General features: G+C 42.8%; 1 protein-coding gene across 1 annotated transcript; it reads left to right on the forward strand.

The window, feature by feature from the left end:
* Window positions 1-10,352: 10,352 nt before the first annotated feature.
* Window positions 10,353-50,844, forward strand: MPZ (myelin protein zero). The gene is made up of 6 exons (XM_085639274.1): window positions 10,353-10,525; window positions 23,322-23,488; window positions 34,592-34,805; window positions 35,451-35,586; window positions 36,549-36,606; window positions 48,054-50,844. The coding sequence occupies exons 1-6, from the start codon at window positions 10,459-10,461 to the stop codon at window positions 48,156-48,158; spliced, it is 747 nt and encodes a 248-aa protein (XP_085495400.1). The 5' UTR covers window positions 10,353-10,458; the 3' UTR covers window positions 48,159-50,844.
* Window positions 50,845-72,089: the final 21,245 nt, after the last annotated feature.

Below are 72,089 nucleotides of genomic sequence, written 5' to 3' on the forward strand. Positions count from 1 at the left end.
GAATACAGACTGGCCTATCACTGTTGGTGTTTGGTGCAGTGCGTCCCTTACCCCAGGGGTTTGTGCTGCAAGGCTCCCATTGGTCCTGGTGACTTCACACTAAGTGGGTAGACAGATCTGACCTTCTAGAGCATGAATACCTTCTCCTGGTCATCTGCGGCAGCTGTTTGGCTGAATAGTTGCAAGGCGGTGCACCGAAATCTGTTTGTCAGGGCCTGCGGACTGCAGGGGAGTAGCTCCTGTACTCCAAGGGAGACTGTAGGTGATTTTTGAAGTGCTGGCAGGCTACCCGAGGCTTTAGTAGTTCTCCAGCTCACAGGATAGGTTACTCAGTCGCAATTGTCAAGAGAGGACTGAGGATGGGCAGGGTTTCATGCAAAATTTCCACAAGTATTGCTGCAGTTCTTGCCAGGTAGTGACTCTTCTTCGTCCTTCTTCTCTTGATCCTTTGAATCTGAGTTCTTGGGTTCAAGGGTGCCACCTGAATATTGAATTTAGGGGCGTTTAAGGGGAGTGACAGGTAGTAGCTAATGGGCTACCTACATTTAGGGTGTAAACACAATCTATATGACCAATTCCTGTGGGAAGTGGGCATAGCCCTTACCCTAGAGTGCTAATTCCATCCAAAACAAGATGGAAGAGTCTGAAAAGTGGGGTCCCCATCTGCTGGCCTGCCCTAAGGGTGGTGCCGGCTAAATGTGGGCACACCTGCTAATCTTACTAATTTTCCTGCCTGTCTCCCCGACAAAAGTGGGAGCAGGACAGGGGGGTGGGCATCTCCACTATCTGAGGAGACCTGGGTGGCATAACAAAGGCTGCAGGACCTTTAAAGCTCCCTTCCACATGCACATACTGTGTGGAGGAGGTGTGAACACCTTCACCCGGAGCAGGCTTTGTTACTGGCCTCTGAGATCGAAGGTTTTTACCTCAGGAGGTCAGAAACCTGTCTATGTTAGCTGTCTGGTTGAGACCAATCAGTTAACACACTAGTAGTTGGTAGGTTTCCAGGGGGAACCTCTAAGGTGTCCTCTCGATGCATTGCTTAATAAATCCGCCACTGGCAAGACGAGGTGTTTGGTACCAAACACCTTGGGGTACAATGAAGCCATCATGTAGCTGGGGAACTCTCAATCATGAGTGTCCAGCCCAGATACTTGTAATAACTTCCTTGTGCACTTGTAATATCTAAGGTTCTGCTTAGATGCCACAGGGACCCATCCACTCACGCGGATATGCACACACATGGGGTATAGTGCATCCTGCCTTAGAGCTTTAAGGCCTGCTCTAGGGATGACTTACCTTTACCACATGCAGGGTTTTGCTGGCATGGCAGACAGGGGTGTGTAAATATAGGGGCCAGGAACTAATGGTACCCTGGACTCAGTGTGCACTGCTTGCAAATTTATCACCAATATTAATAAAAAATAGTCTAACTTAATATGCAGTAGGTACTTTTAATCTTTTACCAAACTATGTTGGAAAGATATAAACCTATTGCTAATACATAGGCCACTCCTATTCTCCTATTCTGCCAGTCAACAACCGTGGTAATAACAGTTCATAATTATTCATGAATTTAGTGTTGTTGTTATAAGCAAACTTTTGATGCCCAATGCATTTCGGGATGAAATCTTTTCCTTAGGGGCCACTGAGTTCCTGTGTCCAACAATGACTTTTAGCTTCCGTGTTGGCAAAAAACGACTGAAAGCTCTCATAGAACCAAAACAGTTAGACCAAACACGTAGAACTTTGATGCTGGAACAAGCTGAACTGGGCCGGTTGTCAGCGTCGATATACGTAGCACTGGGTTGGGCAGGCAGAGCCGCCAAGGTGATACACAGTCCTGCTTTGGAGGTGTGAGTATCTGTGGGGCACTGGGCCAGTTCTTGGCGTCAACATGTGTCATGCTGGATCAAGCTTGTGGAGCTGTCAAGGCAATGAATGGTCTTGTGTCGAGATGCATGGCGCAGAGAAGCCTGTTGTGTCCCTGTGGCTTGAGAACAGGAGGTCAACCGACTGACCCTTTGATATTGTGGAGTCCTGGGATGAACAGGCAGGCTGTTCTCAGTAGAGCAGCACACAGCAGAAAAGTCCTGGTGTAGCAACAGCAGTCCTTGGGCAGCAGAGCAGGTTCGCAGGACAGATTTCACAGCTGGGCACTCCTTCTTCAGTTCACAGTTCCAGACGTGATAAGAAGAGTTGAGGTCTAAGGTCCATTATTCATACCTGGTGCCCACTTTGAAGTAGGAGACACTTCTAGAGGTTTACATCCCCCTGAGGTCATTGCAATTTCTTGCCTCCCTACCTTGGCCCCAGATTGTCTGGGGTAATAATAGACAAGTGTAAAAGCCCTTTGTGAGTATGATCAGGCAGAGCCTTTATGATGCGCAAGTGTGGTAGGTGACAGCTCCTCCCCCTTATTAACTCAGAGTAGCACATCATGCCGGTACCTCTTTTCCCTTTCTCTCACTATCTGGGAGCAATACACAAAGACCAACTGCCAACAACACCTAGTCATTTGACCTAGGATGCAGGCAGCAGACATGGTTGGGAAAGGAAAATGCCAACTTTCTAAAAGTGGCATTGTCCGAAATGTGAATAAAAATCTGACTTGACCATTAAAGGGGGCTTTTAATTACAATGCTATAGACACCACACTCAACCTGTCTACCTGCTCCCAATTGAAAGTTATCATGTATTAATTGTAATACTGTAACCCAATGTTATCCTATGGAAGAGGTAGGCTTTACAGAATTAAGAAACAAATGTTCGAGTTTTTCCCTACCAGGATATATAAAACTTAAAAGTACATGTCCAAATTTTAATACACTACACCCTGCCCTCTGGGCTGTCCAGGGTCTATCCTAAGGGTGAATTATATGTATTAAAAAGGAAGGAAAAGGCCTGGAACAAGGTATATGGTACCAGGTTTAAATGGCAATTTAAAACGGCACAAACAAGCTGCAATTGTAGGTCTGAGACATGTTTAAAGGACCTCCTGGGTAGGTGGCACAATTGTAGCATATTGATGGTATACGCACTAGGACGCTCGTGGTTCTGGGGTGGACTCTGAACAGGAACTGCATCACAAGTGGTAGGTGGTAGGGAGTGGTTAATGTTGAGTATGAGTTAATGCACAGTGTGTGAGTGTATGCTGAGGAACTAAGAAGTATTTGACTTCAGCTCCTATGTGACGTATTTCATTTACATGCTCCAAGGCTGGGAAATACGCTACAGCAATCACTGCTGCAGGCCCATTAGTAGCATTTATTTACAGGCCCTGGGCACATGTAGTACCACTTTACTAGGGACTTACAAGTAAATTAAATATGCCAATTGGGAGTAAGCCAATTCTACCATGTTCAAATGAGTAGAGAGCACAAGCACTTTAGCATTGGTTAGCAGTGGGAAACTGCACAGAGTCCTAAGGCTAGCAAAAATAGATCTGCAACAAACGGAGGAGTATGGCAAAAAGTATTGGGATGACCCTCCAGAAAGGGCCAAGTCCAACACTAGATTTATTGATTTTGTTATTCTATTTGACTTGTCTGTTAGAATTGTGTGTTCCAGAGATGTGTACTGTGCCATTTGTTATCTTACCTTTCCGGTGTTTTCTAACTCAGTTAGTCGATCTCTCTTACTAAGAATATCTTTAGCAGAGAAACACAATCTCCTCATGCTTATAACTTCAACCCTGTACACACTCCCCTGAATGCACTATTTGTTTTGTTTCTTTCCCCATGCCTTAGGCCACCTGTACCTTGAAGTGACAAAATTAGTCAGAGGACAGCATGGCAGAGAGTCCTATTTTCCTGAGTGCCCTGAAACCTGAAAATCCAACCAAGAAGTTAAAATAGCCTCCGCTTTGAACCAAACCTCCAATGGGACCATCCATTTACCCATCAGTCTAGCCAAGATCCTTTTCACCTTTGCATCAACTCATCCATATTTGTACATTTCCATCAGTCTTTTCATCTTTCCACTCATCCTTCATTTCATCCCACCATTTGTTCACCATTTCATACATTGATAATTTCACCCCCTGGCCCATTCCCACATCCATTCCTTCATCCATCTTTTACCCACTTATCCATCCTTCCATCAATCCTTTCACCCATCCACCCACCCACCCTTTAACATTTCCATACTTTCACCCTTCCATTATTCGACTTTTTATCCATCTATTCATTCTCTCACCATTCCATCATCAATTTACCTTTTCTCCAGACAACAGGTAAGGAATCCATCCATCCACCAATGTTTTTTCACCAGAACATTCCATCTATCCTTTCAACAGGCAATTGTCACGAGTTCCCCATGCACCACCCTATCCGGGAGCCTTCCACAGAGAAGGAAATGCCTGAAGAGTGGTGGTCCTGTCCCACGGTGACGCAATCTCGCCTTAATTTGCAGCCCGGAGACTGGAGAGAGGAAACTGACACCCTCTGGACTGAGAACCCCTTCGAAATACAGCAATGGTCCTTTAAGCCGTCCGCGGCTGGAGAATACCCCGCCCACACCTGTGATGTCATCCAGCAGAAACCTCTCATATCAGGAGACCAGAGGAACGCGGAAAGAGGCAAACCCGGAAGATGCGGAGCTGAAGCAGACGACGAAGACGTACACGGAAGAACGGGAATACCGGCCGGAGTCCCAGAGCAGACGTCGGAACAGAAGCCAGGAGGCCAACATTACCACGGACCGCCCAGCCACGTTCCCGGAGGAGCGTGGCTCCTTCAGGTACGGGACCGAGTCATGGGGTGGGTTGGACGGAAAGAGAAAGGGCAAGGGTAGTTGTTTGGTGTACCTACCAGGTCCTGGTTACCTGCCCTCTGCCTTTTCACGAGCACTGCCAAATCCCTGAGAGTGACCCCCGCTGCACCGGTGTCCCTGCACTATCCCTTCCCCTTTGGAATACTATTTAGGAGAACGGCCAACCTGATGCAAGGTTTCTTTTGTTTCTTTCTTCTTTTTGTTTGGTGTTCCTCTCCCTTTCTGGACTGCGGTTTGCTGACCACCCTGAGGACGAGAACCCCTGCCCTGACCCGAAGATTAGTCAGCAGCATGAGGATCCTGTAGTTCTACATAAGAAGACCCAGGATAAGACAATATTATCCCCAGTGTTATCGTTCCTTTCAGACTGGCATCGCCTAAACGCCTTGTATCCCTTACAATTAAGCCTTGTTTGACCAGACATGGGGTAGACCTCCTTTCTGACGCCGATCCCATAGACCTTCCCCCGTCACAGCAATCCATCCTTTCCCCCTTGCATCTATCTATCATTTATCCAGTCAAGTGGTGGAGGAGTGTGGCTCAATGGTTAGAGTGGCAGACCCTGAAGCAGAGTTCTGGCCAGGGACCAGGGTTCGATTCCCGCCTCGGCGGGGCTCAGGCTCAATTTCCTCGGACCTGTCTATTCTCGCCTCGGTGCCTATTCTAATCATGGGTCCCACGCTGCAACTCTGGGCAATAGCTTGCTTAGCCTCCACACTGGCCCCAACAGCGCTAAGGATGCCTGGCTTCACCCTGGGGGTGCCCAGGAGTGGACACTTCACAGGGAAAGCCAGGAGGGGTTCCACAGCGGTATGAGTATCAGCGCCAGGAAACCGCAAAGGCGACACCGCAAGGTGGCCGTCTGGTGACAGTGCGCTCTATAAGTACCTTGACATTTACATTTACATTTAAGTCATCCTTTCGCCTTCCGTTAATCTATCCTTTCACCTTCCATCCATCCTTGCACCTTTTAATCCCTTTGCTCTTTTCATTCATCTTTCTTTCTTTCTTTTCTTCTTTCTTTCTTTCCTGCTTTCTTTCTTACTTCCTTCCTTTCTCCCTCTATTTCACCCTTAGTTTCGCTTTCCTTCCATCTATCCTTCCTAGCTTGTCTCCTTCTGTGTCTCCTTTTTCCTTGCACCATTATATCTACCATCAGTCTTTCTTTAATCCCTCCCTCTTTTTTCTTTTTTACCTTTCTCCTGCTCACCTTATTTGCATGTCTCTGTCCATTATCTATGTTTCCTCATTTCTATTTCTCTGTCTCCTACTCTGATCTTTTGTCATTCAGCAAGCCCTTGCACTGCACCCTTAGACCTACCCTAGGATTCTTTTAAAGCATGGCTTATGAGCTTTTGCCTACAAACCTGCAGATAGAAGAGTTCCATAAAAAGAACCCAGCTTACCAGCCCATCAGGCACAGCGACATCTTCCTCTCCACTGTAGCTGCTAAAGTGCAAGATTCAAGAAGCCACTAAATACACACTAAATCAGTCACTATAGGAGGCAGGACAATGTACAATGTAGAGCAGTGAAAAACAATAGTGCAGAGGTGTTTTATATATTTGAAAAATTAGGGTGTTAGGAATGGAATTTTCTCCACCATGGTAAACTGGTGTACCCCCTGCACAACTGCATGTGGAACTGGCATCTTGAATTTTATTTTGGCCCTGATGCGACTGTAACCTATAGTGCATGCAGTGGCCTAAGCCTGTCCATGGTATTGCTAGGTTCAGAACTTGCTCTATGACCTGGAAGCTGCAACAAAACACGGCCTCATATTAGGCATTGGACTACTGCCCACGCTCTGAGTGTATCACATTAAAAAGTGGTGGTCAGTGCTTAATTTGTAAAAGAGTCAGTGCCGGTAACCAAAGCTCTGCTCTGAAGACCGCAGCTGGTACAATTAAACATCAGCGCGTGAATACCAAGGCTGGGATTCTCAAACCACCTCATATACCTTTTTAATTCACTACCACACACTCCTTGACCCTTCACCTTACTCTTGCAGGTTCTTGCTTTTTCCTTGAGCCTGGAAGTGACATTTGAAAGACAATTGACCCAAATCAGTTCTGAAGGCTGAAGCAATAGAGCCACATACCTTGTCTGGAAAATGTGTATAAATGTAGGATCCAAACCACCGCACTATGTTCCAGTCCCACGTTGTTCTTGACCAGGAAAAAGAGATCTCCTCAGAGCACTAAGAGTGCTACTCTGTAGCTAGGGCTAGTGTCTGCCTGACAGCCAGCCTCCCAGAGGTGAGAGGACATCACCTGAAGTCTGCAACTTCTTCTGGAGGTGCTGAGGGTCTGCCTGAGGTGCCTAGAAGCCTGACTGCTGAAAGAAGGAAGGAGCGTACTTGAACCTGCAGAAGGAGAGACGGGCCAGAAGAAGAAGCCAAGCATGACCCCGGCATATCGAGCACTCAGAGAAAGCTGACTATCCCAGAGAGCTAAACTAGTGACACCTGTGCCTTGAATGAGTCCCACCCAGTCTTTCAATATGGTTCCTGGGTGAGCCACATTAAGACTGATAAAGATAAGGTATCACTGTCATGCCGGTCAGTCTGCTGAGGATTCAAAATGTTTGTGCTTCTGCTGCCGACACAGCTCCAGAGAGAAGCCCCTTCATCACTGTGCAGGAAACCATGATTGCTCCAGAGGCCACAACTGCTGAAGGGCCACCACCACGGATGAGACGGCCTGGAGGCTGCATTTGCCAACTCTGAACCCTAGTCTGCATCCAGCTAGGAAAGCCTCTACGCCTGAAGATGAGGCTTGCCTCCCAGATCTGCCTCAACGGTCTCAACCCGAGGGGTAGTCGCCACTGCCAACGCACACTTCACAAGAGAGGAGCCGCTGCCCTAATAAAGTGAGCCTGAACCTCAACAGCCACACAGATACAGATAAATGGCTAACTAGTTTGGAAATGTGGGGCATGGACTACACCTGGGACCAGAGAAGCACACGCTTGAGGCTTTCGCCGGGGGTAAAGGAGATTGAACTGAGTTGCACATTTGAACAAGGAGGAGTATTTTACACTACCTTCACCTGTGCTCTATCGATGCCTAAGCCACAGAGGGTTGGGGACTGTACACAAAGGATCCTCACCCTAGCCGGGAGAGAACTACTGTAATAGGGGGGTGTATTTCCTCACTAATAAACACAACTTATATGACAACCCTGTATTACTTTTCTTTTGAATTGTGTAGTATTTAGTCGTGCTGTGAGAGTAACATACTTTATTTTATAACAAAGATAAGTACTTTCAGCTCTGATCAAGATGATGATACTCCTCCAATTTCTTTATGTCCTACAAAACTTCTCACTACAGATTCCCAACGCTTGGTCCACCGAGGTGGCAGCGATACTCAGATCTTTTGGAGGGCTAGCCCTCATGCATCATGCAAGCAAAATGTCGGCGCTCAGTATATGACGGGGGCCTGGGTGCAGTGGAAGTCCGTCTGCTGTACTGGGTGTTTCACCTTCTTGCCGTCAATGATTGGCTAACTGGTGGGTAGAGTGACTCCATATACTGACTTGAATTGGCTGCAACGGGGTGATGCCCTATCTATACGACCAACTGATCCCCCTCAACCTTACAGAAGTTACCAGGGCGATGTGCCTGGTGTGGAGGGCAGCCCAGAGATTCACCAGCTAGGACAGGCAACTGACCCAACAGACCCCGCTTTGGAAGGGACATTGGCTGGACAACACTGCGCGGCTGGAAGGCTTTCGATACTGGGATCTCATCTGGGTCGCAGTGCTGGGTGATGTGTTGCACAGGTCCTGCATGTATACGTTTACCGATCTGCAGATTCAATTCACACTCTCCCATTCCCAATTCCACAAATGCCTACAGTTGCGACATGCGCTGGGTCAATACTGCGCCTGGTTAACGGGTCTGGCAGTGTCCAGAGGTTGCCCGTTACAGGACCTATATAGGTGTCACCCTCTCTGCGATACTGGTCAGCCTGTTGCATTGACCCCGAAGATGGCCCTTCAGGTCTCATGGATGAGTTTGGTGGTGGGAGGGGTGATAGGGACACTGGTTGAGCTGGTGACCCTGGTGGCAAAAAGAGATGTTCCAAGTACCTGAAAGCTGCGAAGTTGCCAAGGCCAACTAGTCTGAAGTAGTGCAGTTCCGACATGGACTGGGGGGCCAAGCAGGAAGAAACAATCTTTATTGCCAGGGGTTGCCTCCAGAAATTTGAGACAATCTGGGGCAAGAGGTGGTGGGAGTACTATGGTTTTTCCCCTGTGATGGAAACGGAACGTGGGGATGGTGGTTTACCCATATAACTTATTGATTTTGGAGGTGGGTTGGGGCTAATTTGGGATGGAAAATTTATTTTTATTGTGTTGCTACACCTTTATTTAAACCAATAACGTGTTTATTAAAAATAAAAAAAAGGCAAGCACTGGACTGAATAATGTTTTTTTTTTCTGTTGCTTGACTGTTGAGTTCTTGCCCCCCTCATTGCCTCCCTGAGAGTCTGTGACTGCTCATCCTCGCTATCCTGAGAGTCATTGGAGAAAGGTTTAGGCATAGTGGGGCGGACTGGCATTACTTGAACTGCCTGTAAAGCCTATGGTCCAATTATTTTCATATCCGTGGCGCTGGTTGAGCTTTGCAAAACTCATATTCTTTCCTCACAATTTTAAGCAGGGATTTAAGGCCCGCCAATTTTAATGTTTTACATAGTGGCATTGCTCACACTCTCTCCGCTCTCAATCTGATTGTCTCTCCTTCTCTCTCTCTCTTTCTGTCGGTGTTTTCTGCTCCTTTTCTTTCTTTCTTACCTTAACATTCATTCTTTCTTGCCTACTTTTCACCTGCGCCATCATTCTCTAATCCCTTTCGTGTTTTTTTCCCTCAAGTATCCTACCACCATCACCCTTTACTTTTTTCCTATTCTTCCTTTCATGTTGCTATTCTTTTTCACCTTCGGGCAACTTTTCCCTTTCTGTTTTTTTATCACCTCTCGTCATCATCTTTCCTTCCCGCGTACTTCATTCTTTCCTCCGCTGTCTTTTCCTTCTCAGTTGTCACTTCTCCTTCCATCCTATCCCTCTGCTTCTGTACATCTCAACACATTCTTTCCCTCTCTCTCATTTTCCTGTTCTATCTCTGTCCTCTTTCTCTTCTTCCTTCTCTCTTCAACATTATTTCTCCCTTTGTCCCCTTAATTCTGCTGTCCTTATGAACCCCTTCGTCTTTCCACTGCTCTCTTCCTATTCTCTTTCCTTTAGCTCTCTTTTCTCTTTCCTATCTCACTCTCACTCCTTTCATCGCTCTTTCTTTTCTGTACTCAGCAGCATTCCACCGGGGGCTGCTGCATCCCCCACATCTCTGTTGAGAATGCCAAGCAGACAAAGCTCGCCGTGTCTCTTAATATTAAACCACAAAATGTTTACCACACATTTTGGACCAGAAAACAGAATGCCTCTTTCTAAATATCTCTAGGCTTTTTTCAGCCCGGGCTCCCACCCGTGTAATGCCAAGCACGGATTGGCTCTGGGTTTCCTCGACCCCACATGCCTTCGGCGCTGCTCTCTTTTAAGCCTTGTGCTGCTGGGCCCACCCTCAGTCCTGCACTGAGGGGTCCGGGGTTCCATCCTTTCCTCCTCCCGTCCTTACCCCTTTCTTCTTTAATTTAGGGATTTGCTTTCCTCAGCAGCAGGCATGGTTTCCAGGAACAGCCTTGGTACAGGAAGTGTGTTTCTCGCCGCTATATTTTTGTCGGTGTTGGGTAAGTCTACCTTATTCGAAGTGTCTTTTAGGGGAGAGCAGTAGCAGTGTGTCAGCGGGGAGTGGGGCGACGTTTTAAGGGTGGTACAACGCGCGGTGCTCAGAATAAAAGGACCACACCCCTCTTGCACTGATACCCCTTCCTCCGTTCAGTAAATTCATGTATTCTCACCAACACTACATTTGAGAGACAGGACGAACATGAGAGGGTGTGGCGCTAAGGTCAGAGCTGCCGACTTTGGAACTAGGGTCACAAGTTCGAGTCTCAGCGTCAGCCCGTAATTCTGGGCAACTCACTTGATCTCCCTGTGCCTAAAAAAAGTAATGTGACATTGTATAATGTAACTGGGGCTCATGTAAAGCGCTCCAATACCGTCGGGCCGAGTTCGCGCTCTATAATACTGTGAGATTAATGTGGAAGGGTGGGGACTCGACATGGTTATCCAAGTGCACACAGTGGGTCCGCTCAATATTTGACGTCGTGATCTTTAGGCATGCTCTGTGCACTAGACCTGAAGCGACAGGCTTGATGTCCTTATCCCACAGTTGTCTTTCTGTAGAAACATCGTATCATTTGTGTGAATGCTACTCTTACTACTTGTGATTCATAAAGTTTTCTGCATGTGAGGTTTCATGCTAAAATCTAAATTTCTCCCCACCGTGTAAGATTTTTTGGGGAAAAAATAGATATTACCAATTTATCGAGCTTCAAAGTTATGAGGAAATTGTTTGTTAATGTTAATGCTCAGGAAAAGGCCACATCCATTTTTAGCGGCAACAAACAAATGCAAGAAAATATTGTGATTGTGAAGGCATCAACTAAGCCATGGCTTAAACTTCATTAGAAGAAAACCCAGGAAAGGAGCAGGAGGTCAAAAATCGGGGTGTACACGAGAATAAAGTTTGTTCTTCTCACTAGTCCTAATAGTCAATGTTAGACAAGTTCCTACGATTAATTTATCTACACCTCATTGCGACTACCTCAATACTCTATGTCTAGAAGTAGAAGACGAAGGACAGAAAAACTAGTCAATGGGAGCCAATGTGGCAATGCTGCTCTCCCACGCAGAATCCTGTTTACGACGCCAATTATATACTTGCCCAGTGCTTAGAGGACCAGGGTTACAATGGGACTTATTTGAGTTGGAACTGCTCCACTTATCTAAGACGTTTTGTGATCTTGGAAAAGTTCTGTTTATCCCTGCGGCTTTCTTTTATCAGACTTTTTTATCTGGAGGCGGCTGTGGTCTTTTAACAGCAGGTGCCACAGTAGCCCTGCTGTATACATTTTCAGCATGTACTCCAGGGTTCGCCAACCTTTTTTGTACTAAGAGCTACTTATATTCAATGAAAATCACCCCGAGCTAGTAATATTTTTAGTGATGTAATAGTGACCACATCAGACAAGATTACATTAGTGCCCCCCCTGCAAGATTTCTAATATTGAGCACCTCAGTCCATCAGTAAGAGTTGTCAGCAGTAATATAAAAAAAGACTTTGCCAATTTTGAATGACTCTATTTAGGTAATACATAACAGACATAGCTGTGAGGCCCCTGGCACCAAGACAATGATTTTGGGAATAAGTCTCCTAACACCACGATTTATCATTTAAATATCAGCTTTAAATATATTTTGAAAATGTAGCCATTTTTCTCCACACATCAGCTTCTGAGTTCTGAAAATACACACATTTTCATTGAGAATGCACTCTCCCAATTTTGGCATTGCATACAATATAGCATCAAACCTTATCTCAAAATAACATAACATAAACTTGTAGTGACATGACTACAGAACATGTGTTAGGGCTATGGTTACACCATCCTGTTTATATTGTCTTTTCTACTGTGGTATATTTATAGTGCCTTTTTGTAGGGGAGTACCCTTTTTATATTGAATTTTCTACTGTGGTATGTTTATAGTGTTTTTGTAGGGAAGTACCCTGTTTAGATTGTCTTTTCTACTGTGGTATATTTATAGTGTTTTTTTGTAGGGAAGTACCCTCTTTATATTGTCTTTTCTACTGTGGTATATTTATAGTGTTTTTGTAGTGAAGTACCCTGTTTAGATTGTCTTTTCTACTGTGGTATATTTATAGTGCCTTTTTGTAGGGGAGTACCCACTTTATATTGTCTTTTCTACTGTGGTATATGTCTAGTGTTTTTGTAGGGAAGTACCCTGTTTAGATTGTCTTTTCTACTGTGGTATATTTATAGTGTTTTTTTGTAGGGAAGTACCCTCTTTATATTGTCTTTTCTACTGTGGTATATTTATAGTGTTTTTGTAGGGAAGTACCCTGTTTAGATTGTCTTTTCTACTGTGGTATATTTATAGTGCCTTTTTGTAGGGGAGTACCCACTTTATATTGTCTTTTCTACTGTGGTATATGTATAGTGTTTTTGTAGGGAAGTACCCTGTTTAGATTGTCTTTTCTACTGTGGCAATTGTATAGTGCCTTTCTCTAGGACGGGCGGTGTTTGTATGGCAGGATGTGTACAAGGGTCAAGCTTTCATTGCTGCTGCCTCAGAGAACGGATTCTCCTGCAATGAGTCTGGATTGTATGGAGGCTATGTTTCAATGCAAGCACGGCAGTGCTCCATTTGATGGGCTGGTTTGGCAACAGTATGGGAAAACAGGGCTGAAAGGAAGTGTAGGCTGAAGGGAGACCTCGATGTTCATATGTCACACTGAATTCTGTTAGGAGGACGTGGCGCGATGAATGCTACATAGCTATGAAATGAATGTATGCTCTGAGCAGTGACCATGTATGTAAGTGTAGCTTAAGGTTGCCAAAGGATCATTTGTAAGTTAAGGTAGAATTCTCCAGCCAGGGCTCTCATTTGACCAACAACGTAAATGCGAATCCTGACAGCTTTAATGATGAGATCGAAGACACAAGTGCAGCAATGCAAACATATAATACAAACTGGTGTAGAGCACGCACCCCCAGTGACATGACGATGCATGGGTGCATTGTAGGGTCAGAGGGCACAAGGTCAGCTTTGCCCACTATTGTTAGTATTCCATGGCTGACTCCGATCGATTCAAAGTATCTTATCAATATGCGGCTACCATGCCCGTCCTATCTAAAAACTCACTAAGCTGTTTATTAGTTAAGACGTGAAATTCGCACCAGTAGGTAAGTGAAGAGTAAACGTCTTTAAATAGCCCACAACCTGTATAATGTATGTTTTTCTGCCCACTGTGAAATTCCGCACTCCCTGAACCTAGTTGGGTAGGTATGAGCATTAGAGGGGGGACTGGATGTACTTAAAGTTTCAACTAGTAAGATTTTAGGTGTGATTGTCTCCAAACTAGCCCTTAGCTGTAATAGCCAATTCTATCAGCGTTTATAAATAGTTTTATTTAACGCATTTTTTGTGAACCCCCAGTTTCTGAGCTATTCAGCACTTCGTTTGCCGTGTGAACTCAAAGTTTAATGTAATCGCATGCCTCTCTTACTCTACTGGTCAATGGATGTCATTTCATTTGTGTGATCTGCAACCGAACTTAGTTTATAAACCACCAGCACTAAGCAGATAGGACATTGTATCTTTTTTTTAATTATAAACACGGTCCCACAACGATCGCTGTTGGCTAGTAAACCTGGACTGGGTATAGTCACCCTGGTTACATAAGGCAGGTGACAGCTACACACATTTAAAAGATAAAAGAGGATTTTAATTAGTTCATAGATACTTTCCAAAGATGTCTTCCAAATAACACTGATGACTAAGAAGCAATTACAGCCCAGAGGAAGATGTTCAAACTCCTTGTGAAAGGATAGTTTCTCTATAGCAAATCCTAACCTTAAACTGACAAGTTAATCCCACTCGTTCATCCTTGCACCTGCTGAGCACAGATGAAGGTTTAAATTCTTAAGTATGTTTATTGTAGCTCTAATACTTTTCATTGTCTATCTTCTTCGGAAACTGTCCTCTTGATTAAATTCTTACTTTAGGAAGGAAGCTAGGCTCTTTACCCATTAGACTCTAAAAACGTGCTCATTAAAAAATCCTTATCCACATTTTTTACTTGTTTCCCTTTCCTGTCCTCTCATTTCTCACATCTGCATACATAACTTTCTCTTAGCTGATGTTAAATTATAAGGGCAAGATAGTCATACCTTGTACGTACCATGCCACGTCAGGACGAAATTCTTGTGGCAAATAATGCATGAGAACATAACTTCAAGGGACTTTGATTTACCTTTCAAATTAGCCAAAAAGGACATTGAGGATGTTAGCCATTTATTTAGTTTTAGTTAGCCACTTTTTCACGAATCATGGAATGCGAAGGAACAATAATTATATGAAGACAATATCAAACTGAACAAGCTCTCCGCAGCCTAGTGAGGACCACGGTAAACAACGTTTACCACAAAACTTTTTGCCCGCAGGAAATCACAACGCGGTCGTTACAACGACCGCGTTGTGATTCCGCATACCATTACTCTGCAAGTCGGAACAACGACTTGTGGAGGGGGGGGGGGGGGGAAGGTGTTGAATTTAAAATCCAACAACTTCCCTACTGTCCGCACAGACTGGAGTTGGAATTGTACATTATACTATTCCAACATCCAGCGCCCCCCTCCGCAAGTCGTTGTTAGTAGAGTAATGGTATGCGGAATCACAACGCGGTCATTGTAACAACTGCGTTGTGATTCCCTGCGGACAAAAAGAGTGCGGGATAACAACACACATTCAAGGACCACTGATGTAGTTTACAGAGAGATATGGTTGATAATCTGCTGACCTCCTTGTGTTGCATGCACAGAATATTCAGCTACACACTGACCCACACTAGAAACGAATGATATCTCCTTCTGTGTGGGCCAACACATTTGTCAGTCGTTGAACCAGTGGTCCACCTGTTGCATTTTTTATTTTCATCTGGCATTTTAAATATTTGTGGCATAACTAAACATAAATAATTCCAAAAGTGAGACGACTTTAAAGAGGTGGCAATAACTGTTTTAGACTGAGCATTACTGATGTTTTTTTGTGCTTCGGTTAATTCAAAAGAAAAAACTAATAAATAGTTTACATCATTGACTAGAATCAATTACGTGTTAAAGGCATCTATGTTCCTACGTGAAATAATGGCTTCTGGATCAACTCTTCAAAATTGGACACGTCATAAAAAAAATCACCTTTGGGGGATTCACGTTCTGGCTAGCCCTCAAAACGTTTGGTGGTTCGGGTTGTATCTGGTTCTATGCTTACAAAAGCCATATAAAGATTACACTCAACAAAAAACATTTGATCTTCCATGCCTTGTTGGTAAAACAGAGTTCGTAGTTGAAACACCTCGAACGTCCTTGAATGTAATTATATAGAGTTGTGTTTGAGTAATATCTAATCTAATTTGATAATATTTTGACCCTAAACAACCTGGCTCTTGGGATCTTTCGAATCCTTGGAATCTTGCTGAGAGAATCATTGGGTCTTGCAAAAGATTTAGTCCAGAACTGCTGTTCTAATACCGAATGTCTTCATATTCCAGACTATCAAAGGGTACTTCTTTTTACTGACATTCATTATAGCCTCGCTGATGAGGCACAGGCCCATAAAGACTGAAACCTGTTTGGGATTGTGTACCGTTGACTGCAGAAGGAATAGAGCTTAGCAGTCCAGACTGGACCGACTCTGGAGCGGGAGGAGACTCATTTGAATGTGCTAGCTCTGTTTTCTACTGCTGCAGTGAGAGTAAGAATGATGGACTGCAATGCTGAGTTAACATTTTATTTCGAAAAAAAACTTTGTCAGGGGAAAATCTCCTCCAGTCTATCATCATAAGGTTTTCAGGAAGACCAAACAATCCATAGAAAAATGTAGCCACGCTCTTGAAGTCACATTGAAAAGGTCTTAATGAAGACAGTCATCTAAAGCAGTGTCATTTGTTGTATCAACGTCTAAATCCCTCATTTCATTGACAACAAAGAAGAGCCGGAAGCGTGTACTTACATGGGACAAAGAAGAAAACCTTGAAATGCCGATGTATTATTGCACTAAGTCGGCACAGTGCATTTTCACATTTGACAATAGTGAAAGAGATCGAAGTGGACTTCACAAGTGCAGCCATAGTTAGTTAATTGGTTGTCTTCTCGCTTTGTTACCAGGAAAGAGTTGTGTAATCTCTTAAGTACTAAGGATTGAATAATTCCGCTGTTCGAGACATGCCCTCAATATCTTACTAGCCACCAACATTTATCTAGCAAGATGAAAGGAATAGACAACTGTGGGATATGCTGCTGCAGTCTTGGAAGTTAAAGCATGTGCTTGCAATGTGGTCCTTAAGGAAAGAGCTGGGTCTTGTGTGCTAAGTTCTGAGCAGGCACAAATTTTGAAAAAATTGTGAAAAAAGATTAACAAGCTCATGGGCACCTTCATCCGTATTTACGGCAAGGACCTCCCATGGTACCAAAAGATGGGTTTCCGCCTATATGGGTCCGTCTTTGTAAATGCTATCCCAAATAACGTGGTGCTGACTAAGGTAAAACAGTGGTGATAAGTGGGTTTAGTTTCATGACTATCTAATCTCTGGTGTAAGGAGTAAATATTAAAGCCTGGTACACTGGCAGGGTAGGGTAAGCAGATTCGTGTTGAAAGGACTAAGGGTTTGGGTACTGCTGAGTAGTTTAACCAGCACTGCAGTGAAACGGCTGTAACTAGAGAGTCTGGCACAGTAAGGCTCACATGACATAGGCAGAATGGCTCAACAGTCCTGAGCATGTTCGGTAGCTTGAGGTTTACTCTGACTTGTAAGGTGTTATGCCATAAGGATAAAATTGATTAAATTTACAGTTTACAGAAGCAGATTTGCACTTTGCCTTAGATGGTGGTAGAGCTTCGGGTCTCTGAGTTGATTTGTGGTTGTAAGATCACGTTCAAGCTACATTTTGATGATATTAGTAGTGAAGTGATTTAAGATTCAGGCCATTAGGCAGAATATTGTTTTAGTTTTCCAGTTCCAGCTATGACAACTCTTGGTCCTTTCCACATCCGAGGAAACATTTTTCATGGGTAAGTGATGAAAGCTCAGGCCGGGAAGTAGAAGGCTTCCTTTACACTACGGCGGATCAATGGCATATGGAGCATAGTCAGGATAGGATTATGATTCTGAAAAGAAATGGATTTACTCAATGTGGAAGGCTTAAGAGAAAAACAGAGAAGACATCTGTTATTTAGAAGATTGGTTCTAAGCACAATGCCAAAGGCAGACTTTGGCCTATATAAATGGGATGAAGGGGATACAGGAATGCTTCCTGTGCAGTTTGCTGCCAAGAACCAGATTCCCCTATTCACAGACACCTACACTGACCCACACACTTTGACTCGCCCCCAGGTATGGGTATCCTTACCCCTCACCTGTCATCTGCCTCACCAAAAGCATGTTACCTGGCAGTTCTCTTTGACATAGATCATAATTCTGTTCCATCAAGTCAATGCAGGTTCAAAGGATGCGAAGAATCAGGTGTTTCTTCTATGAAACATTCTTCCTCTTCTACATACTGACCACAATGTTGAATCGACAAAAGTCCTCATCTTGTCACAAAGCAAGTCTTGTAATATAATCTACTCCATTCTCTCCAAAAAACTCATTGCCAGACTCCAAACACCAGAGCCCGGCAGCCAGAATGTGACTAAATCTTCATTCACCAGGTCACATCCAGCCCTCCATAAGGCTTACTAAGGCAAAGACCCTGTATACCTTCAGAAATTGGCACCTCAACACAGCACCAACAAGAATGAAGCTCATGCCGTTTCTACTTTATGTTATGAATAGGAAGACGGTCATCGAACTTGAGAAATCCTACATACAGAATATTCGTAAACTTTTACATCTTTGATCCGCTATGCCTCCCTCTGTCATCAGGCTGGAGTTGAATCTAAAATCACTCTCATCCCTCCATATTGATGCTACTATGAATTATCTGGGCGACTGTACAAGAGCAGATCCCACCACCGTAAAATCTCTGATTTATCTGGCACTCAAGAAAATTTTAAACATTGTCATGGAACTGAATAGTTCTTCTTTAAACAAGGTGATAAAAGCACACAACTTAGGAGACTTTGAGAGTTTTGCTAAACTGAGTTGATCTATACAGAAGCGTGTAATAAGGAAGGCCTTAACTCTCATTCAAAACGAGAAAGAAATAATCTTGTTTGAAAATATAAGCATATGGATCTGGTATACGAATCCTATCCACTGCCTCAGCAGGATTATATCAATTCCAACTTGAAAGGTGCGATACAAAGGAAGTATTTGAGATTTAGACTGCTATATGTCCCTATCATCGAATTTGAGTGGTCGTGGCGACAGACTACAGGGGAAAGAAGGCATGTTGTCTCTGAGGCTATAAAGAGGAAACCCTTACTCACCTATTGCACATTTGCCTAAAACCTCTGCCCCTATGGAGTGGACCATTTTGAAGGGCACTAGTATAAGATTAATTTCTGAAGCAGTTAAATACTGTTTTCATTTAAAAAATAATGATTGCATTATTATATCAACAACATTTTTTGATTTAACTTATAAAATGTTAAGTAATTATATTTAAGTATGTTTTACTAATGCAGTTTTTTAAAATCTCGCTTTAAAAGCTCACTTTGAGAGGTGTGGAACAACTACTTTTTATTTAATCTAATCACTGTGATAAATGCAATAACATTTTGTACTACTACTACTACTACTACTACTACTGCTACTACTACTACACGGTGCATTAGAGAGCGGTGGACTGGCTTTTTGAAGCTGGTGGTATACCTTTCCCTGATTTTCAAAGAGATCCCCCTGCAGGCGGGTGCAGTGAGTGACTACATCCGCATGCAGGAAGATATCTGTTGGCACCCAGGAAGCCCATTTGCCACCTTGGGTGTCCTAGTGGGGGCGCTGACTATATGCCACCTGTATGCGGTGCACAGTCAGTGTGCCTCGGAAGGTCTCATTTTCTCTGCGCCTGTAATATGGTGCAGTCGCAGAGCCAACATATTCTGGGGCAGATTTACAAGCCCCTTGCGCCACTTTTGCGTCACTTTTAACATGGGAAAAGTGACGCAAAAGTGGCGCAAGGGGCTTGTAAATCTGCCCCTCTGTCTTTTGTTTGGGGCCACGCCCTTAGGCAAATGAGGGCACTGCACCTTGGGATCTGTTGGTGCAGTCTGTATTACAGAAGGGGCTGCACAAGCGACTGTGGTTCCTTCTGTCATACCGCATTGCATGGGGGAGGAGGGGGTGGGTGCACACGGACCTTTGCACGCTGGGGGCACTTACTTTATTATAGCCCATGATGTTAATTCCAAAGCTTGGAGCTCAGATACCTCCTTTGCTAGTCCCAAGCCCCAGTAGGAAGCTTCCTGATAGCGGCAAGTAAATGTACTTGTAATGCTACTGATAACAGCACTGATTTATATTATGATCAATTGTGACCAACATTTTGTGAGCGAAAACTTAGCATTCATGATTTAGCTGTAATATGTCGAGAACAGCTTTCTGAGGCAGCACTTACAATGTATGTAACAATGTTTTTGTAAAGATTCTAATTGCAAGGCATTTGAAATAAAATGTTCTGCCTGTGCTCTACACGGATTAAAACGGTGAGATATGTTCAGGCCATGAAAAGGTGAAGATGCAGATTGTGGGTGAGGAATACGGTAGACATGGCACACCCAAAGCACACCAGGACTGAGGATTTGGAATGTGTGTCAAGTGGGAGGAATAAAGGAGCGCTTCAGCGCCATTGTTAGACTAAGGCACAAAGTTGCCATTCACCGCTGGCTGGGCGAGTAATATTTTGAAACAGGTCCAAGTCACGCGGATTCCTTGAAGGGAGTCGTGGCTGGATCATTTCATAAGAGCCTCCTACGGACGGGACTCGGACACTTGCAGTGGGAGCCGAGAAAGGACAGTCAGGCTTCAGCAGGCTTATACAGACAGGCCACTGTTGCCTCTTCGTGTTAGGACAATGTATGCATGTTTGAGTGTAAAGAGCTAAACCGATTCCCTGTAAAGGCTCCGAGGTCATCATTCAACATGGCAGTAAGAGGTGGCTTGGTTAGAAATAACACTAGAAATCCGTGAAGGTGTAGATACACAAAGGATGTGATCTCTGCAAATCTGCCAAGGCGAGTACAACAGAAAGTGATATTTTATTTATTTATTTATTTGAACTTCTAAAGCGCGCAGCTACCCACAGTGGGTTTCCCGGCGCTCAGGGACAGACTGAAGAAGAAAAAAATAGCAAGCTGATTTTACTGGGCTACAAATTACTGCTGGAAGAGCCAAGTTTTAAGTCCCTTGCGGAAACGAAAGAGATTGGTTTCTGTCTTTAGGGTCAAAGGAAGAGCATTCCAAAATTTAGGACCTAAATAGGCAAAAGAACGGCCTCCCATTTTTGCCAGCCTAAATCTGGGAACAGAAAAATCACCGATATCAAAGGAAATCTGTCAGTGCAGGCAGATGGAAGGTATGTCATCAGACTCCTGTCCTTGTATACCTAGAAGGTACTTAATGTATCCAGAAACCTATGCAGGTGCACACAGGACGATGTTACATCACCAGAAATAGGCCCAGGCATTTATGGAACCAATGATGTCCCAGAAGCGTCTCAAGTGATGTCAGCAGATACGTGTTCTTGCATACCTAGAAAGTATATATGCCTCCGGAAACCTGTATAGGTATGCACAGGATTACATTATATTACCAGAAACATGCTCAGGCGTATGTAGAAACAAACGATGTCCTCAGAAGCATGCGCATGTGCTCACAGACGTTTGTGATGTCCCCCAGAAACCTGCTCTTTTGTACCTAGAGCCTCAGTTATGGAGATTTGTCGTAGGGCAGCGCAGCAAGTCATCTTGCGGTGCTGCCCTATGTCCTAGCGAAAGGGTAGGAATGCACCATTTTTATCTAATACGGTGCATTTGTGTCTTGTCCCGCAGCGCTGGTAGTGTTTTATCAGTTTATCGCTAACGCAGGCACCATGATGCGAGGGTGCCTGTGTTGTCATCAGGATTGTTTTTGTGCAGGAAGGGCCACCTTCCTGCACAAAAACAATCCTCAGAGGATTTTCCTCTTTCCATGTGTGCTCTGCACACATGGAAAGAGAAAGAAATGGGTGTATATGAACTTATTTCTCCTCATTGCACCGCGCCTAGGGAGGGGTAAGGTTTTGGTGCATCCCCAGGTTTACATGGTTTTGTAAATCTGGGGAAGCGTCAAAATACATGGGTGTTGCATGGGAACACCCATGGCAATGCCCATGGAACGCCTCCCTAACGCAGAGTAAGGCAACGCCGCGATTTGCATTGCCTTGCCGTACTCCATATCTATGAGGCCATTCACAGCCACGCAAAGTGGCTTTGCGTGACCTCAAAAATATGATTTTGTGATTTGCGCCGCAGGAGCGTCACAAAAAGTGACACTACGGCGGCACAAGGGGCTCATAAATATACCCCCTAATGTGCAGGTACACACAGGAGGAAATTATATCACCACAAAACATTCCCAGGCCTGCATAGAAGGCAGTAATGTCTCCAAAAACCTGTGCATGAGCACACAGGCGGAAGCGAAGTCAGCAGAAACCTAGAAGGTACTTATGCCTGCAGAAACCTGTGCATGTGTACAGAGCCGGACGTGTTGGCAGCAGAAACCTGTCGCTGCACGCCAAGTAATAGTGAGATGTCTCAGAACCCTGAGTAACGTACATAGGAGGGCGTGTTGAAACCAGAAGCGCTCCCTGATCTACACAAGCGAAGTTGATGTCGTCCAAACTTTGCCTTTGTAACCCAAAAGCTGACTTTTATGCAATTTTCTATACTGAACATATTTAAGGGTTCTACTAGAAGGAGTGATACAAACAGCAGTCTGATTGGCTTATGCCACCGTCTTTTAATGCAATTAACCAAATAAGACAACAAAACGTTAATCGACTCCCATGCAGTAATTCACAGGAGGAAATGATGCTGCTTGCAGTTTCAGTCGATGAGTGCAGAGAACTTAGCACCCGCTTTATCTCGAGAAGAGTGTGAATGAGTACAAAGCCGAGACAGAAGTACATGCAGGGGTATCAAAGGAGAGGTTTGGACACAAGGAAGTCATGCAGAGTACCAACCCATGTACCCAGAAAGATGTACACATAGGAGGAGAAATGCAAATACAATTGTTGGACAGAATGCAGAACAATGTCATACATTCACCCCAGTACAGAGATCTGGGCCTAAATCCATCGTTTTTTTGCTCACCATGCCGTTTCAGTTTGAACCGAGCCATATGCAAATCAGTGTTGACCCTGTGCCTCATGGGAACAGTCAAGCCCGAACTGCCAAGCCAGGCCCTCCCTGGACTGGAACCAAGCATCCTAGGATCGGTTTCGTGGTTTCACCCCTCTTCAGCCAGGATAGCTTGATTCCAGTGGCATGGAGAGCACAGGACCCACGTCTGGGGTGGCGGAGTGAGCTAAAGAATGATGATGGATTAAACCCAGATCAGTTGACTGGGGGTGAGTGCTTGCAATGTTCAACACTCCGTCCATCATTCCCTTTGGTTTAACATAGGAGGAGAGCCAATATGGCGAGAGCTCCTGGTGTTCATGTTTGTGCTATTGTCTGTGTAGTGGAAGACAAAATAACAATATCTCAACTAGTATCATTCTAATGGACAATTAGACATGTATGTATGTACAAGATTGTGAGCAGCTGCTTAGCTGCGAGAGTAGGTGCCATACAAGATTGTCTGTAGTGGGGAATGATTGAGAACGATTAAAAGATCCTTTATTTGCTTTTCTTCTGCAGCACCCTCTCCCACCCTGGGAATTGATGTATACACTGCTCGTGAAGTCCATGGAACTGTGGGGTCAAAGGTCACCCTCTCCTGCACATTCTGGTCAAGCGAGTGGATTTCAGATGACATCTCTGTGACCTGGCACTTCAAGCCGGATGGCAGCAGGTCCAGTCAATCCGTAAGGCGCTCACACTGGCTGCTACTCAGTGTTTTCTTGTACTGATTGTATTCGTGGGAATATTAAACTATAGTGGGACCGCCATGTTTGTAATACTTTCATGTTCGGGAAGTTTGACCTTCAATTTCCCAAGAACCCTGTGACTTAGTTTATTCTTCAACAGATGTTCTGTCAGCCATAGCCAATGTTATTATTACTGATATGAAGGACCCTCAAAAGCTATGTACCTCCAAGATCCAATTTAGTATGTGTTTATTTAAAATATTTGATTTGTGACTCTGGGAAACAGAGAGACCGTAGGCAAGACTGGTACAGCATCAGATGGTTGAACTAGCACTATGTCTTCAGGGGGAAAGAAGCCTAGTGTCTGTGGGGGGCACTAGCATCATGTCTGCAGGTAGAACCAGCACATTATCTGTAGGAAGGACTAAGGCAGTGTATATAGAAGGGGATCATTAGAGTGTCTACTGGTTGGGATATCACAGGATCCAAAGGTAGGGATATAATAGTGTATGTAGTCTGTAAATATTGGTGAGAAGAGCATAGTGACTGTAGTTAGGTGACTCGTGGTGTCGGTATGAAAGACTAGTGAAGTCATTATAAGTTGTATCATATCTCTGTTAGCTAAGCACTATTATCACACTACAATATATCCAAGTAGGATCATCACAGTCACTGTAGGAAGGACCAGTATGATTTCTTTAGGGTGGGTTAGTCAGTGGCGTAGCTGGGGAGGGGGATCGGTCTGCCCCGGGAGGCTCTCTTTTTGGGGGGGCGTAGGTGAGCAAGTCGTGTCAGTCGACTACCACAACCCCCCCCCCGAGAACAAGTAGGCTGCCAACCCCCCAGAGCAAGTCGTCCGTCAGCCGCCACCCTCACCCCCCTGCTCTTACCCGCTCCGGAAGGCAAACTTATGGGCCGCCCCGGATGTAGTCGGTCTAGCTACGCCACTGGGGTTAGTAAACTCTCTGAGGGACCGAATAGCCAGATACCTTTATGAAAGAATAACACCGTGTTTGTTTGTAAAACAAGTATGGTATCTATAGCGTTTGCATACAGAATAAGTATAACATAGCTGTAAGAATATGAAGGACTAGGATGTAAGCATTGGTAGAAAACAATAGTATAGAAAGGGAGGACTGTCATGTTGCTTCTAAGCAAATGGTATCCATAGGATGCAACCACATGGGCTCCATTTCATAAAGGTTAATTCGGTCATAAATGTAAGTTTATGCCCAATTTACTTTTGTAAATACCTACCAAAAATCCACAGAAGGATTCAGGTGGGAGTAAAAATGCATTTAGGACTGTGGATTTCTGTGCCACGAGAATAGATACATTAGGACTCATAAATCTATACAAGGGCTATGATGTGGGCATCCAAGGAGGGGTTTACCTTGAAAGTTTGGAAACACCCACAAACATGTACGTATGCAAGCACTGCCAATCTGCAATCCGATCCTTACCATATTGGCATTCCCAGACTCCACTTCAGCCCCTTTTTAACCTGGAATTGGTTGATGATTTACTGCAGCAAAAGGCTGGGGTAAGTCTCCGGCCAGGGTGGGAAGGGGAACAAATTACCTCCATATTTGGTGGACATGTATGGGAAGGATTTTCTTCAATATGAAATCCATGTTTTTTTACGGAGAAAAAATAATAAAACAAGTGTCATGATTTACATTCTGGTAAGTACACCAGGAAACCAGTGCCTGACCAGCTTCCAATGCGTATTTTTAGGAATTTTTGTGTCTGTCATAAAATCGGCAAACACACGTAGATATAAATGTATGCATGTCAATCAATCAATCAGGGAATTGTAAGCGCCCTACTCACCCGTGAGGGTCTCAAGGAGCTGTAGATGTATTACTTTGTTTGTGAATCGGGGCAAAAATGTCTGCTGCTGTTTACAGATCAGGCAGTATCTGTAAGTTTTACTAACGCCATGTATACAGTTAGGTAGCATAGCACAGTTCCTAAACATAAATAATTTAGGATCAAAATAATGGGAGCGAATAAGCAACCCACAGGGCTTTTTAGACTAAATCGCCGGACCAAGTACCTTTACTACCTACAGATGTAAACTCCCAACAATTTTGAGACTACCTCTCAAGCTCCTTTATCAATTAAATAGTAAACAGATACACATCTATATTGTCCAGCACGTAATCTGGGGACATCCACCAAAACCCTCCTCTTCCAACAGCAGCCAAAATTAGCATTTTGTCAGGTAAACTCAAAATCTATTTCAATTGAATTTCTGAAATCCATCGAGCTTCCACAACACCGCTGATAATTCAGATATTTCCAAACAAACTCCTGAGGAACATCACACATTTCTTTCTTCATTAACATGTCTTTCTCATAAGGAATAGTTTTAAATCCTGTAGGAGAGGCAAACATGGTCACCCGAGAAAAAATTAAAACAATGGATCACGGGTTTCCTAATAATAGACCCAAAGCTAACCTTTCCACAACATCTAAAACGGGGTCTCCAAACCATTCTGTAATAAAGACTGGATCCCAATCCACAAAAGCAACTCATTCAAACTGCTCACAAACCACATACAAAGCACTACACAGCACCAGCTCTGAAGACCTCAACAATTCGCATACACTTCTACAGACATCCTCTGCACATCCGTTCAGCTGGAGTCTCACTGGCACGCATATCCCGCATCTGTAACGCCACAGTAGGAGGCTACGCTTTCTCACATCCATTCCCCAAAGAATGGAACAACCTCATTCCCCACATTGGAGCCTCCTCCTTGCTTCTTGAGTTCCACAAGAAGTTGAAGACCTCTCTCTTTCATTAACCAACCAGACGACAGCTGCTTGCCCACCTGGAAAGCGCCTGGATACCCCCATGGCTGATTAGCACGCTATACAAATACATGACATATTAAGAGCTACTTATGGCCAATGAAAATCATCCTGAGCTACGAATATTATTAGTGGTGTAATAGTGGCTGTATTTGAGAAGATTACATTAGTGGCCACCATATGCAAGTTTACCAACAGCGGTCACCTCAGTGTATCAGGCACGTTTGCCAGCAGTAATGAAAAAATGCTTTGTCTACATGTTTTATACATATCAGCCATAGATGCAATGCCCCAGAATAAAGTTAATAATATTAATGTTTCTCCCCAATGCTGTATGATTTATCACTCAAATATCGTTATATCCCCCGCTTCACTGGGTGTTGTTAGAAGAGAAGGTGAACCGAGGAGGGTACTAGAAAGGTATTGTGCGGTCCACATAGGTGACTCTCCATCTACCAGTGCTAGTGTTTCTGAGGTTGCGAGTGGGGAAAGAGGGCAAGGCAATGGGATGAGGATACTATCATGGAATCAGGCAGGTATCAAAAACAAATTGCCCTGCCCTGACTGAGGTGATTTTGTCAATAAACACAACCTCTGTTTCTTTCAGGAGACCTGGGTGAGGGAAGACTTTCACCGGGTGGGTTTTGCCTCATTTAACAACTTGGCAGCCATGGGGGGAGGGGGAAACCCTCTGGTGGCCTATCCATCTGGGTAGGCACCAATCTCGGTTGTAGAGCAGAGCAGATGACAACACCCACAAACGACATCCAATGTGTTCTGCTCTTCTTTCCCACAAATACATTTTATTCCTACTTTGGATCCAGGGATATGGTTGATGGTAGGGGGTGATTTTAATTGCCACTTTGAACCCCTTACCGATCTAACTTACTCCGTTCCCACGGAAGAAGATATTTACTTGTCAATACCCGATCCCCTGATCACGTCCATTAAAGTATGGTCACCATTGGCAATGCAGCTCAACTCACTCACTCTAGCTCTATCGCTAAGGGCATGTAATGGACGGACTAAATCCGATCAGCCAAGACAGCTCACATTTAATAGAGCAGGTCAAGCTTCCCTAATTGACTATATCATGGTGGAAACAAGACTTTGGGAAAAGGTCCTTGACTTTTATATCACGCAGAGGCAGGATAGTGACCATAACGCCCTGACCTTGATTTTAAAACCATGGGACCTTGGCATTGCTAAACCTCTTCCCGCCCCTTAAAACGTGATAAGTCTACTAACAGTAACAAACAATAGAAGAAACATCAGATGGGGCCGGTTCAACAGTCTCCCCGCAAACTGGCTAAAGTCTATCAGCTAGCAATTACAATGATAACTAAAATGTGGGAGTTAGCACGGGTGGATGGTCCCATCGTGGATCTAGACAAGGCAGGGAAAATGCACGCAGAGCTAACCACGAAACTGGTGGATGTATTTTTCCCGGTTGTGCGTAGGAGGGAAAGTAACCGTAATAAATGTTCTTGGTTTAATGATAAGTGTCGCAAGGCCAACCAGGACCTCCTGGAAGCGGTGAAGGTGAAGGATAGGCCACAAATTAAACTCTCTAGGGCCAGGTATAAATGGACCACCCAGCAGGAGAAAAAAAATTGGGAACTAGAGAGGTGGGAAACTCTCAGGATTGCCCTCAACGATGAAGATCTGAAAACCTTTTGGGCAATAGTGAGTTGGGGTGACAGGGAAGGGAGTTCGGCCATCGAACCCAATATAGCGCCGGAAGCCTGGGAGACCCACTTTGGGTCTTTGTACTCCATTAGGGATGGTGGGCCCGATGACATCGTTACCTCCAACATGCCATTGGAGCTCCACCAGGTGGGCGACATGGAGATCACTTTGACCGAAGTGGGAAACGCCATTAATAAGCTTCACCATAACAAAGCGCCAGGTCTAGACAAATTACATGGGGACCTCTTTCAGGAAGAACCCAAAATATGGGTGCCATACTTGTGTGTCCTATTCAATGCCGTCCTGAATGGCTTGGATCCCCCTGATACCTGGCGCGGGGCTGAGATAGTTCCCATATTAAAAAAAGGCTGTCCCCTTTCTCCCTCCAACTACAGGCCGATCAGCTTAATTGATATTTCCCAAAAGCTTTTCGGACGGGTGTTATTGGACCGTCTCCAGGGCTGGCTGGAAGAAGAACATATATTAAGTCCCTACCAGGTCGGCTTCAGAACAAACATGTCAACCGTAGACCAGATCTTCAGATTACAACTACTCTTCTGGAAGACGATGACCATAGAGGGTGGCAGGCTCTATCTTATATTTGTTGATCTTAAGTCGGCTTTTGACCTTGTACCCCGGGAGAAACTCTGAAAGGTGCTGAGCGACCTTGGGGTTCCTACCTATCTTCTTAATGTTTTAGAGAGGCTTCAGTCGAAACGTTTTGCCCAAGTACGATGTGGAAAATATGGGGAACTCACTACACGTTTTCCTGACCAAAAGGGGGTACAGCAGGGATGTGTTTTAGCTCCTACTTTATTCTGTCTTTTTATCAACGGCCTTCTTGACCATCTTAAAAAAATAAAGGACAATGACGCTCCCAAGTTAGCCTCCGGGAAGGTCCCTGCGCTAATGTTTGCCGATGATACCCTACTCCTTTCAAAAACACCAATGGGTATCCATCGCATTCTTGACGGCTTTGCCAATTTTTGTAAGTTGTGAGGGCTGGAGATCAACTTAACAAAGACTAAATATATGGTCTTCAACCCCCCCCCCAACATGACTCGTCCTAACCCTACATTACACGGCACTCCTTTGGCGAGAGTGAAGATATTTGACTTTCTGGGAGTTGCCCTATCAGAGCATTTTGAATGGGGGCCTCAGATGGACAAAGCAAGACTCAGGCTAACCCAGACAGTGGGTTGTATAATGAAATTGTATAGAGGTTCCGTTTTTAAACCAGCCGCCCCTGTGGTGGAAATCTACAAAGCACAAACAAGGGGTGCTACACTATATGGGGTGGAGTTGTGGGGGCACTGCTCCACCACCAACTTGACGAAGTTGGAGAACAATTTTATGCGGCAGCTTGTAGGCCTACCCCGTAGTACCCCCCCTTATACCCCTTCATATGGACCTGGGTATTAGGCCCCTTGATGAAGAGATCGCCCTGAGACCTTTAACATTCTGGCGGAGGCTATGGGTGACCCCAGAGTTGTCCATCTATAGGGCTGAGCTAAATGAGCTCCTGACCATCTGTGCCACCAAGAACATTCCTTGGCTCTGTCACATAAGGGATCTCGTCTTTGAGTTAGGCAAGCCGGACCTCTGGAGAACACCCGAGACATCATGTGCCATGATTTCCAGGTTGGAATTAGTCAAATGCTATAGACTAACTAAATTAATGTCCATTCAAGAAAGTGCCTCATGTGGTCGTTTGACAGCAGAGTTTCTGCTTGTAAAAGATGTAATACAGCAAGCAACATTTTCTGGATTTTATTCAACCCCCATTGGCCAGGAAATTGTATGTGCAATTGAGATTAGGGACCCTTCCATTATTAGGGTATACCAGCAAATAGATGAAAGAGCAAACGGGTGAATGTCCTGCATGTAATTATAACGTGGAGTCCGAAATACATGTTCTGCTCCTCTGCCCTGCCTACCGGCTGTCTCGTAAGCGTTGGTTAATCCAACTATCCAAGAATTTGGGCTTCGTGCGCTGTGTAGAGGCCTACAGAGTATTAAAGTATGACACCCATCCACCAATAGTTTTTGCTGTATCACAATTCCTAAACTGTATGTGGCACACCATGCGGGCCTTTTTAAAGTAGTTCCCACGGGGTAGAACGAATGCACTAAATTTGTGCAGGTATACTAACTGTGTACCCTTGTTTTGGGTCTACCGCCTCAGTCCCATATTTTCATCTTTGTCAAATTTTAGCGTGCAGCTTATTTTTAGAGGGTTGCTTTTACTGTGTTTTTAACGGGTTGAAGACAGTATTAACCACAATTTTATATCTCTGCTGTGCCTCTTATTTCCTGTGTGTTTTTTAGATGATCTCTGTTCAATAAGATGAAATTGGGCTAGCCACATTTTTTTACTCACAAAAGTATATTATTTGTTTTATTGTTAATTGTACTTTTATGGCCCTAGTGGCCGAAATAAAGTTATTAAATGGAAATGGAAACATATTTTTGAAATTCAACCATTTTTCTCCAAACATCAGGTAATGAGCTCTGAAAATGCACACATACTTGTCTCAAACACACATTTTTCAATTTTGGTATACATATATGAATTCAACCAAGCAAAATCTTCTAATTTAGTATGCTGGACTGCACACAGGAGAGCTACTTACAGGTGTGGGGGGGGGGAGCTACCACTAGCTAACAAGCTACCCCTTGGAGAATTTTGATCTAAGATAATCAAAAAAGACCACCTCACGGCTCAAAACACTCCATGACACATTCCTTCTCTTTGCCATGGAGTCTGACTGCTGCAAAACTGAGGCCTGACTTTTGAATGTCTTATTAAATATCCTTAAAATAATTACTAACAATGATTTTTACTTAATGGTAAACCCAGTGATTCTTGTTGTAAACGTGCCAGGATTTCTCATTCAAATACTATCCTAAATATTCTTTGACAATAACTAACAAAATGAAAAAGCAGTCCAAATTGTAATGTGAAGCCTTCGATAATCACATAGGTTCTACAGGTCATCTGGACCAAGTCAATCAATCAATCATTCAGTGTTCTTATAAAGCGTGACTAGTCACACGTGAGTGTCTCAAGGCGCTGGATGGGGCTGTGGGTCTGTTGAAGAGCCAGGTCTGAAGGTCCTTCCTGAATTGCCTCAGGGATGGTGATTGTCTGAGGTGCAGAGGTAGAGAGTTCCAGGTCTTTACAGAGAGGTAGGAGAAGGATCTTCCTCCAGGTGTGGTCTTGCAGATCCGTGGGATGGTGGCTAGGGCCAGTTGGGCTGTTTACTTTCCTCTATTGGGGTCACACAAATATATCCGCACTGCCACCACCCTGCAATGGTGAACACTACTTTAAGTACCTCAGGGTATATATCACAGGCACCAAACAAAGTACTTGGGAGAACAACATTAAGCCCATGGTTGCCCAGGCCTGACGGGACATGGAAGGATGGGAGCCCCCCCCCCCCGACAGCTGGCAGAGGACCCTTATTCAAAATGATCCTCTTACTGAAGTTGCTATACCTTGCAAAATTATTCCTATGAAATACTGCCAGCCTTCTTCCGCACCCTGTAAACAGCACTCCCAAAATTTCTCTTTAAGGGGGGACAAACCCATGAAGCAAGTATGTGCTGCGACCCTCTAAGTGTGGCCTTGTAGTAGCCAACATTAGACCAGCCACATTGTACCTATTAACCACTGAATATTAGAGGACAGGGCAGACCTATCCATGGCTATAGGGCTCCGGACCTTGAAGCTATACAGAATTTTTTACTTACTTTTCGGGCCCACCCTACCTCCCTTCAGCAACCTGAACATCACATGCATGCTGCCATCAGGCCTTGCGGTGGATTTGCTCACATGGGACCCTGACCAAGGAGACTCCAGTGTGGGCCGGAAGTTGGCTCTGACACCTGACCACCCTGTGCAGCTTCTGCACCTGGGACATCATTGGTATCTCGAAACTGGGCATCATCTGGGATGGGGGCACACAATGTACATTCAAACACCATGTTTATGTGTACAATATGCACAGATTATAATTTTATCGATACTTACAACTCAGGCATGTCCTGGAACAATAATGAGGGGCTCTTCGGGTAGTCAATGAGTACAACCCACTTGAGGCTCACATTACAGTCTCCCCAATGGGAACCAAAAGCATTTCCAAGATATAACTCTCCCTAATCAACAACACCCCAGGTCCCAAAACCACATGTTGGGAAAGGTGGGAATAGGACATAGGCACACTAGCGGAAGAAGACTGGGTGGAGGTTAGAATTATCCATTCACTTTAAGCTAGTACAACTCACATATCTGCACAGGGTATATTTTAGCCCAACTAGGCAGACACTACACCCTGACCCTCACTGCCTATGCAGCAAAACACAACTAGACAGCTTTTGTTACACGATCTGGAAATGTAGATCTATTCAGTTATTGGCACACTATATGCAAGACTCTATTTCAACCCGATGACACTGGAGAGCAGAGACACCGCCTATGCTGAGCGAATGAAGACGCAGAATGGACTACTGAGCCGAGGAAGAATGGCATGACTATAGAGCTAGGGGCAGCCCCGGAAAACATAGTGAAATTTGGGGGGCCTGGACTGCAGGTTCCATAAGTGGAATGTAGTGTGTACTTTTGGTATACGGAAAGCTGAATGCCTTAAATAGGTGGAGCGTTACAACAAACAAATGATGGACGGAATGCTGACAATGCATACATTCTCCCCCAGTCAAGAGATCTGGGTTAAATCCATCGTTCTTTTGCCCACTACACCACCCCAGTTTAGACATGGCCATATGCAAATCAGTCTTGACCCTGTGCCTCATGGGAACAGTCCAGCCCGAACTGCCACGCCATGTCTTCCCTGGACCGGAATCAAGCATCCTAGGACCGGTTTCTGGCTATCAGCCGTCATCAGCCAGGATAGCTTGACTCCAGTGGCGTAGTGAGCACGGGTCCCACGTCTGGGAATACCCATCCCACTTAGGGCGAAAAGCGTTACAACAAACAAATGATGGACTGAATGCTGACAATGCATACATTCTCCCCCAGTCAAGAGATCTGGGTTAAATCCATCGTTCTTTTGCCCACTACACCACCCCAGTTTAGACATGGCCATATGCAAATCAGTCTTGACCCTGTGCCTCATGGGAACAGTCCAGCCCGATGGATTTAACCCAGATCTCTTGACTGGGGGAGAATGTATGCATTGTCAGCATTCAGTCCATCATTTGTTTGTTGTAACGCTTTTCGCTGACAATGCATACATTCTCCCCCAGTCAAGAGATCTGGGTTAAATCCATCGGGCTGGACTGTTCCCATGAGGCACAGGGTCAAGACTGATTTGCATATGGCCATGTCTAAACTGGGGTGGTGTAGTGGGCAAAAGAACGATGGATTTAACCCAGATCTCTTGACTGGGGGAGAATGTATGCATTGTCAGCATTCAGTCCATCATTTGTTTGTTGTAACGCTTTTCGCCCTAAGTGGGATGGGTATTCCCAGACGTGGGACCCGTGCTCACTACGCCACTGGAGTCAAGCTATCCTGGCTGATGACGGCTGATAGCCAGAAACCGGTCCTAGGATGCTTGATTCCGGTCCAGGGAAGACATGGCTTGGCAGTTCGGGCTGGACTGTTCCCATGAGGCACAGGGTCTAGACTGATTTGCATATGGCCATGTCTAAACTGGGGTGGTGTAGTGGGCAAAAGAACGATGGATTTAACCCAGATCTCTTGACTGGGGGAGAATGTATGCATTGTCAGCATTCAGTCCATCATTTGTTTGTTGTAACGCTTAAATAGGTGGAGGGCTCAAGGCGATTGATGTGAAATACATTCCTCTGTACTTTGTGCAGTGTGATCAGTTAAGTACTCATGTGAAACTAATAAAACAGATATGTCAAAAGAAAAAAAAGAAACTTTATAGCAATGGAGTCTATTCAGAAAAAGAAAGCTAAAAATATCAGAGAACTCCACAAAGTTGTAATGGAGTCTCCTCTGTAAATGCAATTTTTTTTCTCCGTACGGAAAACAATTTTCCCACATAGAGAAAACCCTTCCTCTATGCCCCCAGCAAATCAGGGGATGATTCGTTCCCTTTTCCACCCTAGAAGGGGTAAATCTCTGACATTTTCCAAGTTGGAAAGGGGGTTACAGAAGAGTTTGACAATGCCCACAAATGTATATATTTCTGGGTGCTCACAAACATTCCAAGGAAACCACACCTTGGAACAGTCATTTCCCACTCCCACCCGTTGAGTGGGATTTACTAATGTGTAAAAATCCACGCTAGTAAATGCATGTACACACACAAGGAATTCCTGTGTAAATTCATGGCAGGCATAAAAAAAGTTGAATTCAGTCATAAATGTATGTTTACAAGCAAATTTGCCTTTGTGAATAGAGGCTTTTATATATTTTTTTTTTTATCGCATCAAACTTCTTGTTGAACTGCCTCATGCTGCTTTTGGCCCCAAATTAATGAGAACTAGAGGAGGAAACTAGTTTATTGAGCCCCATCGAGAAAAGACAGCAGGAACAGTTTCACACAATCCTTATTTGTTAATTATTTTGCCGCTTGTACTCCACTCTTCTTGCAGATTGTCCACTATGCAAAAGGAAAGTCATACATTGATGAAGTTGGAACATTCAAGGATCGCTTGGAGTTTGTGGGTAACCCACGAAAGAAAGATGGCTCTATCATAATCCGCAACCTAGTTCATACTGACAATGGCACCTTTACCTGCGATGTGAAGAACCTCCCTGATGTGGTGGGGACTACCTCTTCTGTTCATCTCTTAGTCTTTCAGAAAGGTAAGAGCAAGTCAAAGGGAAATTGGATCACTATAACACAAACAGAGACATTGGGGAGAGCATGCAGTGACAGCTTACACTTTATTAGTGGTTACTGCCCGTCGTTGGTAGTCAGTAACCATTTAATGTTTCGCAACCACCAGAGCGATCACAAAGAATTTGTGCATGACCCTGCAATTGATATGGGGAGTGATTTGCAAGTTAGAAATGTCTGGATTACTATTTGGAGTGGCAAGTGCATCATTGTGTATTGCAAACTTGAATTTTGCTTTAGCAAACTCAGCCTTGCTATCTCTGCGAATTTAAAGTATCTTTGTACATAAGATCCATGATCTGTGATTTTATGAATTTTTTAACCTTACTGATGATGCAGTATCTCTAATAGCTTCGGAGAATTGGTACTAATGAGAGAATAGGAATTACATACAAATGGGGAGCACCAGTAGATATTTATTTCACCCAAGCATGCAGAATATTTTATGGATTTGTGATGCTAAATTTGATCCTAAACCCAGACTCTTCGCACAAACACAGACTTCCAATGCTATGATTGGCATGACAAGATAGAGTATTATTCTGAATGCCCATTGCATAACAGACGTACTTCTGTTTGTACTTGTGCCCATCTCATTCCTTTTTCCTTAGTGCCCTTGCGACCCGGGGTTCTTGTTGGAGCCATCGTTGGAGGAGTGCTCGGTGTGGTGATCATCATTGCTGTTATAGTGTACCTTATAAGGTATTGCTGGTTGCAGAGGCAAGCAAGACTGAGAAGAGATCTCAGGTAAGGATATCAAGAAGTCCAGTGATTTCAACTACAATCAGATTATGAGTATTTGCTAATTATTACGAAATCCTTGTGAAAGATTTGTCTGTTAAAAGACTTGCCAAGATCAATCCTAACAATAGTGACGGAAAAAAACATAATAGAAATTTTGGTGTGAATCCTACTGAAAGGTTTGGGAATTAAACGCTGGAGACCTCAGAGGGATAGCGGATCTCTTTTATCACAGATTGTAATTCTTTTCAGGGAAAAAATGGCATAATATGAAGCCACTGGGGAGAGCACCCAATGACATTCTGAAAGTGGGAGCTGTACAACACAGATAGCCTAAACTTTGCAATTGAAACTACCCACGTTTGAGTGCCAGTATCTGATCCCTGCAATCGCAAACCCTTACTGCATTGCATTGTGAATCATTAAGATGGAAGGTGTGCATGTCACATCCTTTTTTCATACAAGTTTTAATTGTTTGCAAAGAGTTCATTGCGACTCACAAAGACAATTGCGAATCTTAATGTGCCTTTGATTTATCAGGACGTTGGACTTTGTGGTAGCAGATACTGTGATTTTGCAAATCACTGGCTTTGAAAACACAAAAGAATCTATTGGTAAAAAAGGCCTCACTTTTCCTATATTTGATTAAATATGAAACTGCTCTAAACCAGCCAGCTCCAAATGTGGGAAGATGCCAATCTATAATTTGAATGTACAGTGGCCAATTAGTGAGCATCTGTGAAATGGATATCATCAGATAATGGCCCCAGGGAATATGCTCAGTTCACAAGCATTAATGTGTGATGCCCACTTTTATCCTGTGTAGTGTGCATGCACTTACCACAAACAATGTGTCTTTTTCCTGATCTCTTTAAGCACCCTAACGTACTTGGCTGGCATGGTATCTAGAGAACTATTTAGAAAACTATCTGTATTCGTATGTGACTTCTCTTTTCTTTTTCCATTAGTGCACTGGAAAGGGGGAAACTTCATAAATCTGGCAAGGACTCAAAGCGAAGCCGCCAGGTAAGCACCACAAAATTTAACAACAAGTCATGACTCTAACCAATGAGAACATGAGATGATATGTTTTGAGAAAAGAAGTGTAGAAGTTGCAAAGGTAAGGAATGGTAGAGCTCAAAAGTGATTAAAAGTGTTAAATGGTAGATGTCAGAAGTGGTATAGCTCTGACTTTGCGGAGCTCAGACATGGTTGAGTTTGAAAGCAGTGGCTCTCGGTGGAGGAACCTAGAAATAGTTAAACTGCCAAGTGATGTATTGTGGGGGGATCGCGGCCACGGATATTTATTCCTATTACGTCGCGTCTCACATCCTTGTGATTAATGAGTTGTGGCATAATTCCCCTACCGACCCGGCATACGCTGTAGAACAGGCCGCAATGGAACACGTCCCCCTTCTCCACTTATTATATAGTTACACGAAGCTAGACCACCTACCACCAGCTGGCAGGGTGGTCATACAATTATGGTGGGCGACGACCAGACGGATGGGTTGGAGAGGGCGATTGACTCGACAGACCCCAGTGTGGCAAGGCACTTGTCTCAAGACGGGTAGCGTACTGAGTGGGTTCCGTGGATGGGACTTGGTAGGGATATCGACCCTTGGCGATGTGTGGAGAGGTGCCTCTCTTAAATAATTTCAACAACTTCAGACTGAGTTTAGCCTTCACAAATCACAATTTTTAAAGTTTTTACAGCTCCGACACGCACTCACCCCCCAGATCCGACACGTAGAGTCTCTCCCGGAGTTTCAGCCCCTAGAGGGACGCCTTCTGATGGGTGACCTCGGCCTGCATAAAATTAGGCAAATTTATCAAACCTTGACGACTCACACCCCCACCACACTGGATAAGACCCGACTGGCCTGGCTGGCCGATATTCCAGAATTGACTGACGATGACTGGGCGGAGGCGATTGCCAGCCCCAGGGGTGCGGCGGTCTCTGTGCGTTATCGGCTCATTCAATTCAAATACTTACATAGAGTATATTATACAAGAGTAAGACTGTGGCGAATGGGAGTTATTCAATCACCAGTATGTCTGAGGTGTGGCAGAGATATGGGGTCCTTCTTCCATACTGTATGGGCTTTCACTGCCTTACAGCCCTTCTGGAACAGAATACGGTCATGTCTTGGAGAGGTATTGGGGTGGGTGCTCCCATCGGACCCACGATTGTTTATGTTGCACTCTACGGACGATATTGGGGGGAGCCGATATAGGCAACACCTCTTGTTCCACGCTCTTACTATTGCTAAACGTGACATTGCACAGAGATGGAAGGCATCCTCTCCCCCGACTCTCAGCAAATGGAAGACTGAAATGGACAGATGCATGGGAGCTGAAATTGCAGTGTTCGAGGCCAGGGGCTGCCCACGGAAACATCGTAAGATTTGGTCGCGGTGGGCGGCATATCGTGGGATAGATTTACCCCCTCTCTCTGGGGAGGACCTCTGATTGGGATCTGCCATCCGCTGTTGGGGGCCATCCTTGTTCTTGCTGCATGCTTGTACTACTGTTTCACTGGTCTGGACTTTTCACACCTGCTGTATTATGTGCTGTATTCCGATACTCGCCCGCTGTCTACATATCGTTTAAAAACCCCTTTTTATTTTACCTGCATGTTCCGCAGGGATTGATTACACTCATAGAAATGGTTATAGATGTGCATCTTATCCGACTACTTCAACGAGCCAATACAAGATCACTGCTTGTTGTTTTGCAAAATGACCGAATAAAATTTGATGTTAAAAAAAAAAAACTGCCAAGTGATAAACCATTGAAGAGGAGGAGCCTACTGTATAGAATTTTGCAGAAGCAGTGCTCATAACTGGTAGAGCTGAGAAGCAGAAGAGCCGAGGCATGGTAGACTGTACAAGTGAGAGGTACTGGAATTGCTAGAAATGGTAGGGCTTGGGAATGGTTGAGTTCAGGTAACAGACAGGTGGCAAGTGATGACATTTATAATAGGCAGAGCTGGGGGTTGTGGAACTCGCAAAGAGATGCACTCTTGTGAAGCTATCTCTCTCAGTCTTTATGAGTGTCTCTATCTGTTTCTCATACACTCTAGATCTCTTGTTGTCTCTTTCGTTCTCTCTATCATTGCACCTCTACTTCTCCTTAGCCCTTCTTATTGTTTGCAGCATCCCCTAGTTTCGTCTCTACTATTAGCAAATGGCCATAGAGACTGTGTGTGGAAAGTTATGAAATATCTCTGCACATATATGAGAGTCTGCTCTCAGGAGACAGCCTCTCTTGACTGCAATGGCCGGGAGCCCAAATTGGATCAAACTGTTGTGGGAGCAAATGGATACCCCAAAATTGAGACACTCCAAAATTTACCTCAATCAGATTTCCCACAATTTACTGGATTAGAGATTGGGTTAACCTCAATTTCATGACGCAATATGTCCCTGAGTTAAGACACCCCACAGAACACCAAAATCAACCAAAATACAGTTAATTAATTAATTAAAATTGAATGGAAATTGAGTGGGCCCAATCAATAGCTGAGTTCTAGATCACTGAAAAGTTAAAGGGTTATATTAAAACATAAGCCTTACAGAATAAATATGATGAAGGCTCTCAAATTAAAAGTTACTCAGAGTACATAAAATCAGAAAATATTCTCTAAGTCTCAATGGGCGGCAAAATCAGAAACGACTTGGACAGCCGCACTAGTAATGCAGAAGTCTTTGTAAAAACTTTCTGGATCACCCTCAAATCATTATTCTTGCATAACAAAGTAGAACTTTTGCAAAATCATTGTGGTGTGAGTGAATGAATAATTTCTTCAACAAATACGAGTGCAATAAAAATAAACGTCACCTTACCTCAACACCTAAGCATTAACCTACTACATGAATAGTTATTTAGCACCCTCTATGCTAAAGTCATCTAGAGCTAATCGAATAAACAAGTTACATTTAAAGTTTCACACCATTTGAATTAATAGGTCTCAATGAAGAAAATGAAGATATTGCAAGTTGGTGCAAATTACATCAGAGGTAGAGGAAATTCAGTGAGCAGAACGACAATAACAATCAAAATATCCTAATATATATTTCAGTTTGTCTTGTGCTGCAGAGCTTGTGGGGATAGGATGGTTGCATGGGGGAGAGTCAAAATGAATGGCAGAGACAACTTCTATTTTAATCAAAATGCCATTTCACTCAGAATTGTGACCTAATTAACATCCACTAGGAAAAACACACTTCTTTCTACACAACATAGAAAACTCTTTCAAAAGCAATTGCATTACATCAGTCTGTACATGTGGAATCAAGTGTAGGATTTCATTTTGCTGCTGTGCACACTAGGTCACAGTGTGTTCATTAGAGTTTTAGCTCTCAATTATCTTGGGCCCAAAGAAAATAGAAAGTAAGTAAAATGTCTGAATGATAGGAATTAGTGCTGGAGTAGAACATGATTATTATCTCTGGCAAATGTTAAATCAAGCATGCCATTATATAAATAATTTATGCAAAGGAAACAGGCACATCATGAAATATTGTCTTGTCTAATCTTCGGATTTGGCAAATGATGGCACAAGCCTGTCAAATGCTCTCGACCTGATTCGAAACCAGGGTGAAAATAGAGTGCAAAAGCCCCCTATTTTCCCTGAGTTTTTTGCACTCAAATCTGAGTTTTTCCCTACACACAGGGCAATTAAATTGCAGTATTGGTCTTTCCAGATGATATAATCATACAGCAATCCTCTTTGAGTGCTGTTGAGACTGCACAATTTTCCTCTAGATATGTAGAAAATTGTGCACACAAAAACCTTGCCAAATTTGTAGCTCAAAATCGGGCAAATTTAGTGTAGCATTCAGCAGGTGGTATATTTATGTCTTAATATTAAGGAATTTTTAAAACAATAATAGAATGTTTATAGTGTCATAATTTAAAATATAGTACCCTAGTTTCCTGAAGTAGTTTATTGGTGGAACAAACTAATTAGTCAGGGAACAAGAAAAACTAAATTCAGGGACAGTTGTGTCTGGCATGTTAATCTTGGCACAATTGTTTGCTGGGCCGGAGATGGGTAAAAGACAGTGTTACCATTTGAAAAACACTAGCTTTAGAAATACCTGATCCCTAGAGTAGGATAAAAGGGCTTTTGTTTTGGGATGAAAAGTTTGAGAAAGTATAGGGACAGTCTTTGAGGGGTTTGTGAAGCTGTGACATGTTGAGACAAGGGTAAGGTAGGCACAATGGAAACAACTTTTTGAGGCTAATCTATCAAGGGACCTGTTATACTAGTAAATTGATGAATGAACAATTGATAGTATTCCACCATACTCAAAAAGTCTCTTAACTCCTTAATTGGGAAAAAGGGAATGAATTTGATTGCTAGTATGTACCTACTGATGGTTTGATCGTCTCCTAGCACGTAACCTATACATCTGGCTTCCTTAGCTGCAGTAAGGCTGTTTCTGTGATCAGTATGCAAAGCAAATTTCCTGAGTGTATTGGAGAAGGTTGTTACAAAGTCTTGATGAGATGGCCAGTCTGTACTATAACTGTTAATGTCTCAATAAGCAGCAGCACAGCCTGTGTGTGCCTGCAGCAAGGAATTGAACAATCTTTGTAAAGTTGCTGGTGCCCCATGAAGACCAAACGGGAGGCCAAACCATAATGAGTTAGGAAACAGTTTTTACTTTAGGGCCTGGGCCACATAGATCTGCCAGCATTCTTTGGTTAGGTCTCTAACAACCATGCATGGCGAAGTATCCATCTGCTCAGTCATATCATGTGCTCTCTGCATTGGTAAGTGTGCTATAAAAATAACTCAACTAAAATTGATACAGAAGCATGTGTTTCGTCTAGTTTTGAAACCAATGCAGATGAAGAGTTCCAAGTGCTTCATGTCGGCTCAATAATGTTGTTTTCTAAAGAATTTGGAATTCGTTCTTTACTTCCTGGCATCAAGTTTTGAGTTTCTTAGAGGGCTTTTTGGGTGATCGTATTTGGTTTGGCTGGATGAAGGTGGTACATGCTGAAGTATTTAAGAGTAGCAAACACACAAAAGGTGATGGGAGGAGCAGCATTCCATCACATTGTTCTTTTGCCCTACATGCCACCTCAGTTTTGACCCAGCCATATAAAAATTAGCCTTGATTCTGCTCCAATAGCTATAGTCCAGAGCGAACTACTAGGCCAAATCCTCCCTGAAGCGTAACACAAATAACCCAGCACCAGTTTCACCCTGTTTGGGGCTCTTCAGTTGGGTCTTGCTTGACTTTATGGAGATGCAAAAACAACAGTTGATGGACAGAATGCAGATTAATGTCATACATTCACCCCAGTACAGAGATATGGGCCTAAATCAATCGTTTTTTTGCTCACCATGCCATTCCGTCCATCAATTGTGTGTCAAAGCATTCCATCCATCAATTGTGTGTCAAAACATTCCGTCCATCAATTGTGTGTCTTTGACTTTATGGAGAGGCACTTTAAGCACAGGACCCATGGTTGGGAATACCCTTACCACTTAGGGTGGTACATCAAGCTCACAAGAGGTGATGGGAAGAATGCTGGCAATTTGTCTAAACATTAGACATTTCTCTGGGTAGCATTCCGACCCATGGTTCTTTTCCTCACCATGCCACCTCAGTTTGGACCCAGTCGTATGCAAATCAGTCTTGACCCTGCTCCAAAAGGAACAGTCCAGCTAGAACTGCCACACCCTCCATGAACCAGAACACAAGCAACCAATGACCGGTTTTGCCCTGAATTTGGCTTGTCAGCTCGGTATAGCTTGTTTAAAATTGCACAGTAAGCAAGGGATGCACACCTGGGCATGCAACTTGCCACTTAGGGTGGCAAATCAAACTCACAAAAGGTAATGGGAGGAATACTTGCAATTTGTCTAACAACTTGCAATTGCTCTGGGTAGTATTCCGACTCATCATTCTTTTGCCCACTGTAAGAATTTGAGTAGAAATTGAGGGGGCTGAGAATCCACCTCAAAGGATAACCACAATCCTTTGCAGGGTGAACCACAAAAGTTACTAAATACACCTGTGCTTAACATTCTGGTAGCTTGGCACAAAAGCAGTCAGGCTTAATGTAGAGACAACAGGTAAAATATTTATGCAGTACTCAAACAATAATAAAGTGAAAACACAACACCAGAAAAATCTAAATTTAGAAAAACAGGGTATATTTTTTAAGAAATAAAATGATACCAAAATGTCAAAAATCCAATAAGTAAAATCAGAGATATGAATTTTTAGGTTTGAATGAAAAATAGTGCTAAAAAGCACAACGTGCCAATCGCAGTTATCTGGTTATGCTAGACCCGGGCAAAGTCAAACATTAAGGCCAACTCCAATTGATCACGGGTGGATACAGGGACCAGACTTGTCCCGGTGGAAAGTTTTCTTTCTGAGTTAGAAAATTTTAGGGAGAAAAAGTGGTTGCCGACAATCCATCGGCGGGGCAAGCTGCAAGCTGGATCCAAAGTGGGGCACGCAGATCGCAGGTTGCTGAAGCACAGGGTCATGGTTCGGTGATCGACAAAGGCAGTAAAGCTCCAAGCAGACAAAGTCAGTCCCCAGGAAAGTCTTGATGGCAATCGGCTTCAACTCGGTGTTGGTCTCAGTGAAGTTTTCTATGTTCAGATTCAGAAACATTTCTGGAAGTCAGATCTCCTTCAGCGGGGCAAAGCAGTGAGCTGAGGCCATTCGGCAATTCGATGTCAATGGCTGCAGCTTCGAGGGCAACTCCGGTCTCTGTCGGTTCTCCAGGCAGAACGTTGGCAAATAGTTTCAGTGTGGGCAGGAGGATTGCACTCTAACTCCAACTAAGGGTCCAGGACCTGGTAAGCACTGGCTGGAGTTAGGACTCACTCCAACGCAGGCCAGCAGCATGGTCCAGGGCAGGTTCAGTGAGGGCTGGTCAGCTGGGCAGTTGCAGGGTGAGAGGCAACTGGAAGCTTGATGTGTCCCTGTAGCTCAAACAGGAGGTCAGCCAACTGACCCTTGGAGTAATGTCTGGGATCCTGGGTGAAAGGCAAGTAGGTCTAGTCTTCTTTCGGGGTTCAGACAGCAGAGTAGCCATTCTTCTGATCTTCACAGGTCCAGAGTGTTTTGAGGGAGGTAATGAGGATGCAACTTCTATGGCCAGTGCCAGCCAGGGGGAACTCCTGGTCACTCCCTAACCAATCAGGCAAACATTCCTAGGGGTGACTATACCCACATTTACAGCACTTCCTGTGTGTTTTACTGTAAACTATTCAACAGTGCCCTTCTCTACCTAAATGCAATATGACAGAAGCCTTCTTCTCCTGATCAGAGCTCCCTGTGCCCACCCAGAGGTGTGGCTATGGAATTGGACAAACTCTCCCTTGTGATCACTCCAAACAAGTTCCAGGGCAGCTCTATTTTCCCACTAGGTTTAGAGCCAAGCTAATCAGAGAGAGAAAAGGAGGCAGGCCTATGTATGAGCTACATCTGCCATTGACAGGGTAGGTACCCTTAGAAGTTCAGGAAGGAGCTGCACACGTCCACACAGGCCATCCTGCACAAGGAAGAAAAACACATCTCCACACCCAAGGCTTTTGTCCACTATAATACCACAGGAGAGCCATTAACAGTCAGATGACACTAGCAGAAAGGCAGATTAGGTTTAGGTAGTGAAATGACAACTTCTAAAAGTGTCAATTAAAAAATAGTGATATAAAATCTGACTTGACGTTTAAATTGGATTTTATATTACTATTAAAATGAGTACTTTAATCATGGTTCAAGCTGCTCTCAAACTGAAGTTTGGCATTACAAATTGTTATAATGTAACCCAGTGTTTTCCAATGGAGAGGGCCAGCTTTGCCACAGTGAAAAACCACTTTGTAGGCTTTCACTGCCAGGACATGTAAAACATTAAATATACATGCCCTACTTTGCGAATACCATGTACCCCGGTCTGTGGGCATTTAGGGCCTACCTAAGGGCTGACTTATAAGTACTAAAAAGGAAGGTTTACGACTGGATAAATGTTTGTATTGCCTGGTCAAATTGACAGTTTAGAACTGCACACACACGCTGCAAGGGCAAGCGTAGAGACATGTTTAATAGTGCATTTTTAGTGAGTGGCACAATAATGGCAGGAGCCTAGTTGAAGCATTTAATTTACAGAGCCTAGGTACATGTAGTACCATGTAGTGGGAACTCATAAGTAAATTGCATGTGCTAATTAGGAGTGTGTAATTTGAACCATGTTGAAAAGGGAGGGCATAAGCAGTTTACCACTGGTTAGCAGGAGTAAAGTGTGCAGAGTCCTATGGCCAACAAAAACAGATTCAGCTAAAGAAGGCAAAAAAATCGGGGGGAATACCATGCAAAAGATGGTCATTTCCAACATGTGCCCCCCAGCAGAAAGCAGGGAGAGCTACCCACCCTCATGTGAATTCTCATTGAAAAGGCAGAAAAACATGGTCAGCATTGGCGTGGTCAGTCCCAGGGTGCTTTTGCACCATAAATTTAATTCCCTGTAGAGAGATGGACCCCCCCCCCCTCAATAGTTGTGAATTTTCACCCAGCATTTTTATCAGCCAAGTGAGGGGGCTGCAGTGTGTCTGAACCTAGAAAGTGAGTCCCAAACAGCGATGGTCTCAGCTTCTTCAGTGCACAGACCACTGGAAATGTTTCCCTCTCAATTGCATTCTGACTTTCTTCCCTGAGCAGTAGCCTCCTGCTAACAAAGACCACAGGTTAGTCCAGCCCTCCTCATTCAGCTATGGCCTGTCATCCTTAGGGTGGTTTCTCCCCAAATATTTTGCCTGATTGCCACCTCTTTTTGATGGCCTTAGGGTTCTGATCACTTTACCACTACTGACCAGTGCTAAAGTGCATGGTCTTCTCACCTAAACATAGTGACATTGGTGTGTACCCAATTTACATATTTAGCTTACTTGTACGTCCCTTGTAAAGTGGTATACCATATACCCAGGGCTTGTAACCTAAATGCTACCAGTGGGCGACCCACACAAGTAGCCTTTCGAACCTGTCTCAGGGCTGCCATTGCAAGGCCCGTGTGTGCAGTTCACTGCCACTTTGACTTGGCACTGAAAACCACTTGCCGCCCTTAAACTCCTCCTTTATTGCTCAGAAGTCCCCCTAAGGTAAGCCCTAGGTAGCCCTTCGGGCAGGGTTCTCTGGAAGTAAAAGGTAGGGCATGTAATTTTAAGTTTCACATTTCCTGGTAGTGACAAACACTAGCATTTGTTTTTCACTACTGTGAGACCGACTTCTCTCATAGGCTAGCACTGGAAAATTCTCAATACACTTTTACTCTATTTTCCTGATTAGAAAGGAGTAGCTGCATCATTTTTCATATCTTTGAAATAGTAATGATAAATCCTCTTTACTGGTAAGGTTGGATTTAACATTACTATTTTAAAATTTTCACTTTTAGAAAGTGGACATTTCGCTTCTCTTACTGCCCTGTGAACCTTGCAGTCTGTCTTCAATACATGTCTGGGGTGGGTGACAGCTACACTTTGCTCATTCCCTCTCACAGCCACAAAAACCAAAAGGGTGGGTGTGACACAGAACTCATCTTAAGTCATTTGCAATGTGAAAGCTCTTTCTGGGCAGGAAGAGCTGACACTTACACCTGAATAGGCAGTGTCTGGTTTCTCACACAATGGGCTGATTACCCCCTCATTGTCTAGAGTCAGGACTGGGAAGAAAGGGGGACCTGTGCACTTCAAGGGCCTGTCTGAAGTCACCCCCACTTCAAAGGAACAACTGGATATAATTCCTGGGCCTCTGACACTACCAAGACAGCCCACTACTGGACTGTGAAGAACTCATCCAGGAGTAAAGACTGCTGTGCTACAAGGATTGCCACTCTGCTTGACTGCTGCTCTGGGAGAACTGCTTTTCTGCTTTGCTGTGCTGCCCTGCTGCCTGCTGATCTCTGCCCTGAGGACATGGACTGGGCCCATCTCACTTGAACCCAGAGTGACACCAAGGGATTGCTGGCTGGCCCCCTGTTCTGAAGTCTCAGGGCCATCAAAGACTTCCTTCAACCCTGCAACATCACCTGGACTCTGCCATCTGTGAGTCCTGCCCTGCAAGTGGTGCCAATCCAGTCCTGGGCCCTTAGCTTTTGCTGTGCAGAACCATCAAAATTGCTGTGACAACTTTGCGGCGATTGGAACCAATGCATTGCCCTTTGATGCCAGCGCAGGAGCCAATCGCTGACATCACTTAGAAGAACTGCGTGGTTCAACGACGACGCATTGCCTGCATCATAAAGGGGTTTGCTGATGAAGCTTTCATCGCCTGCGCGAATCGGAACCAATACATTGCGTCTTCGACGTCCACGCTTCCTCCATCTGAGGTACTTTTTCCAGTGGGACCTGCTTGAGTCCTGTAAGCAGCCTACCCCCCATCGTGGTTGGCCTGAACTTTAGATTTACCACAGTCGAGCGAACCTCTAAGCTGAGAGTCTAAGCACTACATTTTGATTTAATCTTTAAAAATTCATAACTCCGGTTCAACTTATTGGATTTCTGTTGTTTTGGTACTGTTTTACTCATAAAAATATAATCTATTTTTCTATCCCTGTGTGGAGTATTTTTGTGGTGTTTTCATTGGGTTACTGTGTGTGTTGCACAAATACTTTATACTTTGCCTCTTTAGATAAACCTGATTGCTCTGTGCCAATCTACTAGAGGGTGAGTATAGGTTATCTTTTAGTGTATATCTAGCTTACCCTGAAAAGAGTGGTAGATCCTACTTGTACCGGGTGTATACTCTGACAACTAGAAGACCAATTCTAGCAGCCATTCTTTAGTCCAAAGGGCATCACTTTAAACTGAAAGTCACCCTTTGGGGTGGATAATGCTGACTCTCCCTTGCCCTGCAGTCAGGGCAATCTGTCAATACCCAGACGTCAAGTCAAAGGTACTCAGGAATTTGGCAGCCTCCTACTGAGTGAAGAGTTCATCAGCTGTGGGGATAGGGTGACCATCTGTTTTGTAGACTAAATTGAGGCCCATGTAATCTACACAGAAACTGTGTTCTGAGGTGGAACCTGGTGGGGTAGCCTTGAGTGCCAGTACTACTGGACTGGAACAGGGACTAGAGGAGGGCTCAATCACCCCAAATCCTCATACATTATGCTGGTACTCATTGTCAGACAGCCTCAAAATTGTGTTCTTGACCAACATGAATGCGATGTCAAATATATATATAATTGGTATTTCACACTTCCTCAGTCTATCCACAATGCTTGTCAAAGCCATCATTAACTTTTGTGATTTGCTGCTCATGCTCTAGCAATTGTGTTTATATAATTACTTTTTTCATGTTTTCATTTTTCTATGTTTAAATATTTTTATGTAAACTGTACTTTTGGTGTTTTTCAAGTCAAGCAGCCAAAATAATTTAAATAAACTAAATTGAAATAGCTTTGTTTTATATCTTATTACCTTTTTTTCATTTCAGGCTCCCATCTTGTATGCCATGCTAGACCACAGCAAGAGTTTAAAGTCTGCCAGTGAGAAAAAGGCCAAGGGAGGACTCGGGGACTCCAGAAGGGATAAGAAATAGCAGTTAGCCGGCAGAGAAGGTACAAAGGGGTCTGATGAGGATTCTCCACGCAGTTCCAAAGTTGTTATGACCATAGAAATGGAACTGAAGCGGCAGAGTCCCACAGAAGAGCCCCTCAGAACTGCAGTAAAATCTCCCAGCAAGAACAGCCTCAAAAACGCCTTAAAGAACCTAATGCAAATTGACTCAGAAAAGTGAAATGAATTAATATAGAACAATTATTCTGGAAATGGGAAAGTGATGTGGGAGGGCAAAGGGTGTTTCTTCTCTCTTGTTTCCAAGTAATATCATGGGATATAGAGAATATTGTGTCTTACCCAAGGTCTATGTCTATATTGAATGTGTTCAAAGGATGACTGGATGTTCTGTTTGTTTATAAGTATTAATATCCTCTAAACCCCAAGAAACACAAACAGTGATATATTATCTATCATTTTCTTTTTAACCTTCCATAGCATAGTCTGATTTAGGCATGGTTTACTGTAGGAATTGGAAAACACGTACTTAATGTCAAATTTACTAGGATTTACTCCAGAAATGCTGTGAAGACACTGACAGTCCAAACCTCCTGGGAAAATTGTATTAGCAAAAATGCATTTTAGGGCTTCTACTGGGCCCTTCATAATTCATAGCAATCCTCCATGGTGCACCTTGAGCCTCTAAAATGTATACTACTCAAGGTACATCGCCAATCTTTATGGCGGGCAGTGTCACTACGATATGCACCATGATTACCGACAATGCACAGGAACATTTGGAGAGCCACAATGAACCCCAAAGATGCAATGCTCCATGAATATCCCAAATGCAAGGGTTCTTCCAGAACATTAATCACTAATCTTCAATATGTACTGTGAATGTCACCATTTTTCTTAAATGCACCATGCAAATATTTTTTAAGATAGAAGTAGCTCGCTAAGAAGCACTGCGGATCAAAAAGATTCAGGGGTCTCTTCAGAGGTGCTCCACAAAACTGTCTGATGCTTAGACACTTGAAGGTACAGCACAATGTTCTAAAATGTAAGGTGATTCTCACAGAATAACAAGGAACCTTTGAAATATATGGGGATTCTCAAAGGTGTACCATGAATCTCTCAGACAGAAATTGACTCAGCTAAACCTACCAACCATTAATATTCACCAATCTTTACTGTTTGGAATGCACAACAGTTCTCTAGGAAATATTGTGTCTCTCCAAAGTAGACAAAGACACTTTAAGATTCGCTACCATGAAGAGTGCTATGCATCTCTAAGATATATGAACAGTCTGAGATGGTCAGTGGTTTTTAAAGTGATCAAAGATTAATCAAGGCCCATGGAAACTCTAACAGGTGCACCATTAAAACCTGAAATGGATCACAAATTAGTAAACAGAGCACTTCATAAGAGGCATCATAAACCTCTTAAATGCAAAAACGATCTCAAGATTGTTTCGGAGCAAATCTAGTAACCCCTTCTATCACATCATTGCCTGTTTAAAGCTACACATTATATATAATTTCCATGTGGGTAATGGAGACTGTGCCCAGTTGGTAAAAGCAGATAGGCTTGTCAAATGGCATCATCAGATCAAATGAAAGAGTAGGATTCTCAATGCACGATTCTTTCAATGCCACTTTTAAAGATGAGATTTCTTTCCAGGGCACAGCTTTCCTTTTTAGATATATGCAGTAATTTGCTATAGTTTCAAAAAGCCCTTCATCATCAAAGGAAGAGAAAAATGTGCTACTTAGCACATCTCTTGGAGCCTCTAAAATGTATTTTTGTTCTCTCACAAAGGAAATAGAATGAATCACATTTTAGGACTGGAGATGTTTTCCTTTTAATTGATCATCCGAAAACACTTAAGCATGCCGTTTTAGCAAAGTATTACTTGTAAACACAGAGGCCTGCCTTTAAACCTATTCATTTTGAACCTGGACTCTGTCTAGAATTCTGCCCTGCCCCTACCCCATTATCACAAAAAGGCTCAAGACATAATCCCTTATGTACCTTCCTCTGCAGGGACATGCAGCATTCAACATGAGCAAATATTATGGTGACTGTGTAACTAGCTGTGCCTTCATTGTTTATGTATTATAGCCAGGTGAATATTCGTCCAGGTCAGGCAGCAGAACTCAGTGCTCTTACAGTGCATTCTGGTGTTGCGGTTAGCATGGTTGGGTGTGGATATTTTCCATAAGTACCAGATTTAAGATAATGATAATCTGTTAAGGTTTGGATAATGTATTTAGTAAATTGTAAAACTTATTATTAAGAAAGAATCACCTTCATAACATCATCTTTAATCCTCTGCATTACATCATCTGTAAGAATATAATTCCTTTCCATAGTAAGGTTGGCATGAACCCCATCTGTCCCTGACAGATTCAAGCATTGTAATTTATAAAACTTTTCACATATCTCAAATTGGAAATTGGGGACATTTAAAAAAGAAAAGGTCCATAGAACCCATCACGATGCTTCTGGCTTTTAAAAACTGAAAAGCAAGAAAAATTCAAATAATTGTTCAAATTCTAGAGAGTCACTTTCTCTTCAAGTTGTGATCCATCAAGACAATTTTGGTTCGCCTCTCCATAACTGTACATACCAGAATACATTGGCAAGAGTATATGAACAGGAAAAGGTTGCTGTTTGCCTTTCACATGTGATGTTGTCTCAGATAAACTCTTCTAGTAACTCACAATCTGGGTTAATGCCACAGTCGAGCTGTCTTGTTTTTTCTAAACCCACGTTTGCTATATTTGTATAGAAAACATTCAAAGTACGAGGCATACCCTCCTACAACTATTTTGTGTGGTTTTAATAACTATGTTCTCAGCATGGTTACTTTGGTAGGCTTTGTCTTTCCATGAAACTGATCATAAGATGTGCCAGAAAGCAAGATACAACCACTCCTCTAGCAAGACATATTCAATTGCTTCAGCAAATCCTGTTTGCATGCTTTAATTTCCAGACAAAAAGCCAAACCCTCCAAAAATATGAGTCCGAAGTCAGCAATTTGTATGAATTGCTTTGTTTTAAGTATTGTTAATGGCTTCCTAGCCATTTCTCTTCTCTGTTTTCCTGTGCCCCACAATCCCTTCCCTTTGCTCAGATGGACTCTATTACAATTCCCTTTGGCTAATCTGCCATCCAAATCATCTAACAATTGGATTTAAGTTTCTGCATTGTCAGTCTTTAACTCCCAGTCTTAGGTACTGACGTATTTAGGTTGGCATCCTAAACAGTGGAATGCGTTACAAAATTTTAGGCATGCAGTTTTATGACTTTCTGTCCTAAAATGTTATCTGAAGGCCCTGGCATGCATATATTCGAGTGTAATTTGTTTATATCCAGTCATAGGTGTTTGATGGGATTCGACAGAGAGAGTTAAAAAGGAGATAGTAAATAGAGAGCAGAAATAAGTCCATGAAATGTATTTAATAGAAAATGCACAGGCTGTCCTGTCATTTGCCTCTTGCAGCCATGTTAATACATTCATTCTAATAGAGCTTTCTGCTCTTTTTCCTCAAAATTTCCAGGTCTAAGTTCATTTAGTTGTTTCATAGAACAGCTGAAAAAAGTACAGACAAATGCAAAAAACTACAATTGCAATAAAAACTAAGATTGGCAATAGTATAAAAATAGTACAAAACATACATTGTTTTACTTTATTTTCCCTTTCACCTGGACATTCACTCAAATGCATTAAAATATTTGTAATTTCAGTTGCTGGTGTAGAAACTAAGTGTCATGTGGAAGTCTTGGAATCCTCCAAATATAAACAGGAAATGTGTTCCATATGTTTGCTGCTTCAGTAGATTGCGCTTCTGGTATCTGTTTAGAGGAGGACGTCTCAAAAATACATTTGTCTGCATTGCTCAGATCGACCTCACACCAGTCTGAAAAAAATTAATATAATAGACTTTATTCATGTTTTCTTTCCTTATATTTAATTCTTTTAAATCTAAGATATGCATATTTATGGCAGATGAGAACTGCTGGGACCATCTATTATGTCCCTTGTCTATGGTCTCTATCAGCCCAGTATAGACTGACAAAGAAGTTCAATACCTTTAAAAGTCCCCATTGCACCTACAAACCATTTTGGGGAGGTATTACTAATATCCATTTACTGTTTTACATATTTAAACACATATGTACCAGCCTTAAAAAGATCTTGTTTACAATACCTGTCTTTGGAGGCAAACAGCTGACCAATGAGAATCCAGCTTACAAGTCAGGAGCTTGTTTTCTTGTAATAAAACTTTCATCCTTTGACGGTCCTAGAGATATTAAACCATGTTTGTAATGGGCGACTTGATGCACCACTCATAATTGCTAATTAGTCTATGATTGTAGTGTGTTTTGTGGCCCGCGTGTGATGACCATTGACACAATACATACAATGTACCCAACCTGGAGTCATGTGTGAGGGAGTATACACTGCCTCTTCAGCATTGGATAGCAAGTGGTGGTGGCTGGTTTCAGAAGTTTTCTGGGCAGCATCTCTGTGAGAAGGCTACATGAAGCTGAAAAGGAAGCATGGAGCTTTGAAATGTCTAAACAAAGTATCTAGTTAAGTGGTATGCTTGGATCAGGAAAGGTGGTAATATTGTTTCCAGCACCATGAGAAAGGGAAACCTACATGCCATTAGGTTGAATATCCTCTGGACAGCTTTACTTCATTATTCTTAAGAACCTGGAAAAGATGTAAATACTTCTAACAAACAGACTGGTCGGCAGGGAAGCCAGGAGTTTTTCTGACAGGTCAGTGCCCCCGAAACACTGTTCAAACAAACTCATGTATCTAGGGAACTCATTCAGAAACACTGACTTTCGGAAACATTTCCTAATTTCGCTCCGACCAAAAACTAACGATTTTGACAAGAGCGCAGTTGCACCTTTCATATCAACTTTTAAATGTACATATGTCTTTCTTGTCTTGTAAAAGCAGACTACTTAAGAAGTATAATCGTGGTCATTTTACATAGATGTCTAACTAAACGTGTGTAACAATCCTTTCCCCCAAAACCTCCTTGTCTTGTTTTCTTTGGTGGCTTCTGTTTCTTTTTCTCCTTGACCGTGTAATTGAGGACCAATGACGTTGTGCGGTTAGGGCCAAAAAGCTCAGAATTCTGTTTTCCTTTTTGTTTTTTTCATGTATTTAAAATAAAGTTGCGTGGAAAAGTCGTGTACATTACAACCCTTTAAATTCTGTTCTTCTGTGGTGAATTCTGGAATGTGTTGGCCTGGTTTCTTCATTAGCGAAGACTGACTTCATCAGAAAGCTTGAAAATGTGCAACTCCACTCACAACAACAAAGAGTAAGATAAATGGAACATACCATATACTTACGAACACTGCTCCTTCAGGCATTGATAGATCACGTCTTCAAGCATGAGCCCTAGTTTGTTTTCCATATTTACAAGGGATGTTCAAAATGAATCTGCTACCAATCAATGGTTCTAAAATTACATTCACTGCCAAGGACGGATTATCAAACTACATTCACGACCAATAAGAATTCATCAAATTACATGGGCAACCAATGATAGATCTTTAAACTACTCTCATGACCAATAAGAGTTCATCAAACTATAGTCACTGCCAATAAAAGATCCTTAATCTAGTTTCAAGGCTAATAAGGTATTAACAAACAATTGCTACATTCCTAACAGGTCTTCAAGCCCGTAAGCTAAATACATCCTTAATCAGCAAGCTACATTTTTGATCAAGGGTAAATGACCAAGCTAAATTCTCAAACAATGAGAAATCCCAAACTACCCCCTATACCAATAAAATCTTATCACCCACTACCTGGTGTTCTGTAGATACATGGTCAGCCTTACATTCACATCTACAAGTTATTTCCTTATCTCTCCACAAGCGGACACCAGGAGCTGTTACTAATCGTTATTGCTAAAACCTTTTTGTAACAGAAAACTGGATAATCTGTGCTATTTCTCATGCTTTTCCACTGTTAATTACAAGAGAAAATAGTGCTTGCTCTGGTGAGACCATAATACATCTAAAAAGAGAATAGTCAAGCCATTTAAGCACATTTGAGTAGTAATACAGAGTCTGCCATTATGTTTTGGGGTTCTCTCCTACCAATCTCGATGCGCATGTATATCACCATTCTTCCACATTTATGTCTATTGTTCTTGGCTTCAGGGTATATTCTTCACTATTCTACTGTTTACCTACATCCTCATAGCGCAATCCCTTCATATACCATCTGTGTGTGTACCTCAGGAAAATGTGTATCTATGCACAAATTTAGCATAGCAAATTTTATAGGAACAAATGTCTTCTATGGAACATCTATATGGCATCGGAACCTTCAACAGTACTAATTAGATCACACCTATAGAAAATATATAGGATTCAACAAAAATGCATGGCATTACAATCCATGATCATGCCATGTAAGACGCATGCAATTGTTCTCCTTATAGGAAAAGTATTGCTAAAAATGACACAATAATTACAGTTAACCCCTTACCTACATTATCAACTGGGCTCCGTCCCACAAGAATACAGTGGCAGGAAACTGGATTGTGGAAATGACAACAAATGTACCCAGAGCAATACTCACTTGAATGCACATAATAGGAGAATTTGAGAAAGAGAGTTGGCCCTTGTCTTCAGAGTTCATCAGCAGTGGTTGATTGTCTAACACATCAAAAGCTATGTACCCGTGACATCTGTCAGTCACAAACTTCAGGTTTACTATATGTACATGGGTGCTGTAGTGTTCATATATAGCCAAGCAGTAGTCATATGATGGTCCTGTTCATAAACTGTCTCTTAAAAACTAAGCTATAATGTAAGTCATTTTTTTCTGAGTTTTGTACATTTTCAATTCATAAATAAAAATGGCAATATAATATTTAATAAAAACTTAAATTTCAGGAAATTAATGTTTTGATGTTTTTATTGTCCTTTTCTATGGCTGAAATGTTTTCTGTAGTAATATTTTGAAACTGCTAAAAGCCTCACCCTTCAAGCAACATTTGGTTGATGTATCTCTTTGGGGCCTATTCTATGGTGCCAGTTATACTTCTTGATAGTTTTTTTAAACAATTATGTAACCATTAAAGAGTGGAAGTGTTAGAGGGAGGTGGGAAAAAGATAGTAAAGGTAACCCTGGGGTAGTTTAGTGTGCCCAAAAGGGATCTAGGGTTAGAATGACAGACGGTATAGATGGAAAATTAATATGCAAGCTGGAGGAGATCAAGTGGAGTGTATATATAGTTGTAGTATATGTCCAGCTCCATTAACTTTACTCCATCACTATCAGCACTCCTTCAAAATTTACTCTGATCTATAAAGTGAAAAATGAACCTACTGCCAGATATACAAGGCTGTTTTTCAGTCGCAGACACTCTAATTTGGCGCTTGTAACCAAAAAACTGCTTTTAGCAAAGTGCTAAACCCATTTTAGGAGTTGGTAATTTTTTACCAACTCCTAAAATGGGTTCAGAAATGAATGAGGAATCGCTATTTGGAAGGGGAATGTTCATGTTTTTTTTCCAAATAGCTATTCCTATCCATATGTATCCATGATTTAGAACCAAAATAGCCACCGTAAACCATTGTAAAGGTACAGAGTCCCAAGTTGCAGTGGTAAGTCATTTGTGAAATGGAATTTTAAAAAAAAGATTGTTCAGGAGTAGGCAGGAGTCCACTGGACCACTGCAAACTCTCAAATTAATTAAAAAGAGTGAACCTTTTTTTTTAAACGCAGCCCATTTTCCTTTACGGAGTACAGGCTGCAATGAAATGCAATCACAGACAGGTGGTCTTTCTGACCCAAGCAGGCAATCATCCCTATAATGGCATCCAAGTGCAGGGAGTTGCAATTTGCCGCCTACATTATTAATAGTTATAAGGTAGGTCAGATTCCAACCTATTATGATTCAGTTTTTTAACGACTCACCTATTTGTACATAGGTTGGTTCTTCAAAAACTGTACTAATCACAAAACTAATGGTTGCATTTTGGCATCAGTATTCGCAAGCAGATATTCGTACATTTGGCCTTCTAGCCCCCTAGTTTTTACCATGAAATTCTGCATGTGGTTCATTAAAATCCCAAGGGCATAGATTCTGTGGCAATTAGAAATCACAAAAATAGCCATAGATTCCCATGGAAGGGTTTCTGTTGCTAAAAATGTTTAAATGGCAATTTATGGACAAGACACACACTTTGACAGCATCCATATCTGGCTAGATCCTAAAGATAAATTGACTAATTAACCTTATTTCGAACCAACACCTTCGGAGGCAGGGGGAGTGACGCCTTGTTGTTCTACCGCCGCCGTGAGGGCAACGGCCATCTAAAAACTCCATTTCCCAGACGCCCCAGCCGGTCGCCACAGTGACGCGGCCAAGAGTGCCCGCAGGCGCATAAATTCTCCAGCAGCCTCCCGCAGCGTGGGAACCTTATTTCGAACCAACACCTTCGGAGGCAGGGGGAGTGATGCCTTGTTGTTCTACCGCCGCCGTGAGGGCAACGGCCATCTAAAAACTCCATTTCGCAGATGCCCCAGCCGGTCGCCACAGTGACGCGGCCAAGAGCGCCCGCAGGCGCATGAATTCTCCAGCAGCCTCCCGCAGCGCGGGAACCTTATTTCGAACCAACACCTTCGGAGGCAGGGGGAGTGATGCCTTGTTGTTCTACCGCCGCAGTGAGGGCAACGGCCATCTAAAAACTACATTTCCCAGACGCCCCAGCCGGTCGCCGCAGTGACGCGGCCAAGAGCGCCCGCAGGCGCATAAATTCTCCAGCAGCCTCCCGCAGCGCGGGACAAGCGCGGGCAGCACCCGGGCGAAGCCCGGGCCAAAGGCGGGCCCGTCCTTGCCCGTCAGTGCCCGAAAGAGCCAGGGCAGGGCCTCCCCCCTAACATTTGTTACCTGCCCTATGGATTTATCCGAAATATCTTCCGCAAGGGTACGTACTTGATTGAAATAAACTTGTGTATATTACAACATACGAGGGAATCACTCTCTTCCATACACGATCCCCTCATTGCCTGGAACAGGTACATCCATTCAGACACTTTGGCCTTAGCCGCTGATCAGGCAGTTATATTTTAGGATTTCGTTTATTGTTTGTCTGATCCAGTGGGGGTTTTTAAATAATTGGACTATTTTTATTCGTTTGTTTTTGTGACTCCTTGCTAGCACGTGTCACCTTATCTTGGGCTCATTTACCTTGCCTATGCATTTGCACTTTATATTTTGGATGTCTACTACATCCTAGTACTATAATCCTGCTAGCACGTGACACTTTACTTGATGGTCTTCTTGTCACCGTATCCTGGGCCCACTTACCTTGCATTTGCATTTTACATCTTGGATGCCTATTGGACCCTAGTATTGCACTTTTGCTAGCAAGTGTCACCTCACCCGAGGGTCCTTTTGCTATTTTATCCTGGGCCCATTTACCTTGCATTTGCACTTTACAACTTGGATGCTTATTATACCCTAATATTGTATTTTTGCACTTATCCTGCATTTGCACTTTATATCTTGGATGCCTATTGTACCCTAGTACTGTACTCTTGCTAGTACGGGACACCTTATCTGAGGGTCCTTTCGTTACCTTATCCTGGGCCCATTTCCCTTGCATTTGCACTTTACAACTTGGATGCTTATTATACCCTAATATTGTATTTTTGCACTTATCCTGCATTTACACTTTATATCTTGGATGTTTATTGTACCCTAGTACTGTACATTTGCTAGCACGTGACACCTTACCTGTGGATTTTACTGCTCTGCACTTGTATCTTTAAGGTTGCTTAATAATTTATACTCATTCCTATGCATAAATAACAATAGTGTGGTAGATCAAATTCTTCTTCTCTGAATTTGTATTGTACTAAACGGATTGTATTTTTTTCCATTGCTTCCCGTTTTCATATAGTCTCCCCGGTAATACTATCATGGCCAGGAGGAAAGTAGCTAAGCCCCCTAGCGATCGATCATGTAGTACGATCGATTCGTTTTTGGTCAAAGCAGTTAACGTCCTCTCAGAAGAAATCAATCGAACTGAGAGACGTCTTTCTTTAGGTTCCAACCATATGGGGGTTAATCAAGGAAACGAGGCTGGAATACTCTGTAGCCCTCCTAGGGAGACTGAGATTAATATGACAACTAATAATCCTTCGGTCATAGGGGAGACAGCCCCGGACATTACCGATATTAGATCGAGAAGTGAGGACTGTTCTCGAATATCATCGCCCCATAATTCAATCCCCCTCGAGAGCCCCCCTCCTTTGGGGAAAACCAGGGGATGTAGAAAGAACATGGTGGAACGGGGAAACTTACATTCCAATCCCAAACCAAAAAAGGTTAATAAGAACATTCGGCCTGTTAAATCAGGCCTGCGAAATGACCATTCGAACAGAATAGATCCCATACCCGAGCCTTTAACACTGGCCATTTTATCAGATAAAATGACAGAGTTATTAAGGCCACTATATGACAAACTGGATACCCTGGCCAGGGAAATCCATAAAATCATTGGAGCACTGGAGAAAGTTAATGTTAAACTTACAAAGGATACAAGTAGAACTAACCAGAAAGTTGCCGCATTAGGCGCAAATAACTTACTCATCTTACAGGATAGGGAACCTTTTGACAACTCAAAGGAGCAGCCCCATAACTTGGATGAGAGTAATAAGGATAACAAAAGAATTCTGGTATTGGATAACTCTCTTACTATTGACCGACCTAATCCATCTCAGAAGGATGGAATGGTGACCAAGCTGGACAAACATATTCCTCGCAATTTTGTAAAACCAGTCGACTTGAGAGGGCCTGTTTGCGAGGAAAGGGAAATGACTCCAACCGTAAACCTGCCCCCACAATGCAGTGCATATGTCGCTATTCTGGCCAACGTACCAAAACTTAAACCCGGACAGGCAGAAGATCATGAGTCCCTCTTAAATAAAGTAGTGTTTTGGTTAACCAACAATTGTAATTACCCAATAGCAGGGATCAATCAGATCCTGACAACACGAAGAGTAGGGTGGATAGGTTCCTCTAGAAAACGTTTTGCAGGCGACTGTATAATCATGAATTTTAGGTCCCCGAGGTGGGCGTTTAATACATTAAAAAATGCGCCATCACCTTCCCCTCGGGAATTCAATACCACCCTTCTCCCCCTTGGGTTTTTCTACAGACATTTAATGGGAACATCCTGTAATGGGTACGCGGATCACCCTAGAATAGGACACCAGTCGACCCCCCTTTTGCATCCCTTTGCTTCTGGCTTTGCTATCCCGGTATCAAACAAGTATCAGGTCTTGGGTAATTTGGACTGCAATGATTGACTCAAGGGTTCAAGTTTAACGATTAATATAACATGTTGACCCATTGCCCTTGGCGAATGCATGCCTCCAGAACATATTATTATTAGAAAAGAGGCGGGACATGGTGAACCCCCCCAGCAACTCGACACCAAGAACACGGTTATAGGGTACCTGGTCACCACTTGGAATATTGCCGGTTTTAATAGGAAAAAAGGAACGCCATCATGGGAAGATTTTATATCGGCCCAACATGACATTATTTGCCTCCAAGAGACATGGTGTATCGATCCTATTTATATAGAGGGTTTCACCTCACATTGGCTCCCGGCCCAGGCTTCTTCTTCTGGCAGAGGCAAGGGAGGCCTCTTGATCCTGTTTTCAACCAGCCTAAATAAATGTTAAATCAAAAAATGTATTAATGTGGGTATCTATGCCCAGATCCTGTGGCTGGCCTCCTTTAGAGGTAAATATGTCATCCTGATTAACTTCTATAATAATGTCTTTAGTTCTCTACGTGGTTTAATCATCAATGATCTGGATAGAGAACTTGAGAAGTTGACCAGTACTATTAGGAAGCCAATTGTCATTGTTTGGGTGGGCGATTTTAATGTTCAAATATGTCCTTTTTCTACAACCAAAGTCTGTGGCCCCCGAAGAGGGGAATCTAAATTTGATGATGATTGTTATATGCATTTCCCCCACTGTGAATACGGTATGGCTTTAAATGGTGCTATGGTCAAATGGGATCTAGAATTGTTATATTGTGACACTGACAAATACAATAAGAAATGCTCCACTTTTACAGGTAGAAATGCTATGTCCATTATTGACCATATTATAATTTCCTGTAACAGTGCACACTCATTCTCCCCACCGTGGATAACGGAACAACCCACTAGCGACCATAATAGCATTTCCGTGTACTTATTGTGTTGGGGACCCAAACATATTCCTAATATACTCCAAAGTACAGCTATTATCCCTACCAGACCAAATGGCGTCCGGATAAAATGGGCCGGTGTGAACCCAGCTGAAATTCTGCTTGATGTTGTTAGCCAATGTCGGAATGAAATTGAAGTATGTTTAGGGGATGAGGTTGATTCCGCATTAATGTTAGAGAATTTTAATAAGATAAATAATACAGTGGAGAAACTTTTGACGAAACCAGTCCGCAATAACAAAAACCCTAAGGCTGGTTGGTTTGATACTAGATGCACGATGGCCTTGAATAATCTCAAAGAAGCACTGAAATGTAATCCCAGAAATTCAGATTTAATCAAGACCATGCGTGCTGATTATGTCAAAGCCCTAAAAAACAGGAAAATGGAACTTCAAGAAAAAGCCTGGGAAGATTTAAGTTTGGCAGCTGATACTAAAAATAGTAAATTGTTCTGGGAAACCGTTAATTGCACGTTTTTGAAGGATGACCATATCCCCGAAATTAACTCTCATATCAAATGTAATGACTGGATAACCCATTTTTCTAATATTTTTAACCCAGTCAACACAGATATATCACCTACTAATTCTAACCAGCCCTCAGATGAATGGCCTATTATCCCTTTATCAATTAGTTTAGAAGAGGTTATTGATGGTATATTCAGTAGTAAAGGGGGTAAGGCACCAGGACCTGATGGGGTTCCTATCGATTTTTATAAAAATGAACCAGCTCTATGGTCACCTTTTTTAACAAGAGTTTTTAACATTGCCATTGAGACCCAACTTCCTTTATCATGGGGACAATCCATTATAATTCCCATACATAAGAAGGGAGTTAAAACCGACGTTAGCAATTACCGTCCAATATCTCTGCTCGACTCGTCTATTAAGATCATGAGTAGGGTTATGTTGTCAAGATTAGAAGCATGGGTTCAGAAGAAGGAAATACTTACTCCAGTACAATATGGATTTAGAAAGGGAGTTGGTACACTAGAGCAGTGTATCAATCTGGACCTCTTGATTGGAAAATATACCTTAGCCAGGGAAGGGAATCTTTATTCATGCTTCGCTGATCTTAGCAGCGCCTTCGACCTGGTAGACCATTCAATTCTGTGGCCATTATTGCTAGATATGGGCGCACCCAAGGAGATAATCTATCTGCTAGCGAGATTATATAGCACCCTGTCTAGCAAGGTGCGGTATGGACCCCTAGGTGAATACACTCCCTTCTTCAAAGTTAAAAGAGGCATCCGCCAGGGCTGCGTGCTGGCCCCATTGCTTTTTTCCTTGTTTATTACTGAAGCAGACGCAGCCCTGAAGTTGTTTGAGTCGGATGCCCCTAGGGTCGACGGTTTGCCGGTCCCAATTTTATTATATGCGGATGACGCGGTTTTACTATCCCGTACCCCCATTGGTCTAAAACGTCTCACGGATAATTTTACCGCTTTTATTGCTAAAAGGAAACTTTTAATTAACAAATCCAAAACATTTGTAATGGCATGTGGTAGGAACCCTATAAAATCTAGCACTTATTATCTTGAAGGCTCTAAGGTCCAGACAGTTAAAACCTTCAGTTATTTAGGTATTACATTCTCAGGAAATCGGTTATGGGGCCCGGAACAGGAAAATTCTTGCATTAAGATGTCGAGAAACATCAATGGCATCTTTAGATTCGCTGCCAAATTAGGTAACAGACGCATCAGAGATATGCTGGCTATTTACGAGATACGATGTGTTACCGCAGCTCTGTATGGGGCGGGTGTCTGGGGCCACTGTCAAGGAAATAAATTACAACAAGTTGAAAATTCCTTTTTAAAACGTTTACTGTGTGCTCCATCATCCGCCTCCACTGAATTGATCCATAGGGAGGTGGGTATTAAATATATTTCAGACTTGGCTTTGATTCGCCCCCTCCTTTTATGGAAATCCATCTAGTCAAAAGAAGAAACCCTGTTCACACAATCTATAATACGGGATTGTCTCAGCATGGATAACTGTTTAAAAATACCCTGGCTTAATTACAATATCCATTGGTTTAAACTTTTATTCAATTGTGATATTCGATCGGATCCAATGTGTTCAGTTTCCATTGACAAGATTGAGATAAAAACGGTTATGATGGCTAACAAGTTAGAGGCAAGATCTCTAGCTATCAAGTCTCAATCTACTTTCGTCTTGTATCTACAAATGGATCTTAAAAATGGTTTCCAAAGCTATCTGTCATTTGTGACCAGAGCATCACACCGTTTTGTGCTGACACGATTAAGACTAGGTACTATACATCATCTTGTCAACTTTCCTTTTACAAAACGGAGCTCCGATCATCCATGCCCATGTGATGGAGTATCACCACAAAGCTGTTCCCACATGCTACTTTTTATTTCACTTTTTTTTCACTTTTATACCCATTTTAGGAAACTTTCTTTAAAACCTTTCTTTTTATATTATAATATCAGATTTTTTTAAAATGCCATGGAGTTGCTTTTTAGATTAGATGACCCGCAATTGTGTTTTTATCTAGCTACTTTTCTGACTAAAGCTATCAGTGCTAGGAAATCTATGATTATTTGATAATTGTCTGTATGCTATCCTTGGTATATTGCATCTGCACTTTAAATTAGGCTTGTTTACGCCCAAGTAATATGTTATGAGATTTTGGTGAACCATGCTTTTGCATTTTTGTTCTTTGTATTTTTGCACTTGATATTTTATATTCCTAAATGTTATCCCCACTGTTTTAGATCTTATTGTTTTCTTTTCAAACAGATTGTTTTATGGATGTATTGCTTATATGGTTGATTTATCTGACCGAATAAAAGCTTACAAATTGAATTGATTGACTAATTAACCCAGTCGCACCTTACAAAGTCATGCTGACTTCAAATCAGCCTTTCTCAAGCGCATTCTTTAACCCTCTGTTGCTTGCCACAATGAGATCTAGAAATAAAAAGAAGAGCCAATAGTAAGTGACAGCTTCCACAACTCCAGTCCTTTGTACTGCAATAGTAAATTGGTCCTCTAATGCACTCACTACTCAGCCTTGGTTAGCATTTTCTTTCATCTACACCTGTCATATCAGTCAACACTCTCAAAAATGTTCTCTAATAAAAAGCAATGGATCCAATTCACTATGGTTGAACTAGTATTAACTATTGTAATATTCCTGAATTACTCTAGGATGCCATGACTAAGCCAGAAAAAGTCCTAGTTCAATACTAAGCCATGAGTACTACAAATGTAACCAACAGAAGTTCTGGAAGTATTTATTCCCAAGAAAAGATCCTTAATCTACTTTCAAGGCCAATAAGATATTAACAAGTAATTGTCAGCTCCATAAATCCATAATAGGTCCTCAAGTCCTTATGCTAAGTGCGTTCCTAATACGAAATCAACAAACTACATTTTTGATCGAGGGTAAATGATCAAGTTAAATTCTCAACCAATGAGAAATCCCAAATTACATCCTCTACCAATAAAATCTTAGCAAAATTCCTGGTGTACATTCAGATCTACAAGGTATTTCTTTACCTCTCCACAAGCGACACCAGAAGCTGTTACTCATCAATATTGCTAAAACTTATTTTATTAGAAAACCGGATAATTGGTGCTATTTATCCAGAGCGACCGTGTCACATTCTGATGCTACAAGGGGCTCACTCACTTTCTACGGATGACATTCTGTCCATCTAGGAAGCTGATTAGAGCAGAGCTTTAGCTGCATAAGTTATAGCTTGATACATTTATAGAAGGAATTATTTAACCCAACTGGTGACTGCAAAAAGTATGCTTTTATTGTACAGTTTAATCGTTCTTAAACAGAGCCACGAATCCAGTATAAACATGCATGAAATGAAAATCTGATATGCATTTACAATGAACTGCTGTATAATTGAATACATTGATTATTACAATCGTGAATAATGGATTGACATAATAATATGGAACTTAAAACACGTTTGAATACTTTATATACAAGCTTCTCACATAGCATTAACAGCCTTATATAGTATGATGATTGTGTATTAGATAGCTATAATATGCTATATGCCATTGTTAGGTCGAAGCATACCAGATGGCACAGCTGTCTGGTTTGCTGCAGACATCTTGGGAACATTTAGAAAGCTTCCCTGAGAATGCATTCTGCCTGTTGCTTATGATTGGCTTTGTAGTTTGCTACTCACTTTTCCTTGCATTCTATTTGCTGGCTCTATTTGTTTTAAGCTGCCCAGTTTGAGTTTGCCCCTTACCTTGCCCAAACCTTGTTTACTGCATCATCCAGCATCTCACTTTCTGTAAACAGGCTTTTAAGTCATGTTCTCATCTTGTCACATTTGCAATGCATTTAAACACAAAGGTCAAATGTCAGGCTCCTTCTTTTGAGGGAGCTTGGTGTTTATTTTTCTTTATGTGACTTCAAAGTAAGAGTTTTTATAGGAAAGCAAAAGGAATGCAGATTACTCTCTCCCCAAGGAGCTTGCTCATGTCTCTCCTGTGCTCCAGTTTACAATGTTGTAACATAACCCTTAAAAAAGGCCAACAGGGAGGTGGTGTATGCACTTTCTGTGGCAACAAATATTCATGTTGAGGTTCTTCTATCAATCCACTGCTGGCTTTTGCTTATGTGACCCTCTAGTGAATGTTTAATTATCTTTCTGTTTACAGTCAAGGAGTCAGAATACCAAATCCTTTTAACCCCTTCGCTGCTAGGCATTTCCCCCCCCTGTGCTCGGCCTTTTTTTGGCTATTTGGGGTAGTTCGCGCTTAGACCCCTGTAACTTTTTGACCACATAAGGTATCCACGCCACATTTGCGTCCTTTTTTCCAACATCATGGGGATTCTAAAGGTACCCAGGGTTTGTGGATTCCCCTGGAGGGGACCCAGAAATTAGCCAAAATACAGCAAAATTGTTTTTTTTTAAACATGGGAAAAAAGGGCTACAGATGAAAGCATCTGTTTTTTCCCTGCAAATGGTATCAAAAAAGCCGTTGTGGTGCTGAAATTACCATCTTCCCAGCTTTCAGGGACAAGCAGATTTTTGTCAGAAAACCAATATTTTTTACACAGCTTTGGCATTTTTCTGGGACATAGCCTATTTTGGTTATTTTTTGTGCTTTCAACCTCCTTCCACTTAATGGTAGAAATGGGTATGAAAGCAATAATGAATCCTGGAAAGCTAAACATTTTTAAAAAGTAGACAAAATTCTGAATTCAGCAAGGGGGCATCTTTGTAGATCCTTCAAGGTTTCTTTATAGAAACTAACAGTTAAATATATGAAAAATTGAAAATTAGTTGAAAAAAACAGCCATTTGTGCCAATGTGTTCACCTTTAACTTCTTCTCATTGTGACAGCTGTTTGAAAGCAACATACCGTTACATCTGCTAGACGTTTCTGGTTGTAGGGATATATAGGACTTGTAGGTTCACCAAGAACCCGACGAACCCAGAGCCAATAACTGAGCAGCGTCTTGCAATGTTTTTTCATTATGTTCCGGGTATATAGCAATTCATTTGGGAAAATATATACATGGAAAAATCGGTATGAAAGACACCTATGTATTTCTGAAATTGGAACAAAATATAGAGTTTAGAAACAGTAAATATTTGCACATTTCCGAAATTGTGAGTACCCATACTAGCATGAGACTTATAGGTCATTTTTCAAAATGACTTCTTTTTTACACATAGTCTTTCATTTGGAAGGCAGACATGCATCGAGAGTCAATAGGTAATAACAGTTGCTCTACAATTCTGTGTTACTCTAAGTCTCCCGATAAAAATGGTACCTCACTTGTGTGGGTAGGCCTAGTGCCTGCAACAGGAAACGGTCCAAAGGGCAACGTGGACACACTTTATATTTACAGCGAAAACTTACCCTTTTTTGCAAAGTGCCTAGCTGTAGATTTTGAACCCTAGCTATGCCGGCACCTAGGGAAACCTAGAAAACCTATACATTTTTGAAAACTAGACACCCAGGGGAATCCAGGATGAGGTGACTTGTGTGGCTCTCACCAGGTTCTGTTACCCAGAATCCCTTGCAAACCTCGAAATTTGTCAAAAAACCACATTTTCCTCACATTTCTGTGGTGGAAAGTTCTGGAATCTGCGTGGATCCACAAAATTCCACCCACCCCACGTTCTCCAAAGTCTTCCGAGAAAAACGGTACCTCACTTGTGTAGGTAGGACTAGTGCCCGTACCAGGAAATGGCCCAAAACGCAACGTGGACACGCCACATTTATTACAGTGAAAACTGACCCTTTTTTCTCAAAGTGCCTTGCTGTAGATTTTTAACCCTGGCTCTGCCAGCACCTAGGGAAACCTAGCAAACCTATATATTTTTGAAAACTAGACACCCAGAGGAATCCAGGATGAGGTGACTTGACTGGCTCTCACAAGGTTCTGTTACCCAGAATCCCTTGCAAACCTCAAAATGTGTAAAAAAAACACATTTTCCTCACATTTCTGTGGTGGAAAGTTCTGGAATCTGCGTGGATCCACAAAATTCAACCCACCCGGCGTTCTTGAAAGTCTTCCGAGAAAAATGGTACCTCACTTGTGTCGGTAGGCCTAGTGCCTGTGACAGGAAACGGCCCAAAACGTAACGTGGACACACCACATTTTCACAGTGAAAACTGGCCCTTTTTTACAAAGTGACTAGCTGTAGATTTTGAATCCTAGCTCTGCCGGCACCTAGGGAAACCTAGCAAACCTATAAATTTTTTTAAACTAGACACTCAGGGGGATCTAGGATGGGGTGACTTGACTGGCTTTCAGCAGGTTCTTTTACCCAGAATCCCTTGCAAACCTCACAATTTGTAAAACAAAAAAATAATTCCTCACATTTCTGTGGTGGAAATTTCTGGAATCTGCGTGGATCCACAAACTTCCACCCACCCCGCAATGGCATACCACCATGGCCAGCTAAGCACTATTGCCATCTGGTGCGACACTACGGGACTTCACTCTATGCCTCCCTACTCTGCACCACTCTACTCCATGCCAGTGCCCTCTACCCCACTCTACTATGCACCACTGCACTCTTCGCCCTGTTGATATACACCAGTCCAGTCTAGGCAACTCCACTCTACTCTGCACCACTTCACTCTATGCCAGTCCACTCTATGCCACTCTACTCTGCAACACTGCACTCTACGCCACTACTTTATGCCACTACACTCTATCTTGCGCCACTCCACTCTACACCACTTCACTTTACTCTAAAACAATGTACTCTCTGCCACTACACTCAGTTCTACCATGCCACTCTAATTTATTCTGCACCAGTTCACTCCACGTCTCTCTACTCTACAGCACTGCACTTTACACAACTTTACTCTACACCTCTGCACTCTACCCTCAACCACTCCACTGCAAACCACTTCACTCTACTCTGAAACAATCTACTCTATGCCATTGCACTCTACACCACTAAACTCTATTATGCATCACTCTACTCTACTCTACGTCACTGCACTCTACACCACTTTACTTAAAAACAATGCACTCTAAACAACTTCACTCTACGCCAATCTACTCTACACTACTGTTCTTTACCCCACTTCACTCTAGGCCACTCTATTACACTCCACTCTACAATACTCCACTATATAACGCTCTACTCCATTAAACCCTACTCCACTCTGACACTCTACTTCACTCTATGCCCCCCTAGAACACACTCCGCTCTACTATGCTCTATACAACTCCCTCTATGTGACTCCATGTCACTTTTCTCCACTCTATTCTATGACACACTACTCCACTTTACTCTAATCAATGCCATTCCACTCTCCTACACTACTCCACTCTAAGACAAGCTACTCTGCGCCACTCTACAACAAAACTCCTTCTTACGCAACACCCTCTACACTACTCCTTCTGCTCTACACAACTCCACAACTCTCTACTCTCCGCCCATCCACTCTACGACACTCTACTCTCTCAATGACACTCCACACCACTCCATGCCACTACATAAAGTTCCACTCTACTCCACTTTACGACAATCTGTGCCACTCTCCTTTACCTCACTAACTTTTAGCCATGCTGAACAGTAGCCACGCTGGTATGCAATACGGCTAAAACATATTGGCAAAGCCAATAGCTCTTTTATAGACGAGACCTATTGGCTTTGCCAATGTTTGCGTTTGTTACTGCCCAAAATGTGGGATGTACCTATGCTGAAGGAGGGTCACCGTGCATAATGCATTCAAATGTTTTTCAGGAACACGTGGACACATATATAATTTTATCATGAAATAGTGTTAAATAAATATTGAATAGAATTTTAAGACACCTCAAATAAGGTTTATTAAAATATTATGAAACAGCTAAACTATCTTCATAGCGAACAAACTCTAAATGAGCCAGTTACAACAGAGTGCACGCTGAAAAATCTGGTACGGTGGCTCCACATTTTCTGGCGATTAGTGTAAAGAGAGCTGTGTGTTAAGCAGTGATGCTGCTGCACACAACAATTCAAGAAGAGTTAAGCATCAATGGGAATATATCAAAGGGTAAAAGTGAATGTTGACTGAGCTTCACCACTTAGAGGTGTACTACAAGAGTAAGTCACATTATCCCCCGGTCCCTCCTGTCCTCGTCCCATTCATGCACAAAGTGAGATAATTTATCTCGCTGACAGAAAAACAGAACAAAGAAATACTGGCCTTACCCCTTGCCCTCCCTCTGGGAGTATATAAGCATACCACTCCCAGCATTCATCCTGTTCTTTTTTTATGTTCTACTGATAGTAGAAGGACAATGAAGGAGCTCTGGCGCTCCTGGTGTGTTGGACTTATGTGTTGCTGCTGGGCAGTGACTTTGTGCCTGCGCGGCTTACTCTCCCTCCCTGCTGGGCTTGGGGGGAGTGGTGGTAGCTCCTCTGTCTGTAGGCCGCAGGTGTCCTGTTTCCACGCCTCCCGGTTGCCGGGCTTGTCGGGAGGCGTGACGTGTCTCTCCCGTAGGGAGAGTTCAGTTTTCCCTGATCGCTTCCAGGTCATGTTGCCTGACTTCCGGGTGGCAGGTGGGACCAGAAGTCAGGCACTACTAAGCCGGTGATCCAGCAATCTGAGACTAATACTTTTTGTGGTGTTACAATCTTTATAATGTAATCAGGGTTTGGCAAAATAATATTTGGATCTAGAAATAAACTATTATACAATCTTTATAAAACCAGTCGATAACACGAATAAAGGCAAACTCATTTATGAGTTAATAATGTTTATCTATAATAATGTGATTGCTCATCAAGTACAATACAGCTCGAACCATAAGTCACAATACAAGAGAAAACATCAATGGAAAATGACATAAGAACATCTCAAATGCAGCGCTCTGAGTGAGTGGAAAGGCGTAGAGGCAAAAGAGTAATTACATAAGTCATTTGCAAAATAGTTATGCAAATTTAGAAGTTCATACTAACCCAAGTGCAAGAAATTTGGAAAGCTATCCTCTGGCCATGAGAGTAGGCAAGACCCCTCAAGAAGAGTTAAGGAGCAATGTTTTAAGAGTCAGGTTTCAGCAGAACATCAGCCAGTCCATAGAATTAGAAAACAGCAACACAGTTCTCTCCTCTCACAAAGTAGGAAATCATGCCTTCTAAACCCCACCCACCAGGTACCTAAGTTATACTCTAATTTCTCTAAAGTCCAACCCACATTGTATCATAACACGCAATTTTCAATTCATTCATATTGGTTAAAACAGGGGTGTTCAATCACACCACTCTTGATGTGACACCTCTGAAAAATAATCCATTGTCCATTTTGTTCATTTTATCAACTTCCAGCCACGGAAATACAATTTCAAAATTCCACAGTTTGTACGCTTCCTCCATCTCTGTCATGTATCAACTTTTGTTCCTCGATTGCTCAAATGCTCCGCTCACTGAGGAAGTGTTCCTGTCTCTTGTATTAATTTTGCTTCCTTCAAGCAAATTTTGGCAGGCACACAGGACTCATGAAGGATGGACAATTTCAGACTCCCTTCTCTTGCACATTTAAACTCTGCAGAAAAGGCTGAGAGTCATTTTAGAAAATAAATATTTTTCTAAAATGACTCGGCCTTTTCTGCAGAGCAGAAAATCATACTTCTAGGAAGGACAAATATAGTATTGTTCATCATTTATAAAATCACGCTATTAAAATACCCTATGTAATGCATATTTTCTTGCTTTATCTATGCACAAATTAAAAGAATATTCTTTTGTTTCAGTTTAGTGTAAAATAAAACTAGCAGCTTTAGTCTGTTACTTTCACATGCATTTGTGGCCTACTTTATCACTTTAACATGCACTTGTGCAGTTTTCGTTTTTCCTCATGGTAACCTTTTTTGCATTTAGTTTGCACATCTCACAATTAGTATTTCACACAAAGGAAGTTCAATCCGAGCAGGTTTTATTTTGTGAAAACCCTGCTCCATCATCGGGCTCCTTCACAGTGAGTATTTAGGAGCCAGCTGGGGTAAGTACCGCATAGCGTTCTATTTTCGTGGCACATTGGATGATTGTGCAGCATTGGTATTCCGTCTGATGTTTTCTGTGGGCAGGGGCCTGGTTTGCTGAATCCTTTTGTTTCCCCGTAGATCATCGTCTTGGTCCCACTAAACTTTCTGTTCCTGTGGAGAATTGACTGTGTTACACCTGGAAATGTTTCTCTGGGATCTGTTTCACTGCAGTTTCTGGTACTGGTGTTTTTTTTAGGTTATCTGTCATGGGTAAGAATACCCGCAAGAGTCATCATAGGGAGCGCTCCTCCTTCTCTTCCTCCCCTTCTCCGGCCAGGTCTAAGAGCCGCAGGGAGGGGGATGATGGGAGGATTAAGTGTTTCATCAAGGAGACAATCCGTGAGATGGGGGAGGTGGGGCTCATCATAAGCACAAGGGAAAATACATAGACAAAGATTTGTTGCCTGAATTACTGAAACATGTCAAATCTAGCATAGAGTTTCCTGATTAGGAGGCTCCTAGCACGTCCGGTGGTCCCTGTCCATCCTTACATTCGGGATGTCCTGAAGAGGGAATATGCTTCCTCATTTTATGGTGATACTTTACCCGCTACAGGATATGGCTACGGATTTACCGGACTCTATTCCTATTGATTCCTTGGTGGCCAGTCTTGTAGGTCACACTTCCTTGGCCGAGGATGCTGTGCTTAAGGACCCGATTGATAAAAAGGTGGATACTTCCCTCAGGAAGGTGTACTCTGGTTCTCATCTGGTTCTGAGGGCTGGCATTTATGGTACTTATGTGGCGCAGTCTCTGCTTTCCGATATCAAAGCTCTGTATCAGTCGATGGATGATGTTTCCGACTGTTCTGGGCTTCTGGAACATATCGAACGGCAGGTGGAGTTCCTCTAAGATGTATCCTATGATGTAGTAAGGGTCTCTGCCCTTTCCAGTGGAGCAGGTGTGGCTGCTTGTCGCAATCTGGTACTAAAGGACTGGAAAACAGACTCTGCTCAAAAAGCTTACACCTTGCGCTTACCCTTTCAGGGGACCATGATGTTTGGGAAAGAGTTGAAGGAAAAAATGCATAAATTGTTTGAAGAGAAAAATCACTCTTCTTCCTTTAGGCATTCTTCTGCTGCTACAGTTCCTCTAAGCCTAAATCGTTTTACCACCCTCCCTCTTGTAGGCAGTATTTCAGGGGCCATGGGAGGTTCTCTTTGGGTTGGGGTCAGAA

This window comes from Triturus cristatus, chromosome 12 (genome assembly GCF_964204655.1).
Source record: "Triturus cristatus chromosome 12, aTriCri1.1, whole genome shotgun sequence".
Lineage (NCBI taxonomy): Eukaryota > Metazoa > Chordata > Amphibia > Caudata > Salamandridae > Triturus > Triturus cristatus.

Coding starts and splice junctions, on each gene's coding strand:
- MPZ (XM_085639274.1), top strand. CDS start 10,459: ATGGTTTCCAGGAACAGCCTTGGTACAGGAAGTGTGTTTCTCGCCGCT. Junction 35,587..36,548: donor AGACTGAGAAGAGATCTCAG/GTAAGGATATCA, acceptor TTTTTCCATTAG/TGCACTGGAAAGGGGGAAAC. Junction 36,607..48,053: donor ACTCAAAGCGAAGCCGCCAG/GTAAGCACCACA, acceptor TTTTCATTTCAG/GCTCCCATCTTGTATGCCAT.